Source organism: Tasmannia lanceolata, unplaced genomic scaffold, assembly GCF_043159265.1.
Source record: "Tasmannia lanceolata isolate RefF3 unplaced genomic scaffold, GAP_Taslan_0.1 ptg000013l, whole genome shotgun sequence".
Taxonomy (NCBI): Eukaryota; Viridiplantae; Streptophyta; class Magnoliopsida; order Canellales; family Winteraceae; genus Tasmannia; species Tasmannia lanceolata.
The window spans coordinates 42,466,851-42,525,162 of NW_027518690.1; the positions used below are offsets into that span (position 1 = coordinate 42,466,851).

Consider the following 58,312-nt stretch of genomic DNA (forward strand, 5'->3'; position numbering starts at 1 on the left):
CTCCTGATCTCATCAATACCATTGTGGCTGCTTGGAGAAACAAGGTCGTAGAGAAGAGATTTGCCTTAATATCTAAGGTCCGATGTGGGGAATTGCCAGGAAAGCTCGTGGGCAAGAGAGCTCGGATCGAAGAGCTTTGAAGATTCCTTTTTATGAAATTGTCATTTTAATTTCTTCAAATTTCATTGTAAATGGTTACTTTCATCCAATTGTTAACAAAGACTAATGTTTTGATTATAACTACATTTTGACTATTGATCAATGGAATAGCATTTATGTCTTTCTCTTATCTTATTTGGTACAGAATACTTTATCTCAATGCTTATCGTCTTAATTTAGTATGTTAATTTCCAATTCAGGATTCTAAAATCGAGCAAACATCGCTCCCTCAGGTGTCAGTCAACCTGCGTGGTCTAGACAGTCAATCAAGTCTAGACTCATTCGTCAATTTGAACCGCTAACCTTACCTGAACAATCCGCATCCTCTTTATCTGAATCATCTGAATCTCTAGAGTCTGTCCAAATGGCTGAACCCAATGATGCGTTAGCTAAAATTCAAGAGATGATGGTGAATCTTACCTGGGATATGGCCTTTATGAAAGAGGAGATGGCCCAAATGAAAGCCCAGTCTAATGAAAAGGTCTCTACTTCTAGAGCACCTGCGGTTCAACCCCCTCCCGCTATACCGGCAAATCCGAGCCCTGCAAATTTGAACCACCCTTTCATTTCACCAGTAGACGTCGACCTAGAGGAAGGGCAGTACGCTGAAGAATATTGCATTCCAGATGTGGCCCGATATAATAAAGAAAAACAGGTAGCTGATCAATTGGAGAAGCTGACAAAAGAAATGGAAAGCTTGAAGCATCAAGGCCCAAAACAGTTCGATATATCTGAGCTGATAATGTCTCCGGGAGTCACCTTGCCCCCTAAATTCAAAACCCCCGATTACGACAAATATGATGGGACTGGATGTCCCCGGAATCATATGAGGTGGTTTATTGAGATGTCGCAGCAGTGTGGGCTATCTCCTGAGCAAATGGCCAGAGTCTTTCCAATGTCCCTTACTGGGGTGGCGAAGAAGTGGTTTCTGCGTCGAAAGCCCGAAGAGGTGAAGACCTTACAAAGCATCTCCAACAAATTTGTAGAGCAGTTTTCTATGGAAGAAGGGATAGAGGTTACCAAGAGGGATCTCAAGCAGTTAAAGCAAGGTCCTCTGGAGACCTTTACCTTTTTCATCCGTCGTTGGCGTCGAAAGTCTGCCCAGCTAAGCGAGAGGCTATCAGAAGAAGATCAGATCAAGCTGGTGATCAAGGGTTTGTCGCCGCAGTATTTCCATTTTTTGTCCCCTCAGCATTACACCGATTTTGACCATCTAATTAAGACTGGGACGAGGACTGAGGATGCAATAGCTAAGGGTCTGAGGGCCAGACTTCCATCGGACATCAGGGAAAGAAAGAGGCCCGTGGTCGTACAGAAAGAAGTTGACCACGTAAACCATGTTCGCCCAGCGGCCAGGACTGTAACAGAGGTGGCGAGACCAGTGCCAGCCCTGGTTGAGCAGAAACCTCAGAGACACTTTGATCCCTTACCATACCCTTTACCTCTGATTCTGAAAAAGTTGATAAGGGATAAGAAAATCAGGCTACCTGATATTAGGCCAGTACCTAACCCGTTACCTCCATATTGGAGAGCAGACCAGTATTGTGAATACCACAGAAATTCGGGTCACCTCACTGAAAGATGTCTGGCCTTAAAGCATGCGCTCCAGACTATGTTAGAGAACGGGAAGCTTGAAGTGGAAAGGCCCAATGTAACTCGAAACCCCCTTCCCAATCATCGTACAATTCCTCCTCCTACAGCGAATGCCATTTTTGTCGAGGAGCCGGTTCTTGATCCATCCATTCTCATTTGCGCAATCACTCCTGATGAACCTTATATTCTAAGATTTGATCCTGAAGAGATCGAGGAGATGGAAAGGGAAAGGTCTTATGCCCTCTGGAGAGGGAGCACCAGTTTGGCAGAGACATCCTCTCCATGCGTCCTTCGATGTGAGGATGTTGAGGCAGAAAAGGAAACGCCTTATGTTCTAAGGATGAGTGATTTTGAAGAAGAGGAGGCAATTGAACCTCCGTATGTTCTGAGAATGGATGCAGATGATTTACTTCTATTGGAAGATCAGTGTGACGAACTTCGTCATGTTACCCGAGGTGGCCGAGTGTTTAAGCCCGCAGAATTGAGAGCAGAAAACCCTGCAGAAGCAGTGAGAGCAGCCGAGAATCAGGGGCAGAATAGGCCGAGTGCAGATGAGGAAGAAGATAATCTGTTGAAGCAGTTGAAGAAGACCCAAGAAAACGTTTCTATTTGGGGCCTACTTATGTCTTCGTCTAAGCACAGGAAGGTTGTACTCAAAGAGTTGAATGCTGCTCAGGTGCCAACTGAAATCACTCCTGATGAGTTAGTAAGTCTAGTCGCTGTGACTAAGACTTCCAAGGTAATATCCTTCACAGACGATGATTTACCTCCTGAAGGGAGTGACCATGCTCGTTCACTCAAAATTACCGTGATCTGCAACAAGAAAAGGGTACCCGAAGTACTGGTCGACAATGGGTCCGCTCTGAATATCTGTCCTCTGAGTACTGCTGCGACTTTGGGCTTTGGACCTGGAGATTTTATTCCCTCAGAGCAGGGTATATTAGCATATGATGGCACCCGGCGAGATGTCATCGGAACCCTGGCCACTGAAATTCAGATTGGGGGAGAAGACTTTGACATCGAATTTCAAGTATTGGACATTAAAGCTTCTTTCTTGCTGTTATTGGGTCGACCTTGGCTGCATAAGGTCAGAGTTATCCCTTCTACCCTTCATCAAAAGTTGAAGTTTGTTCATAACAACAGGGTAGTGACTGTGAAGGGTGACCCAGATTTAGAAATTGGACAGATTTCGCAGGAGCTCGTAGTTGGGAAAGAAGCCGATGTCAGCTTGACAGGTTTTTCACTGGAGGTGTCGGTCATATCCATGAAAGAAGCCATGGGCGAAGAAGTTTTCTTCTTGACTAGCACCAACTCGAATGTGGTCAGGATGATCCGTAAACAGGGTTATATTCCAGGCGCAGGGCTGGGCAAATATCATCAAGGCCCTACTGAGTGGCCTGTGTTCAGAACTTTCAATGGTCTCTTTGGCCTGGGATATGAGCCGACCGGGCAGGAGGTCAAGGAAATGAAAAGATACATGCTGAAATGGGCCGAGTGCCGCCGCCGGGGACTAGAATTGCCTATGGGGCCAATCAGTCTGATCAGGAACGGCGTTTTCAGAAAGGAGGGGGCAGATTTTCCATTTTGCGGGTTTGCTGAGCCATGGACCGATGATGTCACAGGACAGAGGTTTCCAGGTTTCGAAATTTTCTTTAACCTAGAGTTATCAGAAGCGCCAATGGGTGCGCAGATTACTGAGGCAGCACCGAAAACTGATTGGGCCGATGTTTTAGAACCGGGCTGTCTGAATGGCATGTTTCAGATTGAATATCCAGTGGCAGCAGTAGTTGGCAGTGAGACCGAAGCATCAGAGGTGGCAGTGATAGGCAGAGATGCATCCATTCTGAACCCTGCAGAGTTAATCACCCCAGCCGAGGGACCCTTGACCAACTGGACCTCCCAGGTTTTACCTCGAGTAGTCTTTCAGTATAGTCCCGTTTCCTCAAAAGAGTCAGTAGTCTTTAAGTATACGTCTACTTCCCAGTCTGATATTGAGTTTGTTTATTCTAATTATTCTTTTGATGCAGGTACCGTAGAAGTTGGATCTGGTTCCGGAGTCGGTGACAAGTCTCTTTCTAATAAGGTCGAGTCCAAGAGTACTTTAGATGATGAGTTTATTTCTTCAACTGCACATATGCCAGAGTTGGCTGAGTTCAATGTGGAGTTGTCTGTTGAGTCTGGGAATACATCGTTAGAGTCCAATACAATGCCTGCTGTGGGCTATTCCATTCTTGATGTAACCAATACTATGAATGAAATGAAAGACTCTTTTACATACATTCCTGTTTCTGTTTCTCCTGTTTCCATTTCAAGTACTGAGTCTGCTCTTAAAACTGATAATATTAATAATGATAATCAAGATTCCTCCTCTGACGAGGATGCCGACGAAACTCCCCTTGAAATCAAACATATGATTCAACAAGAGGAGAGTCGCCGAGCAAGACCGCTCGAAGAGGAAATTGAAACCGTAAATATTGGTGACGAAACCTTAATTCGGGAAATACGAATTGGCAAAACTTTATCTCCCGAAGAGCGTGAGGAATTAATCACTTTACTTAAGGAGTTCAAGGAGGTTTTTGCTTGGTCTTATGATGACATGCCGGGATTGAGCGAAGACATTGTCCAGCATCGATTGCCTCTAATCCCTGGCGCAAAGCCAAAGAAGCAAAAACTTCGAAAACTTAAAACAGAATGGGAGTTAAAAGTTCATGATGAAGTTAAAAAGCTATTGGAAGTAAAATTCATTCAAGTTGTTGAATATCCAGAATGGCTAGCGAATATAGTGCCGGTGCCCAAAAAGGACGGAAAGGTCAGGATGTGTGTGGACTTCAGGGACCTCAACAAAGCAAGCCCGAAGGACGATTTTCCGCTTCCGAACATTGATCTTCTGGTGGACAATACAGCTGGTCATGCTCTGTTATCTTTTATGGATGGGTTTTCAGGATATAATCAGATTAAGATGGCTCCAGAAGATATGATCAAGACAGCGTTTACTACTCAGTGGGGAACTTACTGTTACAGAGTAATGCCTTTTGGGTTGAAGAATGCAGGTGCTACTTATCAGAGAGCTGCAACTACTCTTCTTCATGATATGATCCACAAAGAAGTCGAGGTCTATGTAGATGATATGATCGTCAAGGGAAAGACTCGACCAGAGCATACTGTCGCTTTAAGAAAATTCTTTGAAAGAATCAGAAAGTATCAGCTTCGTCTAAACCCCAGCAAGTGTGTATTCGGGGTTACTTCAGGAAAGCTACTTGGATTCATGGTGAGTGAAAGGGGAATCGAAGTAGATCCTCAGAAAATCAAAGCGATTCAGGAGATGGAACCGCCGAGGACCGAAAAGCAGATCCGAGGTTTTCTCGGGAAAGTTCAGTATCTGAGACGGTTTATAGCTCACCTGACCATGACCTGTGAGCCTATTTTCAAGCTTCTGAAGAAGAATTCATCGAAGAAATGGACCGAAGAGTGCCAGGTGGCTTTTGAAAAGATTAAGCAGTGTTTATCCTTACCTCCTGTTTTATCCCCAGTCATCCTGGGTCAGCCATTATTGTTGTATTTGTCCATCACAGATACGGCGATGGGTTGTATGCTTGCTCAGCAAGATTCAGGGTCAAAGAAGGAAAGGCCAGTATACTACATCAGCAAGAAGATGCTAGAATACGAAGTGAAATATACAATCTTGGAGAAGACCTGTCTAGCATTAGTTTGGGCAACTCAGAGGCTCCGGCATTACTTGTTATCAAGTAAAGTACTTCTGCTTTCACGAATGGATCCGTTGAAGTATCTGTTTGAGAAGCCTGCTCTTACTGGAAGAACCGCAAGGTGGCTGTTATTGTTATCTGAGTTCGACATTACTTATGTCACTCAGAAGTCTGTTAAAGGGCGGGTCATTGCAGAACAGTTAGCTGATTCCCCTGTGGAAGAGAATGCATTCCTAAAGGTTGAATTTCCCGATGAAGAGATTATGGATGTTGAAGAAGATACTCCAAATACCAGATGGACAATGTATTTTGATGGTGCAGTCAATAACCAGGGTCAGGGAATAGGAGCAGTACTCGTATCCCCTCAGAAGGAGTATATTCCTATATCTATCAAGTTGCAGTTTGAGTGCACCAACAACATGGCCGAGTATGAAGCTTGTATTGCCGGACTGGAGGCAGCCTTAGCTTTGCAGATTCAAGACATTGATGTGTTTGGAGATTCCATTTTGATCATTTGCCAGACTAATGGAAAATGGAAGACTCGGGAAGATAAATTGATCCCGTATAATGCATATCTCGAATCTTTGGTCCAGAAGTTCAGGAGCATTACGTTCACTCACTTGTACAGAACAAAGAATCATTTTGCTGATGCTTTGGCTACACTGGCTTCTATGTTAGACATTTCAGCAACAATGGAGGTCCAGCCGCTTACAGTGCGATTGCAATGGGAGCCAGCGCATGTGAACGTTATCGAAATAGCGGCCAGGTGCCCAGATGGAAAGCCCTGGTATACAGACATCGGGAATCTCATATCTGGTAAAGGGCATCCACCTGAGGCTTCTGGAAAAGAGCGAAGAACCCTTCAGAAATTAGCTGCCAATTTTGTTATTTGTGGTGATCAGTTATATCGCAGATCCTTTGACGGAATCCAGCTTTTGTGTGTTGATGAAGACAAAGCAGTTGAGCTTATCGAGCAGACCCATGAGGGAGTTTGTGGACCTCATATGAATGAGAAAATGTTGTCAAGAAAGATTTTGAGACTTGGATTCTATTGGCCCACAATGGAAGCAGACTGCTTCGCATTTGTGAAGAAATGCCATAAGTGTCAAGTCTATGCAAATCTTATTCATGTACCTCATTCGGAGTTGCACTCTATGACTTCTCCATGGCCGTTTTCAGTATGGGGAATTGACATAATTGGGAAGGTTCATCCGAAGTCTTCGAGCGGGCATGAATACATTCTGGTCGCAATTGATTACTTTACGAAATGGATTGAAGCCGCTTCGTATGCTTCCATTACTTCGAATACAGTTGCAAAGTTCATCCGTGCCAACATTATTTGCAGATATGGAGTACCTCATGAGTTAATCTCAGATAATGGTTCTCACTTCAAGAAGGAAGTAGCGCACTTGTGTGAAGAGTTTAAAATAAAGCATCACAAGTCGTCTCCTTATAGGCCGCAGACGAATGGAGCCGTTGAAGCAGCAAATAAGAACATCAAGGTAATCATCAGCAAGATGACAGAAACTTATAAAGACTGGTCAAACAAGCTTCCTTATGCTTTGTGGGCTTACAGGACGTCGATCAGATCTTCTACAGGTGTCACTCCGTATTCTTTAGTGTATGGAATGGAAGCAGTTTTGCCTGTTGAACTCAGAATCTCATCTCTAAGAGTGATGATAGAGGCAAGCTTGCCAGAATCTGAATGGGCGAAGGCCAGACATCAAGAACTGCAGATGATAGATGAAAAGAGGTTACGAGCTCTGTACCATATCCAGGGGTATCAAAGGCGGATTGAAAGGGCGTTCAATAAGAAGGTTCGTGTCCGAGATTTGAAGCCAGGGGATCTTGTCTTGAAGTCCTATAGGGCACTGGTATTTGATCCGAGAGGGAAGTTTCGTCCAAATTGGTCTGGTCCTTATATTGTCGATGAAGTCCTGCCGGGAAAAGCCGTAAGACTTCTCGATGAAAATGGAGAAAAATTAACAGAACCTACAAACCTGGATCAGTTAAAGAAATATTACGCCTAAAACACTGGAAGGCCATCTTTGGACGACTTGAGCTTTTTAAGCCAGTAGCCCAGATTTCAAAAATGAAAACCCTTTTTGCTAAACTCCTTTGAGCCAAAAACAAAACCTCTTTGTCAAACTTAAACCAGGGGCATCTTTTATGTCTTTCGTCATAAAAGATATTAACCTCGAACTACGCGGGACCTGATTCTCAATTTCTTTGGGGATACGTAGGCAGTCTGGATGGTCTAGATTCGGTCTAATTGCTCAAGACTTACCAAATGTTAACTTGTTTGAACCCAAGCCTACCTAAAAGTCCTTCTGGTGTTATTGGCCCAGGTTTGTAGAGAAATAAAAAAAAAAGAGAGAAAAGAAAAATGATGAAGTCTTGGACCCGCTAGACTGAAAACCCGCAAGGGCGGTCTAGGCAAAAGTTAGGGCCATTCACCCGCTAAGTTGAAAACCCGAAAGGGCGGCTTAGGCAAAAATCAGGGTGGTGAGCCTGCTGGATGGAAAAGCTGCAAGGGCAAACAGTCCAGGCAAAAATTAAGGCGTGCGGTCCGCTGAATCGAAACCCTAAAAAGGGCAATTCAGTATGGCAGTGATTTCGCAAAGGACCAAGCTTTTGAAAGCCGATTGTGCTTCCGTTTTTGGCATTACTTCATAGTCTGAATAAGCGCCAGCATAATCTCTTTCGATACTTCTTCAAGTTAAAATGGTTAAAACTAAGTAATCCAAAGGAGGTAATAACCATGACTGAAATACCGAAAAGATGAATGAAACACTTTTAGATGCGGTATTCAAAAGATCCTCAGAGCGGTAGACTGTTACCACCTTAAACATTTATCAAATTAAGAAGCAGATTCAGTCTCTTTTAGAGTCTATGTTGTGCATTTGTTAAAGCTTTCGTCTGCCATTTGTCAAAGTCTCGTTTATCATGTGTCAAAAATCTTTCATTGTCAGGTCAAAGCCAGGTCTTTAAGGTCAAGTTTAGCCTTTACTTCTCTTGAGGCTGGGGTGATAAACTTTACAAGCAAGAAGTTGCATCTCCTGCGGACAGAGCCGAACAGAACAGAGTTCAGAAGGGACAACTTTTCCAGTTTATTTGGAGTGTTATCGCGAAAGTGCAGAAGGAAGAATGCTTTGAGCAGAACCCGTTTTCTTGTATTTGCAAAAGCTTTGTAACCTCAAGCATTTCTTTGAAATGAAAGCCTTTAGTTGAACCCTTGCGTTTGGCTCTCTTTCGAATCTTGTAATGGAAATAAAATCATACTAGGGGCATCTTTTATGACTTGGTTTCCCAAGTCATAAAAGACGTCGAACAAAACTTTAGGGTTGAGATGGCTATTCTTGTCAAATAAAGATAAGAGAAGCTCGAACATCCCCTTTCGAGCTGGGCTCCTTGATCAGTTTTTTTTTTTTTTTTCAGAAAAATCCAATCCATTGAGTTTTGCATTTTTCAAAATATAGGCAGAATTTTGGTTTATTTGTTTAAAGGGGCCAATGCCCGCGAGATTTTATCAAGTGCCTTTGGGTTATATCCTGTGGTAAAGGTTATGATTTCCAGATCTATTCCAGCTGTGCTATGTTTTAACTATCTTTCCTCCTCTCTGACCTCTAGGAGGTCATGTTAGGAGCGACCTGACCGTCATTTTCAGAATAAAAAGCTTGAGATATCATCCCTCCTATCCGGTATTGAAAGTTTGAGTCTTCTCAAACATTCTTTACTCGTCTTGTAATCCGGTATTGAAAATTTGAGTCTTCTCAAATATTCTCTACTCGTCTTGTAATCCGGTATTGAAAATTTGAGTCTTCTCAAATATTCTCTACCCGTCTTGTAATCCGGTATTGAAAGTTTGAGTCTTCTCAAACATTCTTTACCCGTTTTGAAATCCGGTATTGAAACTTTGAGTCTTCTCAAACAATTCTTTACCCTTTTTGAATGATCTGGCTCTCGATTCCAGGATAAAAACTCGATATATCTCCTTGGCTCCTAGCTTTGCTAAGTTATAGCCATTGTTTCTTCCTTCGACCTCTAACTTTGTTATGTCAGGTGTTTTCTGGCTATCGACTCCAGGATAAAAACTCGATGTATCTCTTTGCTCCTAGCTTTGCTATGTTATAGACTTTGTTTCTTCCTTCGACCTCTAACTTTGTTATGTCAGGTGTTTTCTGGCTGTCGATTCCAGGATAAAAACTCGGTGGTAAAATGAAAACTCTTTGAGTGATTGGAATGATTTGTTTGTTTGTTTGGTTGGTGCTCTTTGAGCAATTGTTATGTTTACTTTGGCTTAGCCTGATAAAAAAGAAATAGTGTGTGTGTTTGTGTTTTTATAATCGTTCCTTCATCTTTGTTAAATAGTTTAGATAGTTGAGTCATGAGTATTAGAGAGAGACTATCTCATTGAGATGTCATGTTTGCCGAGTTAAGAGTCAATGAGAGGCCATCTCCTTATTTGCTTCTAAATTTTGATTTTTGTTGTCATGTATTTTACTGTTTTGCTTTTGCAAATATCGTTCTTAAAACCGAAAAAAAAACAAAAAATTGCTTGCTTTGTTTTCGGGTCGATCAAAATGCGTTGTCTGTTCAGCTTTGCCATTCGCGTGACAAGCACGCTCTGCCAAAGAGGGGCATCTGTAGACACCCCATTTTGACCAGACCCAAGTTCACTATGCTTGGGCGAAATCCCATCCAATCATTTCCGCCATGTTTCGCATTTTTCCGTTAAGTGTTGAGAGTGGTTATTCACGAGAATCTAAACCAGAGAGAGTGTGGACCCATTTGGTGGGGCCGCATGATGCATTTTGATTAAATTTGGACCGAGTAAGTGGGCCCAGCTAAAAGAGTGTTCGAATCATCTATAAAGGTCGCTATGGATTTCAAAGATCAAAATTTTTTTTTAAAAAAAAAAAAAAAAAAAAAGTTCATCTAGCATGGAATGGGGCCCACATTATGGTGATCCAAGTCACTCACTTGATAGGTCGTGAGTTGGATGGTTCGGATCAACCCACCATTTGGATCGGTTGAGATCATCTTACGAAGAGGGTTTGAGGAATACAAATCGTTTTGATTGCACCCCAATAAATTGGATGATTTAGATCACCCCGTGGAATAGATTTAATGAGCGCGACCGATTTACATTTTAGCCCACAGGTTGAACGGGTTAGATCTTCCCATGAAAATGGTTGGTGGGCCCAACCCATTCTTGTTGCGGCCCATCAATTGAATGGCTAGGACCATCTCATAGAAGAGGTTAAGGTACAGTCAATCAATTCATCGCAACCCAATATTTGAGCGGTTAAGATTGTCGGGTGGTCCCATCAAATGCACAGTTTAGATCATGCTAATGGAAACGCATAGTGAAGAAAAATTCTTTACTTATAAAAAGGAAAATATGATTCTCGTATGGGAAACCCTCCCACATGGTGGTCAAAGGAATATTAAAAAAAAGGAAAAAAGGAGAGGGGTGGTCAAAGAATATTAAAAAAAAAAGGAAAAAGAGGAGGGAGCAACCGGGGTCTCTCTCCACCTCTCTCTCTTTTGGCCCAAGACCACTCAAGTGCTACCCTCACACCTTATTAAATGGGGAATATGATGAAGTTTGGGGGGACAAGGGGGGGGGACAGCAGCTCAAGGCTCTCCTCAAAAACAGGGACCACTCAAGTGCTCTCCTCAAAAACAGCAGCCTCCTCTGCTCAAGAGGAGCGGCTGATCTCTCTGGCAGAAAGGAGAATCAGGGGGAGAAAGAAGGAGCAGGAAAAACAAAAAAAAAAAAATTTCAGTGAGCGAGAGAGTTTTCTTCTCCGGCAACCCAACCGGATTCCGGCCCGGAATCCGACCATCCACCTCCAACCGGAATCCTGCATCACCACTACAAACTCCGGCCACCTTTTCCAGCTCCCACTGCCTCCACCATCAAGCTCCATTTCGGTCACCACCGCACCTCTACCATCTCCTCAAACCCAAACCCTCTCTGCAACTGTTAACCTTAACCACCACTACCTCCGATCACCACCGAACCTTCATCATCCCCGCCTTCTACCTAGAATCCAGCAACCCAAAACCTGCAAACCGCTACCACCCCCAAATCCATTTCCCGGCCAACCACCGGCCGGCCACCACCACCTCTCCATTTTCTTCAAACCGCCACCACCTCCACCATTTCCACCTTTTCTAGCTCCCACTGCCTCCACCATCTCCGGCCGGCCTTCACCCAACCACCATTAAACCCATCTCTCAAACCCACATCAACAGCCGCCGGCACCACCACCACCATCACCACTACCCAAACCCAAAACCCATTTCAAAAAAAAAAAACCAAAAATAACAGCCACCACCTCCACCGGCCGTATCTCCACCGGCCGTACCTCCACCAAGCCTCTTCCACCGAAACCCACAGACCCTATCTCTATCTCTCTTCCCATTTGCAACATTTTAAAAAAAAATAATAATAAAAAAAATAGAACGTGAAAAAAAAAAAAAAAAACAGAGCATTGCGTGCTCTGTTTGTTTGTTTTTTTTTATTTTTCACATTCTCTCTCTCTCTCTTTCTCTCTCACTCGAACTCTATCTCTATCTCTCTCTCTCTCACTCCCTCACTCTTTCCCCCTCTATCTATCTGTCTCATTCACCATCTCTCTCTCGATCACTCAACAATGGGGAAGAAATTAAAAAAAAAAAGAAAAAAGGAGAAAGAAAGAAGGCGAGCGGATTGCCCGTCGGCGTGATTTTCAGAGTTTCCGACATTTGGATGCGGCCAAGAACTCTATCACAGGTTGATACCCCATTCTCGGATTTTTTCCGAATCATTCGGCATTTTTTATGAATTTTGCATGGTTTTTTAGTATTTAATTAAATTTAATTCAATATCAAATGTGTGAACTAAAAATCATGATCTGCATGAGGGTTTCAAATCTGTTTCGTCCCAAAATTTAATACGATGTTCTACTTGAATAGAGTAAAATAACTGTCGGATCGGATCGGGCATTGAATCGACGGTTTTTTAGAATTTGAGTGAAGAGTAGAATTTTATTTAAAATGTGGGCCGAATAATTACGAAATTCGAAAAAATAGCCATCTCAGGATGATCTATTTTTTGGAATTTTAAATTTTTCTTGTGTTTATCACATTAGAATAAGGTTGGAGGACGTTTTCCGGAGTCGTAATTTTCTCGAAAATTGTGTTTTAAAAATAGAAAAACTCTTCAAAAATATCTTTTCGACGAAGAAAAATAAATTATATACTAAACGAATTCCAAAATTAATGAAATTTCGTGGTAAAATAATCTAATGCTGATACATTCTACCATGCATTTTTGAGAATTTTCAGAAGTTGTTTAGTATATTATTTTATACATTCTTTGAAAATTATCAGATTTTGGGAGAATTGTTACTGACGTCAAATCACAGATAAAATTCTCCAAATTTTTACAGTGGTCTTAAATTCTATATTTCTTGCTTCTGTAAAATTTTCAATTGATTTGGATCTTATGTCATATGAGCTGTAGTGTTAATTCATAATCTGGTCTGAAAATTAAAAAATCTGAAACTGATAGTAAATAGTTTTCTTATTTCATGGAAATCTCACATCATGCTATTTTCACTTATATCTTACTACTGTAGAAATTTCATGGAATTTAGATTTCTATTTCTAGTAGTTTGTGTGTTATTTTTGAAATCTGGTCAATTAATTGTTAAATCCAAATTAAATATGAGTTTAATGTAAAAATCTGTAAAAATCTTCCAGTAAGTTACATCTCATCACATCTTGTTGCTGGAGAAGTTTCAACTCATTTCGAGTTCGTTTGCAACAGCTTCACTTGTAAAATTCTAATGATAAGGTTACTTGGAGCCCATCTTTGTGTGTGTTTGGGAGACCCGCCCGGTCTCATTCTCTCGCTAGTTCTACTCTTTATGCTTCATTTGGTTTTGGAAGAACACCCTACTCGGCTTGGCTTCATACCCCTACCCTTATGGGTATTGGGTTGCACATTTGTTGCACCCTACGGCTAGGTAGCTGTCCGGCCCGGCTGGGTGTTTCACCTTTGCCAAATATGCACAAGGTCTCTTATTCCTTTTAGACCCGCCCGGTCTCATTCTCTTGCTAAACCTCCTCTTTGTGCGCCGTTTGGTTTTGGGAGAACATCCTACTCGGCTTGGCTTCATACCCCTACCCTTATGGGTATTGGGTCGCACATTTGTTGCACCCTAGGGCTAGGTAGCTGTCCGGCCCGGTTGGGTGTTTTACCTTTGCCAAATATGCACAGGGTCTCTTATTCCTTTTTACGTCATTTGTGTCTCGGAGACAAGCCTTGTCTCCTGTGAGAGTTTCCCCTTTAGGAGGCTTACCTAGCCTCATGTTAGAGTGGCCTCCTCTTTTAGAGCGAGTCTTTTTTCTTGGTAGTGTTATTAGAGAGTCTTTGACTCATTTGTTCCCCCTCTTTAGTGTTGTTAGTTCGGAGTCTCTCCTTTAGGGTTGTTGATTACTTCGCTTTGATTAGAGGCTAACTCAGTCTTATTAGAGCTTTGCTCGCTTGGGATCTTGGATCGTTTTCTCTCTTCTTGGGACGCTATCTTTCTTGTTGTGGTTCGTCTCTTTGAGGCGTTAGTTGCTTGTTCGGGGTTTTTCCTTTTGGATTTAGGGCTTTGCCCTAGTTTATGGTTGTTCTTGCGTGTTCCCTTTAAGATTGAAAACATTTAAAGATTCAGAGCATTGGAAAAGCTTTAAAATCCAAAAAACATTAGAAATTTGAAAACTCAAAAATATTAGAAATTTAAAAAACATCAAAAACATTTGAAGGTCCTAAGCATTGGAAAAGCTTTAAAATCCAAAAACATTAGAAATTTAAAACTCAAAAATATTTGAAAACTTTAAAAATATCAAAAACATTTGAAAATATAAAAAACCTTAAAAAAAATCTGAAGTGTGAGTGTTTCTTTTAGAAGCGTAGTTTGAGAGTTCGCTTCGAACTACGTTGGCTTGATCCTCTTCCACGAGGTACGTAGTGCAGCTTGAGATTCTTATCTCAAGTCCAGCCAAACTTTTTTGTAAATAAATGTTTTAAACCTTCTTCAAAAACCTTCAAAATCTTGTTTTCAAAAGATCTTCCTCTAGAGTTAGGAGTTTCTCCTAGATAGAGAGTTTTAGAGTTAGGGTTTTTCTTTTGATAGGTTGTTTGATTGTTTGTTTGCTGTGTGCTTGTTTTAGAGTTAGGGGTCTATCATAGAGTTATAGGAGCGCCTCCGTCCGGTCAGTCGGTGATCCACATCGCCGAGTGATGACTAGAATAGGATACGCTAATCCACCCTTTGTTTTCCTTAGGAAATACAGCCTAGTTACACATAGGTTGTAGGAACCATCTGCATTAGCTTAGGGCTAATCTGCATTTAGTTAGGGCATATAGGGTGTCCTAAAATCCACAATTCACTGGAATCTAAATAATCGTACAAGAAACTTTAATAACTAGTCCGGTCTTTTAGATCGAATCTAGGATAGAGGTCTAGGTATCTTAGGCATCCTAGCTTAGAATAGGCGCGAAGAACTACGTTGCCTTGATTCTCGTGGAGGCGAGGATACGTAGGCTTCTTTGGATGAATACCAGACCATCCGAGGACTCGGGCTAATAATTTAGAGTCTTAGGATTTTGTTTAATTATTGTATGTTTTGATGTGTTTTCTTACTTTCTTGTACTGATCTCATACCTTTAGCTATAGCTTGCATGTGTTTGCACATCAGAACTTAGACACCCATTAGGCTTGTCACTCATAACCTAGCTATGCTTAGGTGGCACATCTTTTATTTTATTTTATATGTGTTTATTATTTTTATCCTCAGGAAATGCATGCTTAGGTAGACGAGTCCTGAGGATTGTTCCCATTTCACATGATTTTTATTCAAACTTCTTTGGAGTTACTAAAAATGGCATAAGAGACCAGGTGCTTGCACTTGGGCGAATTGGGGGCGCCTAACCCCTTCCCCATTCGTAACCAGGCACGGACCTTTTGTATCTCTGGTTATCCATTGCAAACAGAGCATTTGTTTTGGTTCCATGGCTTGTCCATGGATGGCGACTCTGAGTTTATTTTAGGTATGTCTTGGTTTCGAGCCTTGGCTCCGGATCGAGACATATCTCTTTCTTTTTATATCGCCACTCGTGCTATGCTATGAGGGTGGCATCCGTTTCGAGAGTTCCCTGGTAGAGCTCTCCTTCACGTTGTGGAGATCTTAGAGGATCGCAGGAGGGATCTCGCGTCCCTCGGCACCCGTCCTCAGGATCGGGGTCCACAGTCTCTCGTACCCACGCGATTGGCGTGTGCATTTTAATTATTGATTTTAATCCATCTTTTATGTGAACTTGGGATTACTAAGGCAATCCGAATTCCACACAAAAGAGACTGACAGAGTCGCCACCTAGATGTGGGATCTAGGACCCACAACTAACCAGAAATCTAGACTCGCTACCTGGTTACGAGAATGGAAGGTATGGGGAGTTATCCACCACATGCACCATTCCTGCCCGATAATCGGTCTTCGATTCCAAAAGTTAACTCTTTTAAATTTATTTTAAATGGCTCATTTAACTCTCTGTTAATGTGCGAACTAGGTGACATGCATCATAATATCTAATTTCAATATGAATCCTAAATGTGTATCTTGATTTCTTAATTTGTCTGGATTCAATCTAAGTGAAAGTTCTCCTAAAATTCTAATTTCAAGGAAATCCTACATATTTTAATTAATAATTCATAATAAAATAAATATACAAAATCCCACATTTGTTGTGGAGCCGACTCGCAGTTGGTATGCCATCAGACATCCAAGCTGCCTACGTACCCAAGCCTCACTGGGATCAGAGTCGACGTAGTTCGGTGCACCTAAGCTAAGCTACTTATGCCTAACTCAACTAAGACACCGACCTAGACGGGATTGACTGTTTCAACAGTTTTAGGAGAAGTTATTTGAAATCCAAGTAGTGACTTGGTTTGGCAACCTAGAGGGGGGGTGAATAGGATGTTTATAAAACTTTTACCTTTTGAAAACTTTTACTAAAATTTCACCCAAGACTTATCCCTTGTTTAATTAAGTTTGAAATAGTTGAACTTAAACAATATTACAAATTAATATAAGTTCAAAAACCCTTGTTAATTAGCAAACTTAATTAGGTGATTTATAGCCTAGTTAGCAAGGTACCAATATTCAATCAAAACCAAAATGCTAACTACTCACTCAATTCCAAATATGTAAGAATGCAAGCACAAATAAATAAGAAAGTGAGAGGGAGAGAAAGATAGAGAAATACCAACACAAGTGACACAAAGATTTATAGTGGTTCGGCAAACGGCCTACTCCACTCTACTCAAGGTCGCACTTGAGGATTTCCACTATTGAGACCTCCACCACGCCCGGCTCCGAGGCTTTTACACTCCAAGGGAATTAGATAAGGATGCCCTTCCACCTTTACAATGACTCTCCTTCTCCGCCGAGTTCTAAGCGCTTTCTCCCAAGGGAATTAAACACGGATGCCCTTGCCACCGATCGAATAAAGAAGAAGATAAAAGCTTTGCCTCTATGTAGGCTACAATGCAAGTTGAAGCTCCAAGGATGCTCTCAAGAATAAACAAGTTTAAGCCTAAACCAATCTCAAAATATTTTCTCAAATCAAGGCACAAAGAGTTTGGTTGGTGAGAGAATTTAACCAAAAATAGTTCACAAATGATTTTCTATGGTTTGTTGAAGTTGGACAATGTTCCTCTCTTGTTTTAGACCCATTAGATGGGTATATATGGTGTCCCAACTCCATGTGACCGTTTGGGGGGCAAAACAGTCAAAACTGGGTCAAAAATTCAACTAGCCGTTGGACAACAACGGCTATATTTTTTTGAATTCATAGTGTTCTCGGAGTTCCGAGACATTTCTCGGAGTTCCGAGCAAATTCTCGGAGTTCCGAGAATCCAAACAGAGCCTTTATTTTTAGTACCTGGACCATTTCTCGGAGCTCCGAGAATGGTCTCGGAGTTCCGAGCTCGGAGCTCCGAGAATAATTCTCGGAGTTCCGAGCCTGGATTTCCAGCAAACAGTGTTTCATTTGAAAAATTCATATCTCCCTCATTTCTCGTCAGATTTCGATGTTCTTATACTCTACGGATATGAGAAAAACGATAGCTATCTGTTAAAAATATTTTCAAAAATATTTGAAAATGTTTTAAATAAGTTTTGATAGGATTTAGTTGCTGGTCCAGGTTGTTGCTTCGGAACTCTGTTTTGTTCTTTCTTGTGTTGAATGCCATATGGGTCCCAACATGTTGGTACACCACCATGGCCATTCACTTATCCATTTAAGTCCTTAAAGGGTGTGTCAGTCTCTTTGAAAAACATATTTTAGGGGTTTTAAGATGTGCCTTGATAAGAGAAAACACAAGAGAGATAGGTGATACAATCTACCATTTTTACCACTCTCTTGAATGAACTCTTGAGGTAGCCATTGCTTGATCTTCTCTTTGAGTGCATGGCTTGCTTTGGGATCTTCAAGGTTGAGCTTCTTTGCTTGACACCTTCAAAGGATGATGCCACCATTTGGTTCAAGCTCATTTGCAAGTTGTTGATCCACAAGCTTTGGCCTTCATTGATCTTCCTTTGCTTGTTCAATGCTTTGAGATGGTTGATGATGAGCTTCTCCTTGGTACTTCCAAGGTGTGATTGGTCCAAGTATGTTCCAAGCTCCTTTGCCATTGTGTTTGGTTCATCTTCAAGCATAGGCCAACAAGGTGCGTGCTAGTATGATTTGACTTGTGTAGGACCTGTCTAAAGCACAACACTCAAGGCAAATGATCAGTCCATAAACAACTAATCAATTTGTGTTTGTTAATCATCAAAACAAGATGATTGAATGTACCCATGGGGAACCCTTGGGCTTACATTATTTAATTCAAGTTGAAGATTTTATTATCCTAGGATTTCATATAAGATGCTATATGATTCTTATCTAAATGCAAGTTGTCCCTTAGACTAATGCAGGTTAGCCTACATCCTAGTTTACTAGGCTTGTCCTAGGGAAAGATTGGGTGACTAGTGTAACTAGACCTATGGCACGGTTGCTATCTATAGCAAGCGTACGTGATGAGACTGGACTCCTAACTCTAGGACTCCCTAAAACCTAGGACACGACCTGACACAAGTGTTCCTAAATTGGGCTCTAATGGTTCCTATGACGGAAATCGTGATCCAACGGTTCCGACAAATACGAGATGAATCGATTTCAGTTCTTGAAGTTAGTTAATTTCAGATTTCAAGGATTTTCAGTTTTTTGGACATTTAAGGATTACCAATGGCTCTGGGGTTCACCAATTTCGGCCTAGAATAGCATCCAAGGAAGGGAATCGTGCGCTATTTCCTTGCGCAATTTAATACTTAGGTTATAGCATCTTATTGCCCGGTATATCTCAGGATTTCCGTGGACAGTAACCTCGGAGCCAACAACATGCTATAGCTTAAATATTCAAATTGTCAAAGATAGAGTGCAATAGGGATACGATTATGGATGCACTGACCATTTTTCTAGGAAAATCTAAAGATCATAAAATTTCTGTTTTAATGGATTAAGGAGTTAATATGTGATAGAGATTTAAGGTTCTTTAGAGATTTTCAGATGATTTTCAATTAATTTCGGATTTTCAATGAATTTTATCAGTTTTATACCATATGAGTGATTTTACAAGTGAAATTGTTGCAAACAAATTCGAAATGATTTGAAATTTCTGCAGCAGCAAGATATGATAAGATGTAGCTTACTGGAAGATTTTTGTAGATTTTTACATTAAGCTCATATTTAATTTTGATTTAACAATTAATTGATCAGATTGCAAAAATAACACAGAAACTACTAGAAATAGGAATCTAAATTCAACGAAATTTATACAGTAACAAGATATAACTAAAAATAGAATGCTGTGAGATTTTCATGAATTTTAGAAACTATCTACTATCAGTTTCGGATTTTTTAATTTTCAGACCAGATCATGAATTAACACTACATCCCATATGAAACAAGATCTAAATCACTTGAAAATTTTACAGCAACTAGAAATATGGAATATAAGACTACTGTTAAAAGTTTGGGAATTTAATCTGTGATTGATGTCTGTAAAAAGTCTCCCAAAATTTGATAATTTTCAAAGAAAGCATAAAATACTATACCAAACCAAATCCAAAAATTCTCAAAACTTCATGGTAGAATGTATCAAGATTATATTATTTTTCCACGAAATTTCATTAATTTTGGAATTCGTTTAGTATATATTTTTGTTTTCTTCATCGAAAAGATATTTTTGAAGAGTTTTTTATTTTTAAAACACGATTTTCGAGAAAATTACGATTCCGGAAAAAGTCCTCTAACCTTGTTCTGATGTGATGAACACAAGAAAAATTTAAAATTCCAAAAAATAGATCATCCTGAGATGGCTATTTTTTCGAATTTCGTAATTTCTCAGCCAATATTTTAAATAAAATTCTACTCTTCACTAAAATTCTAAAAAACCATTGATCCAATGTCCGATCCGATCCGATAGTTATTTCACTCTATTTAAGTAGAACATCGTATTAAATTTTGGATCCAAACGGATTTGGAACACTCATGCAGATCATGATTTAGCTCACACATTTAATATTGAATTAAATTTAATTAAATGCTAAAAACCATGCAAAATTCATAAAAAATGCCAAATCATCTGGGAAAAATCTGAGAATAGTGTACTAACATGTAGGCGAGATCTCTGCCGAATCCGAGAGCCGAAAAATCCGAAAAAAAAACCTCGGCAACGCCCAATCCACTCCGCTTTCTTCTTTTTCTTTTCTCTTTTTCTTGTTTTTCTTGTTTTTCTTACGGCAGAGATAGAGAGTGTGAGAGATGGGGAGACAGACAGAGAGAGAGAAATAGAGAGTATAAGAGAGATAGAGAGATGTAGTGAGAGAGATTTTGAGAGAGGTATAGCGAGAGAGAGAGTTACAGAGAGTGAATGGAAGGGATATAGATATAGTTAGAGAGAGAGAGTTACAGAGAGTGAGTGTAGGAGATAGAGATATAGCGAGAGAGAGATTTCGAGAGAGGATTGACAACAACAGAAAGAGAGAAAGTTAAGAGGATTAACGATGAGAGAGAGAGAGAGAGAGAGAGAGAGAGGGAGATGAACGAAAAAAACAGAGTGTTGAGACACTCTGTTTTTTTGTTTTTTTACGTTAAGTGAGATGTGGAATTGGGTGAGAGAGAGAGAGAGAGAGAGAGAGAGAGAGAGAGAATCGGCCAATGTAATATCACAAACAAAACGATGCTCTGTTTTTTTTATTTTTTATTTTTTTTTTGTTTTTTTTTGTAACAGAAGGTGTAGAGGGGATGGGAGATGAGATGGTTGAGAGGGAGTGGGAATGAGAGAACAGAGGGTAGGAAGAGTAAGGGAAAACCGAAATTTGAAGGGGAGGATGGAAACACAGTGTTAGGTCTAAAATTGGTAACAGGTTATGGTAGGGCCGGAAAGGCTGATCTGGACCTGAAGGGCTGATCTGGACCTGAAGAACTGATCTGGACCTGAAGGGCTGATCTGGGCCTGAAGGGCTGATCTGGGCCTGAAGGACTGATCTGGACCTGAAGGACTCATCTGGGCCTGAAGGGCTGATCTGGACCTGAAGGGCTGATCTGTGCCTGAAGGGCTGATCTGGGCCGAAGGACTCATCTGGACCTGAAGGGCTGATCTAGACCTGAAGGACTGATCTGGACCTGAAGGACTGATCTGGGCCTGAAGGACTCATCTGGACCTGAAGGGCTGATCTGTGCCTGAATGGCTGATCTGTGCCTGAAGGGCTGATCTGGACCTGAAGGACTCATCTGGACCTGAAGGACTCATCTGGGCCTGAAGGGCTGATCTGGACCTGAAGGACTGATCTGGACCTGAAGGGCTGATCTAGGCCTGAAGGGCTGATCTGGGCCTGAAGGGCTGATCTGTGCCTGATTGGCTGATCTGGGCCTGAAGGGCTGATCTGGACCTGAAGGACTGATCTGGACCTGAAGGACTGATCTGGACCTGAAGGGCTGATCTGGACCTGAAGGACTGATCTGGACCTGAAGGGCTGATCTGGGCCTGAAGGACTGATCTGGACCTGAAGGACTCATCTGGGCCTGAAGGACTGATCTGGACCTGAAGGACTCATCTGGACCTGAAGGGCTGATCTGGGCCTGAAGGACTCATCTGGACCTGAAGGGCTGATCTAGGCCTGAAGGGCTGATGGAGTCCTGCGCTGTTAGGGCCTGACAAGAAGACAAAGGGTCAGAAGACCAGCCCGGAGTGGTGCTCCGGACGGGCGCTTCGACACTCAAGTCAGTATGAGCAGGAGTGCAGAGCAATTCCGAACTGAGGAGCTTAGGATTTGGGATTTCAGATCTTAGAACCCTCACCTTAGCACAAGTGAAGGCTATTTATAGTGATTCTGAGCCACCTGTCCAGGACAGGTGGTAACACCTGACTGGACCAGGTTTCATGCCTAGTAAGGGCAGGTGGAAGTCCCTGATTGGTCCAGGCAGCATACCTAGCAGGGGACAGGTGTGGGCTTTGCAGTGGTCCCTGTGAGGGCCATGTGTCAACAGCCGATTGGTTGCATATTTTGGACCCCATCAGTTGCCCCCTGGTTCTTCGAGCCATGAGAGTGGCTGGGAGAAGCAAAGAGAGGGTTAAAAACAGCATCTGGCCGGCCTTAAGGCCTCTGGGCAGCTCAGGCCGGCCTCAGACTGGGCCTGAAGAAACTGCGGCCGGACAGGGGCCTCCGGGCGCCCTGGTCTGGCCTTGAAGTTTGGCCTGAAGGAGCACGGCCGGATAGGAGCCTCTGAGCTATCCAGTACGGCCAAATTTTGGAACAGAAGTCTGGCCGGCCAAGCCCTTCTGGGCGGCCTGAAAGGGCAGAAATTGCGCTGGAGGTCTGTCCGTCTAAGCCTTCTGGGCGGATCGGCCGGGCAGAATTTACACTGGAGGTCTGTCCGTCGAAGCCTTCTGGGCGGCTCGGCCGGACATAATCTGCACTGGAGGTCTGGCCGGCCGAGTCCTTCTGGGCGGCTCGGCCGGGCAGGTCTTTGTCTTCTAGCGAACGCGTCATATCCTGTCCGGCCGAGCCCTTCTGGGCGGCTCGGCCGGGCAGGTCTTTGTCTTCTAGCGAACGCGTCATATCCTGTCCGGCTAAGCCTTCTGGGCGGCTCGGCCGGGCAGGTCTTTGTCTTCTAGCGAACGCGTCATATCCTGTCCGGCCGAGCCCTTCTGGGCAGCTCGGCCGGGCAGGTCTTTGTCTTCTAGCGAACGCGTCATATCCTGTCTGGCCGAGCCCTTCTGGGCGGCTCGGCCGGGCAGGTCTTTGTCTTCTAGCGAACGCGTCATATCCTGTCCGGCTAAGCCTTCTGGGCGGCTCAGCCGGGCAGGTCTTTTGTCTTCTAGCGAACGCGTCATATCCTGTCCGGCCGAGCCCTTCTGGGCGGCTCGGCCGGGCAGGTCTTTGTCTTCTAGCGAACGCGTCATATCCTGTCCGGCTAAGCCTTCTGGGCGGCTCGGCCGGGCAGGTCTTTGTCTTCTAGAGAACGCGTCATATCCTGTCCGGCCGAGCCCTTCTGGGCGGCTCGGCCGGGCAGGTCTTTGTCTTCTAGCGAACGCGTCATATCCTGTCGGGCCGAGCCCTTCTGGGCGGCTCGGCCGGGCAGGTCTTTGTCTTCTAGCGAACGCGTCATATCCTGTCGGGCCGAGCCCTTCTGGGCGGCTCGGCCGGGCAGGTCTTTGTCTTCTAGCGAACGCGTCATATCCTGTCCGGCTAAGCCTTCTGGGCGGCTCAGCCGGGCAGGTCTTTTGTCTTCTAGCGAACGCGTCATATCCTGTCCGGCTAAGCCTTCTGGGCGGCTCAGCCGGGCAGGTCTTTTGTCTTCTAGCGAACGCGTCATATCCTGTCCGGCTAAGCCTTCTGGGCGGCTCGGCCGGGCAGGTCTTTGTCTTCTAGCGAACGCGTCATATCCTGTCCGGCTGAGCCTTCTGGGCGGCTCGGCCGGGCAGGTCTTTGTCTTCTAGCGAGCGCGTCATACCCTGTCCGGCTAAGCCTTCTGGGCGGCTCAGCCGGGCAGGTCTTTTGTCTTCTAGCGCTTTTGTCGTCTAGCGATTGCGCCATATCCTGTCCGGCCAGCCGGACAGGTCTTTTGTCTTCTAGCGCTTTTGTCGTCTAGCGATTGCGCCATATCCTGTCCTGCTAACCGGACAGGTCTTTTGTCTTCTAGCGCTTTTGTCGTCTAGCGATTGCGCCATATCCTGTCCGGCCAGCCGGACAGGTCTTTTGTCTTCTAGCGCTTTTGTCGTCTAGCGATTGCGCCATATCCTGTCCGGCCAGCCGGACAGGTCTTTTGTCTTCTAGCGCTTTTGTCGTCTAGCGATTGCGCCATATCCTGTCCGGCTAAGCCTTCTGGGCGGCCGGGCAGGTCTTTTGTCTTTTAGCGCTTTTGTCGTCTAGCGATTGCGCCATATCCTGTCCGGCTAAGGCTGTGTGCGGCCAGCCGGGCAGGTCTTTTGTTGTCTTCAGATGACCAGATTTTCTGGTCGGCCTGCGATGACCTCATTTTCTGGTAAGCCTGAGATGACCTCATTTTCTGGTCGGCATGAGATGACCAGGATTTTCTGGTCGGCCTGAGATGACCTCGTTTTCTGGTCGGCCTGAGATGACCAGGATTTTCTGGTCGGCCTGAGATGACCTCATTTTCTGGTCAGATCCAAGTCTTCAGAACTTGAGCTTTATAAGGTGGTTTTTCACTGGGTGTCCTTGGCCGGAACTGGTCTTTTATCCTTTAGCTGACGTGCCGAGCTGACGTGCCGGAGTGAACCACTTCTGCTCTCTAAGTCTGCAATCTTTGAAGGTGGTCTCCACTGCTGGCGTCCTCGGCTGGAACTGATCTCCAAGCCACCAGGATGAGCCGAAGTGGGCCACTGCTGGGCTTCTAAGTCTGCAACCACCTAGCTGTGAGCTAAGTATGCAAACACTTAGGGTCTTCAAGGTGGTCTCCACTACTGGCCTCCTCGGCTGGAACTGATCTCCAAGCCAACAGGATGAGCCGGAGTGTACCACCGCGGGGCTTCTAAGTCTGCAAGCACCGAGCTGAGAGCTAAGTATGCAAACACTTAGAGCCTTTGAAGGTGGTTTCCACTGCTGGCATCCTCGGCTGGAACTGATCTCCAAGCCACTAGGATGAGCCGGAGTGGGCCACACTACTGGCGTCCTCGACTGGAACTGATCTCCAAGCCACTAGGATGAGCCGGAGTGGGCCACACTGCGCTTCTAAGTCTGTAAGCACCGAGCTGAGAGCTAAGTATGCAAACACTTAGAGTCTTCAAGGTGGTCTTCACTGCTGGCGTCCTCGGCTGGAACTGATCTCCATACCAAACAGGATGAGCCGGAGTGCACCACTGCGGGGCTTCTAAGTCTGCAAGCACCGAGCTGAGAGCTAAGTATGCAAACACTTAGAGTCTTTGAAGGTGGTTTCCACTGCTGGCGTCCTCGGCTGGAACTGATCTCCAAGCCACTAGGATGAGTCGGAGTGGGCCACACTACTGGCGTCCTCGACTGGAACTGATCTCCAAGCCACTAGGATGAGCCGGAGTGGGCCACACTACTGGCGTCCTCGACTGGAACTGATATTCACTGATGGCGTCCTCGGCTGGAACTGATCTCCAAGCCACTAGGATGAGCCGGAGTGCACCACCGCTGAGTCTGCGCTTCAAACAGGTTCTACGGAGTGAACCTCTGCACCGCTGCTGAGTCTGCGCTGCAAACAGGTTCTACGGAGTGAACCTCTGCACCGCTGCTGAGGTCTAAGTCTGCAAGTACTGCAAACACTTAGACTCAGGACGCACATGCCTGTCCCGGAGGCTGTTGTCTCGTCTTGTGAAATGACGAGTCTGATTCCGGTCCCGGGGCGTGTGTTCTCCGCGCCAATCCGTCCTACCATTTTTGTCTGAGTGAGATTTCGAACAGCTTTTTGTTGCGGGGTCCCACGGATGGCGCTGTGGACCCCGATCCTGAGAGGACGGGTGCGGCGAGGGACGCGAGGTCCCTCCTGCAATCCTCTAAGATCTCCACAACGTGAAGGAGAGCTCTGCCAGGGAACTCTCGAAACTGATGCCACCCTCACAGCATAGCATGAGTGGCGATATAAAAAGAAAGAGATACACCCTGATCCGGAGCCAGGGCTCGAAACCAAGATATATCTGAAAAATAACTCAGAGTCGCCATCCATGGACAAGCCATGGAACCAAAACAAATGCTCTGTTTGCAATGGATAACTAGAGATACAAAAGGTCTGTGCCTGGTTACGAATGGGGAAGGGGTTAGGCGCCCCCAATTCGCCCGAGTGCGAACACTTGGTCTCTTATGCCATTTATTATTAACCTCGAAGAGTTTTGGGCGAAAATCATATGAAATGGGAACAATCCTCAGGAGTCGTCTACCTAAGCATGCATTTCCTGAGGATAAAATAATAAACACATATAAAATAAAATGAAAGATGTGCCACCTAAGCATAGCTAGGTTATGAGTGACATACCTAACTGGTGTCTAAGTTCTGATGTGCAAACACATGCAAGCTATAACTAAAGGTATAAGATCAGTACAAGAAAGTAAGAAAACACATCAAAAGAAATACAATAATTACACAACAAATCCTAAGACTCTAAATTATTAGCCTGAGTCCTCGGATGGTCTGGTATTCATCCAAAGAAGCCTACGTATCCCCGCCTCCACGAGAATCAAGGCAACGTAGTTCTTCGCGCCTATTCTAAGCTAGGATGCCTAAGACACCTAGCCCTCTATCCTAAACTCGATCTAAAAGACCGGACCAATTATTAAAGTTTATTGTACGATTATTTAAATTCCAGTGAATTGTGGATTTTAGGACAACCTATATGCCCTAACTAAATGCATATTAGCCCTAGGCTAATGCAGGTGGTTCCTACAACCTACGTGTAACTAGGCTGTATGCCCTAAGGAAAACAATAGGATTGCTAGCGTATCCAAGACCTAGTCATCAGTCGGCGATGTGAATCGCCAACTGACCGGACGGAGGCGCTCCTATAACTCTAGGACAAACCCCTAACTCTAAAACAAACACACAACAAACAAATAATCAAACAACCTATCAAAAGAAAAACCCTAACTCTAAAACTCTCTATCTAGGAGAAACTCCTAACTCTAGAGGAAGATCTTTTGAAAACAAGATTTTAAAGGTTTTTGAAGAAGGTTTAAAACATTTATTTACAAAAAAGTTTGGCTGGACTTGGGATATGTATCCCAAGCTGCACTACGTACCTCGTGGAAGAGGATCAAGCCAACGTAGTTCGAAACGAACTCTCAAACTACGCTTCTAAAAGAAACACTCAACACTTTATATTTTTTTTGCGGTTTTTCAAATGTTTTTGATGTTTTTTAAATTTCTAATATTTATGAGTTTTCAAATTTCTAATGTTTTTTTGGATTTTAAAGCTTTTCCAATGCTTAGGACCTTTAAATGTTTTCAATCTTAAAGGGAACACGCAAGAACAACCATAAACTAGGGCAAAGCCCTAAATCCAAAAGGGGAAACCCCGAATAAGCAACTAACGCCTCAAAGAGACGAACCACAACAAGAAAGATAGCGTCCCAAGAAGAGAGAAAACGATCCAAGATCCCAAGCAAGCAAAGCTCTAATAAGACTGAGTTAGTCTCTAATAAGAGCGAAGTAATCAACAACTCTAAAGGAGAAACTCCGAACTAACAACACTAAAGGGGGGGAACAAATGAGTCAGAGACTCTCTAATAACACTACCGAGTTAAAGACTCAACTCTAAAAGGGGAGGCCACTCTAACATGAGGCTAGGTAAGCCTCCTAAAGGGGAAACTCTCTATATGAGACGAGGCTTGTCTCCGAGACACAAATGACGTAAAAAGAAATAAGAGACCCTGTGCATATTTGGCAAAGGTAAAACATCCAGCCGGGCCGGACAGCTACCTAGCCCTAGGGTGCAACAAATGTGCAAGCTAATACCCATAAGGGTAGGGGTATGAAGCCAAGCCGAGTAGGATGTTCTCCCAAAACCAAACGGCGCACAAAGAGGAGGTTTAGCAAGAGAATGAGATCGGGCGGGTCTAAAAGGAATAAGAGACCTTGTGCATATTTGGCAAAGGTGAAACACCCAGCCGGGCCGGACAACTACCTAGCCCTAGGGTGCAACAAATGTGCAACCCAATACCCATAAGGGTAGGGGTATGAAGCCAAGCCGAGTAGGGTGTTCTCCCAAAACCAAACGGCACACAAAGAGGACTAACGAGAGAATGAGACCGGGCGGGTCTCCCAAACACACACAAAAATGGGCTCCAAGTAACCTTATCATTGCCCTTGCAAAAGGGGAAGCAAGGCTAAGACTCACCCTTATTTTAAATAAAATACCACTCTTCACTCAAATTTTTGAAAACCTTTGATCCAATGTCCGATCCGATCTGACAGTTATTTTACTCTATTCAAGTAGAACATCGTATTAAATTTTGGGACGAAACGGATTTGAAACACTCATGCAGATCATGATTTTAAGCATACACATTTAATAATGAATTAAAATCATTTAAATGCTTAAAAATCATGCAAAAATCTAAAAAATTACCAAATAATTTCCGAAAAATTCGAAAAACAGTGTACTTACAGTGGTGGAATTTCTCACCGAATCCGAGAGCCGAAGGAATCCGAAAATCCGGCCGTTATTCGATCCGCGCCACTTTTATTCTTCTCTTTTGTTTTTTCTTTTTTTCTTTTTAAAAAAAAAAAAAAAAAAAAACTACTGTGAGTGGGGTGGATGGGAAAAACAGTGGAGAGGGTAAGGGAATGAGAGAGAGATCGGAGGGAGACTCATCATGAGTCATCATGAGGGGGAGAGAAAAATGAGAGTGGTTGTCCCCCTCATGTCCCCCCCCATTTTCTTAATTTTTCAAAAAAATAAAATAAAAATAAAAATCATTACATGCATCGGATACCAAAAGAAAACAAAAAAACATACTCATTACGCCCGTTTTAAAAATCAAAAGAAAATGATGATGTCCTTTTTCTTTCTTTGAATACAAGCGGGCCCCACATCAGCGGGCCCCACACAAGCGGGTCCCACATAAACGGGTCCCACACAAACGGGCCCCACACAAACGGGCCCCACATCAGCGGGTCCCACATCAGCGGGCCCCACATAAACGGGTCCCACACAAACGGGTCCCACATCAGCGGGTCCTACATAAACGGGTCCCACACAAACGGGTCCCACACAAACGGGCCCCACATCAGCGGGCCCCACACCAGCGGGCCCCACACAAGCGGGTCCTACATAAACGCGAGTCCCACACAAGCGGGCCCCACACAATATGCCGTGACAAATCAACTAGAACAAAAGAAATGAAAACTAGCAGACCTATTCAAAACCAAAATATGAGTAACAGACTCTTCCTATCATCAAGAATTACAGCAGCACTCCATGATGAATTTGCAAGAAGAAATGAGAAAAATATAAGTAAAACCCTTACCTGAAACGGTGATTGACCGGAATCCGATTGGATTGATCGGAGAAATAGCTAGAGAAGATCGGAAAAAATGGAAGAAGATAGGGGATGGAAGAGTGCGGTGGCTAACCGGTGGTGAAGTGAAGAGACCGGTTGGAAATGGATGGAGCTCTGACGAAATCGTCGGAGAAGATGATCGGAGGTGAATACTCTCAGATCCTCTCTCTCTCTCTCACAGATTTTTCCTTTTTTTTCTTTTTTTCTTTTTTTTTGCTGTGTTTTTTCTTCTGCTGTTCTCCTCCTCTCTTTTCTTTTTTTTTTCTCCCTGGTTTCTTTCTTCTCCCCGGTTTTTCTCCTTTTTTTCTTTCCTTTGCTGTTCTCCTCCTCTCGTTTTTCTTCACGAGAGAGAGATCAGAAGACCCATCATGAGTCATCATGAGGGGAGGAAATGATAGTTTTTTGTCCCCCTCTTGTCCCCCCTAATTCCCTTAAATTTTGCAAAAAAATAAATAAAAAAATAAAAAACAATTTTCAAATGGCATCGGATGCCATACGAAAACCAAAACTACCCATTACGCCCATTTTTAAAACCAAAGAAAATGATGACTGTCCTTATTCTCTCGTTGAATACAAGCGGATCCCACACAAGCGGGCCCCACACAAACGGGTCCCACATCAGCGGGCCCCACATCAGCGGGTCCCACACAAATGGGTCCCACAAAAGCGGGTCCCACACAGGCGGGCCCCACACGAGCGGGTCCCACATCAGCGGGCCCCACATTCATTCATTTTCCGCCTGACCTCGGGATTTCATTCGAATACGCGGGTTTAGGGTCCTGTCAAAATGGGGTGTCTACACTTAGCTCGTTCGCTAGGCAAACGTGGTCGGATCTTGACAAAATTTCACAGGGACCTTGGTGGGACCCTAGGCTAGCCCAGGGTGCAATTTGGGACCCTAACCCACTGATTTGGAAAAGTTAAGCACAAAACATGGAGGTGCAGGGCACGGTCAAAATGGGGTGTCTACAGATGCCCCTCTTTGGCAGAGCGTGTGTAACACGCGAATGGCAAAGCTGAACAGACAACGCATTTTGATCGACCCGAAAACAAAAGAAATTTTTTTTGGGATTTTTCGGTTCTAAGAACGATACTTACAAGGATAAAATGGATTTTGGTTTTGAAATTCAACACTCAACATGACTTATGAGTAATTTGGTAAAAGGCGGGACACATAACTCGGCAATCAAAACATAAGAGAAACTCTCACCAGACATAACATAGTAACATACCAAAGAAACAAACGCAGGCATACCTAAATCCACACGTGGGTGGCGGCGGTATACTGCAGAACAACGAATCATGTAAAACATGACCCAGGCTTTCATTACGAACAACAAAAATAACAAGATAGAGTTGCGGTCCAACTTTTTACCAAACTAGACAAGAAAGAACAACAGTTGAATGAAAATTTTGATTAAGGGTCCATGGTGATAAGCCACGAAGAGCCTTGAAAGCGGGAATCAAGGGTCCACGGTGATAAACCGTGAAGAGCCAAGAAAGAAGGAATCAAGGGTCCACGGTAATAAGCCGTGAAGAGCCAAGAAAGAAGGAATCAAGGGTCCATGGTAATAAGCCATGAAGAGCCAAGGAAGCAAGGATCAAGGGTCCACGGTGATGAGCCGTGAAGAGCCAAGAAAGAAAGAATCAAGGGTCCATGGTAATAAGCCATGAAGAGCCAAGGAAGCAAGGATCAAGGGTCCACGGTGATAAGCCGTGAAGAGCCAAGAAAGAAGGAATCAAGGGTCCATGGTAGTAAGCCATGAAGAGCCAAGGAAGCAAGGATCAAGGGTCCACGGTGATAAGCCGTGAAGAGCCAAGAAAGAAGGAATCGAGGGTCCATGGTAATAAGCCATGAAGAGCCAAGGAAGCAAGGATCAAGGGTCCACGGTGATAAGCCGTGAAGAGCCAAGAAAGAAGGAATCAAGGGTCCATGGTAATAAGCCATGCAGAGCCAAGGAAGCAAGGATCAAGGGTCCACGGTGATAAGCCGTGAAGAGCCAAGAAAGAAGGAATCAAGGGTCCATGGTAATAAGCCATGAAGAGCCAAGGAAGCAAGGATCAAGGGTCCACGGTGATAAGCCGTGAAGAGCCAAGAAAGAAGGAATCAAGGGTCCATGGTATTAAGCCATGAAGAGCCAAGGAAGCAAGGATCAAGGGTCCACGGTGATAAGCCGTGAAGAGCCAAGAAAGAAGGAATCAAGGGTCCATGGTAATAAGCCATGAAGAGCCAAGGAAGCAATGATTAAGGAAAGGATCAATGACATGTAAAGGATATGAATGGAATGACTATGAATAGTGGGTCCATGATATATCTGAGAGGACACATCACGAAGAGCCACTCAGGGAGCAAGGGTTCATGGTGTACCTGATTAGTAGACCATGAAGAGCCAAGGATGAACAAGGATAATGACAAGCAATGGAGATGAATAGAATGAGTATGGATAGTGGGTCCGTGATATAACTCGAAAGTCAGATCACGAAGAGCCACTCAGGAAGCAAGGGTCCATGGTATTCCTAAATGGTAGACCACGAAGAGCCTTGAATGAATATAGAGGACTAATTTATTGAATGGAGAATTGATTTTTGGATTTTTTAGATTTTTCTGGAATTAGCTTTCTCTTGCCAAGAAAATTGGGAGTATGAGTTCCTTGCTGAGGATCAGACTTAAGTACTTGACGGGGCTTTCAGGTGTTTACCCTTCTTTAACAAGTGAAAAGCATTCTGCTGAGGTTTGAAGGTTGCGGGAGCAAATTCTAAACTCCGGTGGGGAAATTGATTTTCTTTGGGAATTGACTCTTTTAAGAAAGAGGGCTCATTTGAAGAGCTCGGAGATTTGGCTCAAGACGTGCTCGCATCTCTCTTACTTCAACTTGTTGTAAACATTGGCACTGATTGCCTTTGATGCTTGATATCTTTTATGACGCAAGTCATAAAAGATGCCCCTAGTGTATTGTACTTCCATGACAAGAGTCTCAAGCAGAGTAGAACAAGGATAGATAAAGAAATTTTGGATTTGCATAGGTTCTTTCTTGGGAGTAAAGATGGGAAAATGGCTAAGCTCAAAGACTTCTCCTTTCATTGACCACTATTTGAGGTTCGCTCTTTCCGACACCAACTGCTTGAAACTTGACATATTCAGCCTGTCCGAACAGGATACCTAAACCAGGGTTTTTCATTTTGAAAGGTATACATCCCTTCCTTTCAGTGCCGGACAACTTAGACCTGGAAAGAAAACAAATATAAATGAAGGACAGACTCCCAAGGACTCTATCAAAGAAGGTGTAGATTATTCAAGAGACTCGACTACATTCTGATTCACCCTTAGATCAAATGTATCATTTTTTAAATGGTAAGGTCAGCCACTCTTAGAGTAGTCTCAAAAACCAAGTCAAGATGCTCTAATTTCCTCCATCGGGATTTCCGTCATGGTTATTACCCCCTTTGGGTTGCTCGGTTTTAATGCCCCTAGTTTAAAAAGGTGTCAAAGTAAGTCTCGCTGACACTATTCGGATTCCAAGATCCTACCCTATGCAGTGATTGTTTCTCCGTCTTCTTGAGTCTCCTCTTCAAAAGAAGTCACAACTTTTAATTTTCAAGCTTTCAGTCTAAAAGACCACTTGTCTCAACTTTTGCTTTCCAAGTTTTCAGTCTAAAAGACTACTTGTCCTGACTTTTGCTTGCACTCGAACTTAGGAATTCTACATAACTGAGGAACTCCTTCTGCTTCTATTCAACTCAACTTTTCATGGGAAGTATTTGCCTCTGACTAGATTGTCTCTTCAAGTTTTCAATCCAGCATACCACTACCCTTACTTTCTGATAAGTCAATCATTTTGCTTGTTGACTTAGCAAGAAAAACGACTTTCACCTTTCTCTAGGCCGCCCTTTCGGGTTTTCAACCTAGCGGGTCTTCAGACTCTCATTCTTTTCTTTCTGTTTTTCTTTTCATTCGCCTCGAACCTTTACTTGTTTCACCAGAAGGACTTTCTAGGTGGGCTCAGGTTCAAAAGGGGTGAATACCTAAGGTTCTAAGGATTTGGACCGAATCTGGTCTAGCCAGACTACCTACGTACCCCAAAAATGGAGGATCAGGTCCGCGTAGTTCGCTTAAGGATTTTTCAAAGAATGGTTTAGCATTTAGCTTCAAAATTTTGAAAAGGGATTTTATCTCAAGGTTTGACCGAACCTGAATAAATCAAGTTGCCTACGTACCCCTGAAGATATGGGGATCAGGTCCGACGTAGTTCGAGTGCATAAATGCCCCGGGTTTATAATGTGTTTGAAAAGAAGTATTGGCTTTAAATTGTTGGCCCAAAGGGTTCTCAAAAGGCTTTTAAAACGTTAGGATTTTGGCTATTAAGGCTAAAACGTCCAATGATGGCCTCCTGATGTATTTGATGTACAAGCTCTTCTGCTTAAGGTTCAAAGACTTTGATTTTTTTTTTGAAGAGTCTGACGGTTTTTCAGGCAAAACTTCAACCGCTGTGCTCCATTCCCATCTCGAAGATCTTGAATTTATGCTTAAGGTTTCACAACCCCTTGTCTTTCTTTCTTTTTTTTTTTTTTTTTTTGACATTGATACTACAAGGCTCAACAACTTTTAACCTAGGAGTTGGCATAGATTCAACAAAAAGACACTCTAAAAACTGTACGAATCTTCATGAACAAAAAGGTGGCACTGAAAGGTTATGTTACCAATTTTAGACCTAACAGATTTGACGCCTGGGGACCTCGCGTCCCTCGCCGCACTCGTCCTCGGGATCGGGGTCCACAGGCGCCAAATCTGTTAGGTCTAAAATTGGTAACAGGTTATGGTAGGGCCGGAAAGGCTGATCTGGACCTGAAGGGCTGATCTGGACCTGAAGGACTGATCTGGACCTGAAGGGCTGATCTGGGCCTGAAGGGCTGATCTGGGCCTGAAGGGCTGATCTGGGCCTGAAGGACTGATCTGGACCTGAAGGACTCATCTGGGCCTGAAGGGCTGATCTGGACCTGAAGGGCTGATCTGTGCCTGAAGGGCTGATCTGGGCCGAATGACTCATCTGGACCTGAAGGGCTGATCTGGACCTGAAGGACTGATCTGGACCTGAAGGACTGATCTGGGCCTGAAGGACTCATCTGGACCTGAAGGGCTGATCTGTGCCTGAATGGCTGATCTGTGCCTGAAGGGCTGATCTGGACCTGAAGGACTCATCTGGACCTGAAGGGCTGATCTGGACCTGAAGGACTGATCTGGACCTGAAGGGCTGATCTAGGCCTGAAGGGCTGATCTGGGCCTGAAGGGCTGATCTGGGCCTGATTGGCTGATCTGGGCCTGAAGGGCTGATCTGGACCTGAAGGACTGATCTGGACCTGAAGGATTGATCTGGACCTGAAGGGCTGATCTGGACCTGAAGGACTGATCTGGACCTGAAGGGCTGATCTGGGCCTGAAGGACTGATCTGGACCTGAAGGACTCATCTGGGCCTGAAGGACTGATCTGGACCTGAAGGACTCATCTGGACCTGAAGGGCTGATCTGGGCCTGAAGGACTCATCTGGACCTGAAGGGCTGATCTAGGCCTGAAGGGCTGATGGAGTCCTGCGCTGTTAGGGCCTGACAAGAAGACAAAGGGTCAGAAGACCAGCCCGGAGTGGTGCTCCGGACGGACGCTTCGACACTCAAGTGAGTATGAGCAGGAGTGCAGAGCAATTCCGAACTGAGGAGCTTAGGATTTGGGATTTCAGATCTTAGAACCCTCACCTTAGCACAAGTGAAGGCTATTTATAGTGATTCTGAGCCACCTGTCCAGGACAGGTGGTAACACCTGACTGGACCAGGTTTCATGCCTAGTAAGGGCAGGTGGAAGTCCCTGATTGGTCCAGGCAGCATACCTAGCAGGGGACAGGTGTGGGCTTTGCAGTGGTCCCTGTGAGGGCCACGTGTCAACAGCCGATTGGTTGCATATTTTGGACCCCATCACACAGAGAGTACTCTGTTTTGTTTTTCTTGTTTCTTTCTCTTTTGCTTGGTGGGCTGAAGAGGATAGAGTGAGTGGGAGAGGTAAGGGAGATGCAGAAACACCAAGGGAGAGAGGGGGAGAGTAAATTACGGTACTCTGTTTTTGGTGAGGGATGGGGAATGGAGAGAGACAAGAGAGAAAACGGTTTTTTGGGTGGGAGATGATTGTCTTTCCTTTTTTCAACCGCGCTCTCTCCCAAAGATAGCTAGGCTTTCTTTAAGAGCAAGAATCTCCCTTGAGCAACTTTCCAACTGTCCCGATTAATGGAAATGGTGGATCGGTCTTTTCCAAGATTAGAGAAAATTAGACGATATCTTTTTCTTTTATCAGTTAAGAAGAGGAAGTTGCTGATATTAGACATATGAGGGAATTCTAAACAAATCTAATCATGGTATTCTTTCTTTAGAGAGAGAGGATTTCCCAAAGAACTAAAATCTCACTTTCCTCTTTCGGTAATGGCATTCTCCACTTTCTTAATCAACACATGGGCTGCCTCCTAACAGAGATAGAAAGAGATGGTCGGTTCTTGCTCCCTTACATGCCCTTTTAGTGTAACTCCAAAATTGGTGGTTTCTTTCTATAAAAGTGCTCTCTATTGTGGAACCCACCTTTACATCCCCTAATAGCAACCAAACCACATATTGGAATGATCCAAAGCGTCCATTAAATGGGCCAAAATGCAAAGTACTCATGGGCCCAAAATCAGCCCCATAGGACTATCCTAACTGTCCATTTGATTGATCTAATCCGCTCATTGTTTTAGGACATAATGATAATTAACCACACCCTCTAAATCATTCCCATAAATTGATTGTGCTTTAAATTATTTCCATGGATTGATTCAAACCGTACCATTGATGGGTGAAATTGGATAAGCTAAAAATGCGGCCGAATCCTTCTTAGATTTTCATTTAGAACTCTATACGATCCGAACCGCTCAAACAATGGGCCACAATGTAAATTAGATTGCGTCCCCTTGAACTATTCCCAAAGACCGATCTGAACCGTTCCCTATGAAAGGCCATGGCATGGGCAACCTGTATCCTCCAAATATCACCCCCATGGGATAATCCAAACCAATAATTCATAAAGTTATGCCTCAAAATTATTTCCGAGAATTATCCGAATAATTCAACTTAATGGTCGCAACAAAATTGGTTGTTAAAATAACCTCCCTGAAATCCTGATTATTCCCTTGATGGGCATTTTTATGCACTGGATCGAAGTAGGTTCGAAACTCATTTTTCATTAAAACAATATGCGGGCCCCCCGGTTGATCCGAATTTAAACAAATGTTCAATGATGGCCCACCGAATGGGTCCAAATTCCCCCTTGCTTTAATTCTTACGAACAACCCCTCTCAACAATTAGCGGAAAAATGCGAAACACAGCAGAAATGATTGGAAGATCGAGAAAGCATAAGGGACGGACACGGGAATGGAAAACACTCGAACCCGACAACGACATACTAACTTCTTTGTTGATTAAAGCGGAGAAAAATGGGGTATCTACAGATTGCGACCCGCCAGTAGTTCATCGAGATATCTCAACCAAAAATGTTTTATTGGATTCAGAATTTGAGGCTCACATATCTGATTTTGGTACTGCTAGAATTCTAATGACGGATTCATCCAACTGGACAGAACTTGCAGGCACTCGTGGATATGTTGCTCCAGGTTAGTTCCTCCTATATTGTGCCTACTTTATTGTTGCGGTATAATTGTTTAGAAAATTGTCTTATTTATTGTTTTGTCATTTGGCTCACCTACGGAAGGACAAAATGTTTGCCAAGAAATTTTATGTCATTTAACTTCTTTTTCTTTTCGTTTTTTTTTTTTTTTTTTTGGCTTAGCTTGCTTACACAATGAGAGTGACGGAGAAATGCGATGTATATAGCTTTGGGGTTTTAGCACTTGAAGTGATAATGGGAAGGCACCCTGGAGATATCATCTCCTCCTTGTTAACATCATCATCTGAAGTTGGCCAAAATCTACGGCTAAAGGATGTGTTAGACCCACGGCTCCCAAATCCCGAAGACCAAGTTGGAAATGAAGTTTTTCTGGCAGTGTCAATGGCACTCGCGTGCGTAAATGCAAATCCACAAACTCGGCCACCCATGCAACACATCTCTGGAAAGTTCTCTGCTCGAACTCCATCTTTTCCAAAGCCATTCCACACAATCAAAATGTCTCAACTGATGGAATTTCAAGTGTAAATGGGTTGGGTCTCTTCACCTACTCAGTTATATTGTATAAGTCAGTATTTCATATAGTTGATCAAAATAAGGGACGGACTAGGCTGATTGTCACCGTCGAGATCAAGTCTTGGGTCCCACTTGGAGATTGGAGAGAGGCTAATCTTCTTCACGTGGGAAGGATTCAACGGGCCTGATTGCAACGTTAAGATAAGTAGAATTAACAGATTTATTAGAAAAAATTTAAACTGTTAAACTTTTGGCTAAATCATAATCTTTGATGACTAATTGGAATATAACTTATAGATTATAGTTTTTACTCTTAAAATCACTTTAGAGTCGCAGGGCATTTTGTGGATGCAACAGCCAATCCACAAGATGCCTTATGCTATGGACGCGAGCAAATCCCTTAAAATAAAGAATAATAAATTACTTTAAAAAGAACCACATTGCTCGCTTACGTTCCCACACAGTCACAACACATTTACACTTGCATTATCAAGCAAAAGTCCTGTGGACAGCCTCCATCGGACATCCGCCAGGCTATATGCTGAAAGAGCGGGCCATGTAACACAGGAGGGACTGAGGTGGACCCTCCCTCCTCTAGCGAGGGCTTAATTTTAGAGTTTTAATGGGATCCAGTGCATTTGTGTAGGTGTGATTGCACCTACTTCTTCCTTGGGTTTAAACCACAGGAGATGGAACACTCGCATCCGAACGAATCACCCAAGCAAGAGAACAAACCCCCTCCTCCCTCCATGTTCCTCCGCCACGCCCCGTTGTCTTTGTCGCCGACCGGAATCTCCCGAACCCCTCAACATTTATCGGCCCATCATTTATCGACAGAAGGTCAATCTGCCACCACTCAAGATTCATTTTCAGATCCTCCGTCACAATTCTCCACTCCTTCAAAACCGAACCATCCACGTCCGTCACTAAATCTACTCATCCACACCCTTCTTCCCAGGTCCCACCACTGATGGAGGACCCACACTGACCGAGTCGGACCACACCAACCCGACTTTCACCAAGACTTCCGACCTGTCCAGGGTCGACCCAGGCAGATCATCCTCGGCTCCAATTTTGAGGCAAACATCGCTCTTCGTTCGACGGAGTTGAAGGTGGGTGTTGTGGTGGTGAAGGTCATGATTTTACTCGCCCATCAAATCACGGTACCCCAGTGCGGGGTACCACAATAAGCTTACAGGCTCAATTCCATCTTCTCTAGAAGATATGAACAGTTTGACATTTGTTAATTTATTATACAATAATTTGGTGGGTGACTTCCTAACGGCAAAGCCTTCCAACAAGAGACTTTTGTTGGCAACAAAGGTTTATGCGGCAATGCGCAGGGTTTGGAATCGTGCAAGCCCTGTCACTAAATATTGAAAGTTCTTTCTCTCTCTTTTTTTTTTATAGGTAAGCTGGGGTTAGGCAGGACCCATACCAGATATATTGATAATGAATAAGAGTACAAACCAATAAAAGGCCACATGGGCTACAAAAACATAAGCAGAAAGAACAACCCACAACTTCATAGAGAAGGGAAACAAAGAAGCCAACAAAAAACAAAAGAGAGCAACAAAGCAGAGAAACATAGCACCAAAACAAGCAAAGAGAGCCTAACCCAGAGGAGCCAACAACATCAAGAGAGCCAAAAAAACCCCTCAAACACCAAGCTCCCGAACCAATCAAGATTTTCCAGGGATGAGCCCTTTAAAAGGGGTTCTAGATACAGGCAAGGTGTTCATAATATGAAGGAATTTCCCTTTCTTCCTGTTAACTAATTGACAAGAATCTTCGCTTGCGGCTTGGCAATTAGTTGCCAAAAAAATAAGTTCTTTCTATTTTGAGCACACTATTCCTTTTTCTTTTTTTCTTTTTTTTGAAATGGTGAATCATATTAGAATGGAAAGGGAAGCCTGAGAAGGGACAGCCCAATAGAACAGATTACAAGATAAGAAAGCATAAACAGAAAATACACAACATCAACAGAACAAGACATGGCTGATCAAGGGGGAAGATAATCAAACCATTGTAAAGAGTCACTATTCACACCCCTCTTGGCTAACAGATCAACCTTCTCATTGGCCGCCCTCCTCACATGCTTCAAGACAACCGATGACCCTGATACTACTTCTAGTTTTTGGAATTTCATTAAATTTTTGCCACAGAACGAAAAATGCAGAGGAAGAGAGAAATGAAATGAAGAGAGCTCGGATCGGTGTATTTCATATGAAGATATCATCGATGCAATAGAGGACTTTGATGAAAAACACTGCATTGGGGAGGGAGGATATGGGAGAGTTTACAAAGCAGCTTTGCCAACAGGGAAAGTAGTGGCTGTAAAGAAACCTCACAAATTAGAAGATAGCAAGCATATTGACCAGAGAAGTTTCATAAATGAGGTAAGGGCATTAACAGAAATCCGTCACCGCAACATTGTCAAGCTTTACGGGTTTTGTTTTCATCCTCGATGTATGTTTCTTGTTTATGAGAATATGGAAAGAGGAAATTTGGCTAATATCCTAAGCAGCGAGGAAGGGGCAATGGAGTTGCATTGGGTTAAGAGGGTGAATATTATTAAAGTTGTGGCCCATTCTTTATCATACATGCACCATGATTGCGTCCAGCCCATACTTCATCGAGATATCTCTAGCAAAAATATTTTATTGGATTCAGAATTTGAGGCTCATGTCTCTGATTTTGGTACTAAATCTAAAGGACGGTTTGGATCATCCTATGGTGAGGGCCATACCATACTTTTGATAAAGTGAGGAGTGCAATCATCAAAATACAGTGGTGCTGATAAATTTTCCCTAAAAACAAAATTTCTACATTTTTTTGGAAAAAATCATTCTTGCTAGACCAGGGAAGTCTTTTTTTCCGATGTAAAGAGTCACTATTCACACCCCTTAAATGGTTTTTATTGTAGATGCATATATATTGTTTGGAAGTATTCAAAGTGGCCCTAAGTTTTTAAACAATTAAGAGAATTGTTTAACATAGAAATTTGGGATTTATTGAGCAATTTCATGGAAAGCTATTTCGTTGCTGGCTTTTGCATGATAGAACAGCCACTTGAGATGAATTAAATAAATAAGACAAAATCTGCCAAAAAGTCAACATGTGTGGCAGTTCTTAAGTGCAAAAGCCAATCACTTCAACCAATTATCCCTTACCCAAGACTCACAAAGTCTTAAAATTCATAGTAGGTATAGAGGAATTTGATAGGCAATTTCACTGAAAGCCATTCCACGGCTCACTTTTGCAGGAAAGAAAAGCCACCTCAGATGAATTAAATTAATAAGACAAAACCTGCTAAAAAGTGAGCCTGTGTGAGTGTGATGTTCTCTCATGCAAAATTGAGTCGCAAAATGGCTTTCTGTTAAGTTGCCTATTAAATCCCTATGTCTAGATGGTAAATACTTTATATATGCCACTTACATTTTGAGGTCATATTCATCCATTTACATGCTTTGTTATTTGAGCGTCCCTTTTCTCTCTCACCCAGGCTTGTGTCACGGGGTCAAATTGCTCCTCCACAAAGCAACCCGCTTGATGGCACTAAGTCTTCACAACTTAGTCTGCCAAACCCTCTCTCTAGTACACAATGAGGCTCGACAGCACACACAAAGGAAAAATCAGCACACAAAATGCATAGAAAACCATACACAAGGGACACCAATTTTTAATGTGTTTCGGGAGCAACTCCATTGCCATCATCTTTCTCAAACTCTTACTCTTGGCCAAAGCCATTACAAGGAAGCTTTTCTCTCACAATACACACAAAAACCCATTTCCTATGTGCTTGGGCGTTTTTGCCACATATAGAGTAGTTTTGGCAACCAACTCAAGGCCATTGGCCCATTTACATAGTGCCTAAAGGCTATTGGCCAATGTACAACACATTCAACAATCCATGTGCATTTGCACTTACAAATCATGAGTCAACACTTGGCAAAACCAACCAAAACCGTCCAGCCATGTTGTCTATTCAAAATGCATTGGTTTGCCTCCAAAATCCGCACGTGCAACACCACTTTGCCTATTGCCTTGCTGCCATGTATGCATTCCAGTGCCAAAACCGCCCAACTGTTGCCTTCCTTGTTTTCAAACATTTGTAACTGCCCAACTGTTGCATTCCAGTCCAAGCATGCGGGTAGCCCATTCTGAACCATTTGTAACCGCTGCCTCCATGTGCAAAGCTTGGGCACTACGCCTAGGTGCTGGCCACTTGCCACATGCTTATTGGCTTATCGTTGCCCGCCAATCCATTGCCCACCAGCCACCTACCCAGTCAGTGCCCACTGATCCAGTGCCCACCAATCCTTGCCCGTGCAAGCTATGCATAGCCCATGCCTATGTTCTATCCCATGCCAAAGCCTCGGTCCCATGGCCTTCTTCCCACCTTGTTTCATATTGGCCTAACTCCCTAGGCCCATCTTGGCTATTGGCAAGGGTGCAAGGTGCCACTACAAGCCAATGCCTATGCCATTGGTTTAGGGTCTAACAGCTAGTTACTTTACATTTGCTCTATCACGTTCAAATACTGATTCTGAAGCGGGAATTTATAGGTAATGGATTAAAATACTCTCGGATGTGAATGGGTATTATAGGGAAGGAAATGTAAAATTAAACGGCGACAAAAAATTAAAGGAAATCAAATCCATGCCAATAAACTTCATTAAAATTATAAAATTGCCTTATATCTTTTCAATGATTTTAGGGAATGCTAGATACACAGGCGCCCTTGCAAAAAAGGGAGTATAGGGCACCCCAAGTCAATTTGCACTTAAGATGGCACAGAAAATTACAACTATGACTACCATAAATGAAAATTTAAGAATGAGCTGGATAGAATCACATCTCTGCAAGGGTTGGACAGCATCATATACTTTGCAGGAGTGGATAAAAATCACATAACTTGATGAGAGGTTGGACATAATCCTAACCCCTATGATGATAGGACAGACTTCTGAAAGATTGACTCTCTAGCTAAAGACAGACTCCTTTGCTAAAGGACTGACTCTCAACCTGGTGACTCTAAGAGAGGCGCTAACGAGACATGGCATGTCTCCTATGGATGGATTCACTAATGAGACAAAGCTTGTCTCTAAAGGATATAACTTTCTCTGCATGAGGCATAGCCTGTCTCCCTGAGGGTAAGCTTTTCTACGAGACAAAGCATGTCTCTCTAAAAGGGTGTGACTTTCTATGAGACAAAGCATGTCTCCTAACAGGGTAAGACATTTCATGCTGAGACATAACTTGTCTCCCTAAAAAGGCTCTAGATAACTCTTTCATTGCCCTTGCAATGAAGAACTAAAGGTTTCAGGGTATCTAAAAGACTGATGATTCTTTACCTAAATAAGAGGAAAGAAGAGGGGAAATGGTACTATCATGATCCAATAAATCCCTCTAAGGATGGGCTTGGGCTATCGCCTTCATCGCCCTTGCAATGAATGAGTAAAGAATACTAATGAGACTTAGTTAGTCTCAGAATGACAAGAGATGAGGCGAAAGAAAGGATAAATTCTAATAGAAAAATTATGGTAATTGATGTTGCCTGATCAAGGAAAAGAAATATCTCGTTGACAAAATTTATTCTAATTTAGAGTCGAAATTAGAATCTATACTCATCTATCATCATATTAATGGCTCTTTGGGTTTATGCTCTCCCATAAGCTAATGATAACTTTAGATTAATGACCTTTAAAGAAAACATTCAATAGGCATTTCTCATAACTGATTCGTACAACCAAGAACAGTTCATGACCATTTGAAATTACATCTCATTAGCTTCTACAAAAACCATATATCCTGGCAATGAATTTCAATCTCAAAAACCCCATTTTCATATCACACATTAATTGAGAAGATAATTCTGCATCGTGTAAATAATATTACAGAAGGAGTAAATCCTAGCATATTTTCGATGAAAAGTTCTAGTATTATTATAAGACATTAACACAAGATATTATCCCCATTATCAGTACATACAAGAAAATGTTGATGTCCAAATGATTTGCAGGAAGTAAACTTATTTAGCTTATCCATGCTGAAATAAATTGAAGAGTCTTGTAATCTGTTATCTTTATGATGATTGAGAGATTTTGTTTAAAGATATGATAGCTTACTTTCATTGTTATGAACTGAAATTCATTATATTGATTTAATTGATTCGGGTGTCATAACATATTATATTGGTTAAAATATTTCAAATGATTTATGCAAATGAGGTCCTTCTATCAGTTTGTGACTCAAAGGGATCATGAAAAGTTTTTCTTAAATTCATTGGAAAATTCTGATTGTGAAATGATTGTGTTATCCACAGATTTATGTTCCACATAGTTTTGAGTTATGATTCAATCTGTAACGTTCAATTCAATAAGTCAGTACTATGTTTTAAATATTTGAATACTGAAAATCCAATTTAAACAGATGGACTAAGATGTAAAAAAAGATAATGGAAACGAATTGAACCAGTGTTGTTTCTAGAGTATGGTTTAGTGATTGACATCAATTCCTTTTCATATGAGGTAATGGCTATGGTTAGAAATTTTATGCATTAACAGGGCACTAGTCCAATGGATCAAATGGAAGAAGTCTCCTTGTTTGGGAGAAAAAATCGAAAACGAATTGAATGATAGGTCAAGGCCAATAAGACAAGGGCAGGTAGGGGCCTTTGGATAGTGTAGGAGAAGCTTCTGAATGGGGGCTCACACTTATGCTACCAAGAGTGTGAGGCACGCGAATAACTCCGAAATATGTTACATGCTCCCCGTAGACATCTATGAATAGGCGAATCTTCAATGGGTTTGGGGCCCTTTGAAATGTGTTACAAGGTCCTCGTCTATACATTTGGGGCCCTTTGAAATGTGTTACAAGGCTCTTGTATCAAAACATGGTTGTGCTGAAATCCCTCTGAAATGTGTTACATGGTCCTCGTCTTTATACTTATTGTCGCATTCATCAGAGAAAGCAGAAAGCAGAGAGGATACATGAAGAAGATACATGATCCAAAAATAAACCCTACACTTTAAATCCAAGACTAACAAGACTTAACTAATCTTAGCTTCCTTAAGCTACCACTAAGCCATTAACAAATGTAAAATGACCAACACAATTCCAAAACAAAACACCAAGTCCCTAGGCCATTAACTCCCACAAAAGAGAATTCCAATGTGGTCAAGCCCATATTCCAAGCTCCCAATTTAGAAGTAAATGAGTTCCAGAAAAATTCGGGGAGTGATAAATCGACCCCCATATATTTTAAACGGCCCGTTATGTGTCTTTCTCTCTCCGCTCTCTCTCTAACTCAGAGGAGAGAGAAAGAGACACAGGGGTCGATTTAAGATATTAGGAGGTTGATTTAAGATATTTGGGGGTCGATTTATCACTGCCCAAAAAATCATGTGGAAAGGTGGTCAAGCGGTCAACCTTAGATTTCCAGCAATATTGCTAAGTTATATATATTTTAGTGACTAAATTTAAAATCTTCAATAATGAATTAATTGAGAAAAGTTAGTAAATAGGGATATGGAAGAACACAAACAACGAAATTAAAAAAAAACTGGGGGTAGCAGATGGAAGAAGTCTCCTAGTTTGGGAGAAATAATCGAAAACGAATTGAATGATAGATCAAGGCCAATATACAGTGTGAAGAGACAAGGGCAGGTAGGGGCCTTTGGATAGTGTAGGAGAAGCTTCTGAATGGGGGCTCACACGTATGCTACCAAGAGTGTGAGACACGCGAATAACTCCGAAATATGTTACATGCTCCCCGTAGACATCTATAAATAGGCGAATCTTCAATGGGTTTGGGGCCCTTTGAAATGTGTTACAAGGTCCTCGTCTATACATTTGGGGCCCTTTGAAATGTGTTACAAGGTCCTCGTCTATACATTTGGGGCCCTTTGAAATGTGTTACATGGTCCTCGTCTTTATACTTATTGTCGCATTCATCACAGAAAGCAGAAAGCAGAAAGCAGAAAGCAGATCTTTTATATGTCACACCCACGCCAAAGGCAATAATTTTTTTTTAAAGGGCAACAGAATATATATATATATATATATATATATATATATATATATATATATATATATATATATATATGTAAAAACAGAACCGAGGTGGTCCTGAAGGAACAAAGATAATACAAAGATAGCAGTACAATAATTCAAGGAGGTAGATAGTCAAAGCACTCAAACGCGGCCCGAAAGACTCCTTTCTTGGCAAGGGTGTCTGCTTCCGCATTGGCTGATCTCCTGACATGGCGAAAAACTATTGAGGAGCCCTTAGCTCTGTCCTCTATTTCCTCTAAGAGAGGCAAAAATCGCCAAGGGGGAGAAGCGTTACCCGAAAGCCAGCGAATAACATTTAAGGAATCCCCTTCGACGATAATTTTGTCGCACTCTAGACGAGGCATCGAGAGAAGCCCGCTATGAACGGCTCGGACCTCTGCCTCGTTTGAGTCTGCCACTCCGATAGGCCCCGAGTAGGCCCAGAGGACTTCCCCTTTGTGGTTTCTACATAACCCCCCTACTCCTGCCATTCCTGGATTGCCGATAGACGATCCGTCAAAGTTAAGTTTCAGGGACCCCGGAGGAGGAGGAATCCAGGAGGGGAGGATTTTTACTTTGGTAGCCGATTCCAAGCATATGATTGACCATCCTTCCCAGAGGTCGAAAGCTGAAACAAAACGAAACAGGGGAAGGCTTCGAGCCCAGGATATGACCGCAGCTATCAACTGAATATAAATCCAATAGGGAGATCTAGCCTTCCCTTCAAAGATACGAGCATTCCTCTCTTTCCACAAGAACCACCATGAGGCCAGGAGACACATCTTCCACAGCGTTCTGCCTTTCCTTTTCCAAGGAGTCCAGGCCCAACTCTGAATGAATTCAGCCATAGAGTTGGAGGGGACCCAACTGATTCCAAAACGAGAAAAAATAAGACCCCAAATATGGCGAGCGACCTTACAGTGTATGAAAAGGTGGTCAATGGATTCCCCAGCGGATAAACATAGAGGACAGTGATCTACTAACCACATTCCTCGTTTCCTAAAAAAATCCATAGTTTGAATGCGGCCCCAGCTAACCGACCACCCAAAGAAAGCAACTCTCGGAGGGCAAGATTGTCTCCAAACCGAGGAGGACACATGCTCCACTAAAGAAGGGATCAGATGGTTATAAAAAGATTTGACTGAAAATATCCCCGAAGGATTCCAAATCCAAATCCGACGATCTACGCCCGAAGACTTGATGAAGCAAGAATCCAATAAGGAGAGGAGGGCGCTGTAAGAGTTTAACTCCCTAACAAAGAAGTCTCTGCAAAACTTAGGAGACCAAGCCACCTTCCCATGTTCCCTTGCAAAACATTCCGATACCCAGGCCTCTTTCTGAGATGAAACGATGAATAAGTCAGGAAACATCACTTGAAGAGGAACGTCCGAACACCAAGGATCCTGCCAGAACCGAATCTAATCCCCCCTATATACTCTGAATCGGACGCCAGGAGCAAATAACGACTTCAACTTCAAGATGTCCCTCCAAACCGTGAGACCTTTGAGTTTAAAATTATCAACAGAGTCCCAATGCCCATGATCTGAACCATACTTACTTCCAATGACCCGGACCCACAAAGAGGATTGTTCTTCGCCAAATCTCCACAGCCACTTGCCCATAAGGGCCTGGTTAAAACTCTGAACCCTCCTGATACCCAAACCTCCATTTTTAGTAGGCAAGCAGACCATACTCCATTTAATCAGGGAGACCCCCTTGGAAGACCCTGATCCGCCCCACAGGAAGCGTCTCTGAATTTGTTCGATGCGTTTAGCAACCGAGGCGGGACATTGAAAAAGAGATAGAAAATATATCGGCATATTGGATAGAACGGCCTTTATAAGCACTAATCTACCTCCTTTGGAAACCAACCGGCGCTTCCAGGTGGCCAAATGTCGCTCAATCCTTTGAATAATAGGAGCCCATAGGTTGTGTTTCGGTCGACCCACACCAAGAGGAAGACCCAGATAGGTTGCTGGAAAGACATCTAAACCACACCCCATAATTCCGGCGAAAAATGATGCATCGCTCTCAGAAACGTTGATCGCGAATATTACGCCAAAGGCAATAATATTCCCATACTTGAATGCTATTGATCACTAAACAACATTTTGACCTCAAATCTCTAACTAATCACACTTCTTTCCTCTTTCAATTGCTTCTCACTTTTGTGCAAAGAAAAAACACTTGTCAGACAGCTAATTTTTTGTCCATTTTCTCCATTGGGCCTTAGAAAAGTCATGTGGTTTGGAAATAAATGAGCCCCAATCCCTCTTCCTTGTAGACCACAGCAGAAGAAAAGTAATAATGCAGAGGAAAAGTATGAGTGAGGTGGCCCTACAAATTAGACTAATAGTATGATTCCAATCCTCACCCTGCCCTTGTAAATCTCAGGTCGGCCACTATATAAATTCTCACCTTTTCAAATCTTGCTAAGTTGCTTTTATGCAAAGGAAAGAAAAATACTTTGCAAGTTACTCACTTTTGCTTATTTGGTCAGTGTATTTGATAGAAATAAGAGATAAACTAGGCTGATAGCCACCTCGAGGTCAAGTCTTGTGTCCCACACGGGGACATGTATGTTTACTGTTTTTTTTTTGGATGGCATGTATTTTTAATGTATACCGTTGATCTTTGTAGACCATCGTGAGGCAACCCACATGGTTTTGGAGCTTTTGTTCCCATTGCTCATTTGACAGATGTGTAAAGTAACATGCTACAATATTATATAAACATCATCTGCATTGGTTATTTACTTTACAAATTGGCACGCCCATCCGTTCAACACACATCACACACCAACTCACACATGTCATTCACTTAATTACAGACCTGGTAATCAACACAAAACAGAACTAGTCAGATTAGTTGCATGGGACTGATGAGGCATTATCATCCAAGTGGGTCCCATATATGTTCATTCAAGTAGTCAACTTTGGGACCATACCCTTAATCTCCATGGATTTAGTTGATATTTTGAACTAGATCAGATCCTTAGAATTTCCAAATCAGTTATGTAACTGCAAAAAATTCTGATTTTCAAATCTTTTCTGCGAGACATTATTTGGAAATCAACGTTTGTGGCAGCTTCCGTCACCATCGTTGCTCCTTGACATTGCTCCTGCAGCAGCGAGGCATCCCTCCCTCCCTCACCCTCTCTTTCTCTCTCTCTTAAAACATGATCATGAAGATGATTGATGTGTTTTGTATCCAAAACTCAAATCCAAATCAAAATACAAATGCATGAGGTATCCAAACGGGCCCTTAGCAAATTTAGCAGGAACAATATTTTGGCTCCACACCGGTCGGGAGGAAGTTCTTCTAGCCCCTCTAATAGCAGGGGTGGTGGAAATATCAAATCCAAGCCTACTTTTTAGGAATTGATATTTCCACACCCCCACTATTAAGGGGTCGGGAGGGAAGTTCCTCCCGACCGGTCTGGAGCCAAATTTTATTAGCGTGTGACTGATAAGGAATTATCAAGTAAGTAGGTCCCATCTATGATCATTTAAGTCGTCCACTTTGGGGCCATGCCATGATCTCCGAGGAAACAAAGTAGGCATAGAGGGAAGAAAAAACAACAACAACAACAACAAGGTGAGGAGACACACTCCACAGCATAATACATTTAGGACCCACACCCACATTAGTTAACGGGCTCATTGTACATAGTTGCCCCGGTTTGGGCCTATATATTCATCGTTTACATGAGGAGCTCCCTAGTGGAGAGACTCTCCATCCTTCACTCCTCTTCTTCTTCCTCTCTTCTAAACCCTAATCTCATTTCTAACAGGTCCAATGCTGAAGATGTGTGGCCCGGCATGCTAAAATATTTGGCTCTTCCAATTCCTTTGTGATTTTACTGATCAATATTATCCAAAAGGCAAAACCCATGAAATCTCTTTGCCATATATTTGTTGGAATAAAACCAAATAGGTTGGAGGGAGAAGATGTGATTCAAGAGAAGAAAATTGTTCTCTTGATACCAAACACACAAAGAAAGTAGCCCAAGTTGTTATGGACTTCAAATTTCACTAAAATGGCTTGCAAATGAAGAAGATACACGATCCAAAAATAAACCCTACACTTTAAATCCAAGACTAACAAGACTTAACTAATCTTAGCTTCCTTAAGCTACCACTAAGCCATTAACAAATGTAAAATGACCAACACAATTCCAAAACAAAACACCAAGTCCCTAGGCCATTAACTCCCACAAAAGAGAATTCCAATGTGGTCAAGCCCATATTCCAAGCTCCCAATTTAGAAGTAAATGAGTTCCAAAAAAATTCGGGGAGTGATAAATCGACCCCCATATATTTTAAACGACCCGTTATGTGTCTTTCTCTCTCCGCTCTCTCTCTAACCCAGAGGAGAGAGAAAGAGACACAGGGGACGATTTAAGATATTAGGAGGTTGATTTAAGATATTTGGGGGTCGATTTATCACTGCCCAAAAAATCATGTGGAAAGGTGGTCAAGCGGTCAACCTTAGATTTCCAGCAATATTGCTAAGTTATATATATTTTAGTGACTAAATTAAAAATCTTCAATAATTAATTAATTGAGAAAAGTTAGTAAATAAGGATATGGAAGAACACAAACAACGAAATTAAAAAAAAAATGGGGGTAGCAGATGGAAGAAGTCTCCTAGTTTGGGAGAAATAATCGAAAACGAATTGAATGATAGATCAAGGCCAATACAGTGTGAAGAGACAAGGGCAGGTAGGGGCCTTTGGATAGTATAGGAGAAGCTTCTGAATGGGGGCTCACACGTATGCTACCAAGAGTGTGAGACACGCGAATAACTCCGAAATATGTTACATGCTCCCCGTAGACATCTATAAATAGGCGAATCTTCAATGGGTTTGGGGCCCTTTGAAATGTGTTACAAGGTCCTCGTCTATACATTTGGGGCCCTTTGAAATGTGTTACAAGGTCCTCGTCTATACATTTGGGGCCCTTTGAAATGTGTTACAAGGTCCTTGTCTATACATTTGGGGCCCTTTGAAATGTGTTACATGGTCCTCGTCTTTATACTTATTGTCGCATTCATCACAGAAAGCAGAAAGCAGAAAGCAGATCTTTTATATGTCACATGCAATCTACAATTATTGAAGGGAAATGATTTCAACACTGCAAAGTTGCACGAAAGCATCTTGTTGCGTGAAATGTGTTACATGTTTGTTGAAATCATTTCCCGGAAAATACATCTACAATATCATGCTCATCACAACTCCCATTTCTGCTTTGTGACGCTTTCTTGACATCCTAACAATGGCAAATTTGGTTAGGATCAACCTATGGAAATAAAACACTGCGAACGGTTTGGATTAGTCCTATGAAGTGGGTTTCACTGTACTTTTTGACAAATATGGGACGTTGAGGGGCACTCTGAGTATAAATAATAGAAAATTTCTATTATTTTTCTTCACAAAATAATAGAAAGGGATTTGCTAGGGTCCATTGCATGAAGGCATTTTGTGGCTGGTTGTTGCAGGTGAGAGCAGCCACGTAGGCTCACTGGCTCACTTTTCACTAGATTTTATCTTATTAAATTCATATGAGGTGGAAAATTTTCTATTATAACTAGTCTTTTTAGCATTTGTCTTTATTAAAAAAAGGAGAAATAGAAAATTTCTATAGTTGGCTATTTTGGTCATTTAAATTATTTTTCACATGGGAAAAATAATAGAAAAGAGGAGAAAAAGATTGAAAGGAGAGCAAAAAAAAAAGGAGGTTAGTAATAAAACTCCACCTCGTTGGCTATTTACGGTTCTTACACGCTTAGAAAAATACGAGTGGGGCCACATTAATTGTCTGCTACAAGAATAGATGTGCTACACGATTATTCCCCTCAACGCACCGCATAGAAGGACACACGACTTTTTCACTATAAATCTACATCCAACATGACCGAAAAAACTCAAACACCACCAACAACCATGGCCTTGAAGAAATCTCTCTCCCTCTTCTCTTTACTTTTCTGCTTTCTGATGCTTTCTTGCCGTTCAACAACGGCAAATTCAGTAGAAGCAGAGGCTCTCCTCGGCTGGAAAGCTAGCCTCCTTAACCAAGCTCCTCTCAATTCTTGGTCGCTTCACAATGCCATCAATAAAAGCCCATGCAATTGGAGGGGAATAGCATGTAACCACGTAGGAAGTGTCACTCAAATAAACCTAACAGCTGTAGGTTTGCAAGGTAAGCTCTATAATTTCAAATTCTCTTCCTTTCCAAAACTCGCCCATCTTGATCTTAGCAACAACGCACTCTCTGGAACAATTCCTTCCACATTAGGAAACTTGTCTAACCTTGTCACGTTGTACCTTCACAGCAATAAGCTCTCTGGCACCATCCCAAAAGAAATAGCAAATTTGAAAAATATGGCTGATCTGAGAATCTCCTATAACATTCTAACAGGTTCCATTCCTTCAACAATAGTAAACTTGACTAACCTTGTCACGTTGTACCTCAACAACAATAATCTCACTGGCCCCATCCCTGAAGAAATAGGATATTTGAAAAATATGGCTGATCTAGGAATGTCCGATAACATTCTAACAGGTTCCATTCCTTCCACAATAGGAAACTTGACCAACCTTGTGAGGTTTTACCTCCACCATAATAAGCTCTCTGGCACCATCCCTAAAGAAATAGGATATTTGAAAAATATGGCTGATCTAGAAATGTCCTATAACATTCTAACGGGTTCCATTCCTTCAACAATAGGAAACTTGACCAACGTTACTCATTTGTACCTCGGTAAAAATAGCCTCTCAGGCTCCATCCCTAAAGAAATAGGATATTTGAAAAATATGGTTGATATGGAAATGTCCTATAACATTCTAACAGGTTCCATTCCTTCCGCAATAGGAAACTTGACCAACCTTGTCACGTTGTACCTCAACAACAATAATCTCTCTGGCCCCATCCCTGAAGAAATAGGATATTTGAAAAATATGGCTGATCTAGAAATGTCCTATAACATTCTAACGGGTTCCATTCCTTCAACAATAGGAAACTTGACCAACGTTACTCATTTGTACCTCGGTAAAAATAGCCTCTCAGGCTCCATCCCTAAAGAAATAGGATATTTGAAAAATATGGTTGATATGGAAATGTCCTATAACATTCTAACAGGTTCCATTCCTTCCGCAATAGGAAACTTGACCAACCTTGTCACGTTGTACCTCAACAACAATAATCTCTCTGGCCCCATCCCTGAAGAAATAGGACATTTGAAAAATATGGCTGATCTGGGAATGTCCAATAACATTCTAACGGGCTCCATTCCTTCCACGATAGGAAACTTTACCAACCTTGTGAGGTTTTACCTCCACCATAATAAGCTCTCTGGCACCATCCCTAAAGAAATAGGATATTTGAAAAATATGGCTGATCTAGAAATGTCCTATAACATTCTAACGGGTTCCATTCCTTCAACAATAGGAAACTTGACCAACGTTACTCATTTGTACCTCGGTAAAAATAGCCTCTCAGGCCCCATCCCTAAAGAAATAGGATATTTGAAAAATATGGTTGATATGAAAATGTCTGATAACATTCTAACAGGTTCCATTCCTTTTGCAATAGGAAACTTGACCAACCTTGTCACATTGTACCTTTACAACAATAAGCTCTCTGGCCCCATCCCAAAAGAAATAGGAAATTTGAAAAATATGGCTGATCTAAAAATGACCGATAACATTCTAGCAGGTTCCATTCCTTCCACATTAGGAAACTTGACCAACCTTGTCACGTTGCAACTCTACAACAATAATCTCTCCGGCCCCATCCCTGAAGAAATAGGAAATTTGAAAAATATGGCTGATCTGGAAATGTCCTATAACCATCTTAATGGTGCAATTCCGGCCTCTTTGGGTGATCTTAAAAAGCTAGCCTTTCTAACTCTATCTCACAATCAACTTTCGGGTCCCATCCCAAAAAGCTGGTCAAACTGCACGTACTTAACCAGTGTTTATATCCAAGGAAACCAGCTCTCCGGAAATATGTCCGAAGACTTTGGAGTTTGTCCAAATCTAACATATATTAACTTGAGCCACAACTGTTTGTCTGGTGAACTCTCTCCAACTTGGGCCAAGTGTAAAAGTTTGACAAGTTTAAAGTTCTCAGGGAACTTGATAGCTGGTAAAATACCACCGGAGTTTGGACAGTTGATTCAACTAGCACTATTCGACCTTTCTTCAAACCTTTTGGTCGGAGAGATTCCAAAGGAATTGGGGAGCTTGACAGCTTTATATAACATGAGTTTAAATGGTAACCAACTTTCTGGTCGGATACCATCAGAAATGGGAAAACTGTCCAATTTGGAGATCTTGGACCTATCAGCAAACAAACTGAGTGGATCGATACCAGAACAACTAGAAGATTGCTCGAAATTGCATTCTTTGAACTTAAGCAGAAATCATTTGAATGGAAGCATTCCATTTCAAATTGGCAATCTAGCAGAGCTGCAAATTATGCTAGATCTTAGTTTTAACATGCTTACAGGAGAAATATCGCCCCAACTGCAAAAATTACACATGCTGGAAATCTTAAATCTCTCCCACAACAGGCTTTCTGGGTCAATTCCATCTTCTCTAGAAAATATGCTCAGCTTGACATCGATTGATTTATCATACAATAATTTGGTGGGTAGCCTTCCTAACAGCAAAGCCTTCCAACAAGGGACATTTCTCGGCAACAAAGGTTTATGCGGCAAAGCGCAAGGTTTGCAACCATGCAATTCGAAGCCAATAAACATTGGTGAACCAAAAAAAAGACACAACGTTATCATATTGATCATTCTTCCTCTTTTGAGCGCACTATTCCTTCTACTTCTAGCTTTTGGCATTTCTTTCTTTTTTTGCCTCAGATCAAGAAATGCAGAGGGACAAAGAAATGAAAGGAATAAAGACCTATTTTCGATATGGAATTGGGATGGGTGTATTTCTTATGAAGATATCATCGATGCAACAGAGGAGTTTGATGACAGATACTCCATTGGGGAAGGCGGATATGGGAGAGTTTACAAAGCATATCTGCCAACAGGGCAAACAGTAGCTGTAAAAAAACTTCACAAATTGGAAGATGGCGAGCAAATTGATCAGAGAAGTTTCAGAAATGAGGTACGTGCATTAACAGAAATCCGTCACCGCAATGTTGTCAAGCTTTACGGGTTTTGCTCCCATCGTCGATGTATGTTTCTCATTTATGAGTATATAGAAAGAGGAAATTTGGCTAATATACTAAGCAGTGACAAAGGGGCGATGGAGTTGGATTGGGTGAAGAGGGTTAATATTATTAAAGCTGTGGCACATTCTTTATCATACATGCACCATGATTGCGACCCGCCAATAGTTCATCGAGATATCTCAAGCAAAAATGTTTTATTGGATTCAGAATTTGAGGCTCATGTATCTGATTTTGGTACTGCTAGAATTCTAATGCCGGATTCATCCAACTGGACAGAACTTGCAGGCACTCGTGGATATGTTGCTCCAGGTTAGTTCCTCCTATGTTGTGCCTACTTTATTGTTGCGGTATAATTGTTTAGAAAATTGTGTCTTATTTTATTGTTGTGTCATTTGGCTCACCTACGGAAGGACAAAATGTTTTAGACCATTGATGTGATTGGCCCCACCCTAGAGATACAATATCCTAAGTCTCTGTTTGTTTTGGATTTTGAAAACTGTGTGGTAGTCAAAAATTGATTATTGGACTCAAAATTAAACGTACATTAAGTTTTTGGTCTCACAATCGGTCTCAAAGTCCAAAATAAACAAGGTCTGATTCTTGCTCAACCAAAACAAAAAACTACCTTAAAATTTGAGGAAATTTTTCTTCAAGTCACTCTGAGCAAGTGACTGGTTTAAGTTGTGCCTAATGGGTCACATTTCATCTGCCATCTCTGAGCATATTTTGGCCGATCATAAGTTGCTAGCCAACACGGACCTGATCCAACGGTTAGGCGAGAATCAAAGTAAAACCCATGTACAAACATCTCTCGTCAGGGTCTGCCAATGTACGGTTTCAATGTGCCTTAGCAAATGTTAAGGGGCATGAAACAAATTTTACCTCCTTTTCCCCACTTACAAATGGGCATAAATTCGTTTTACGCTCATTTTACATGGAAGTCTCTTTTTGATGAAATACTTGTTTCATGTTATACAATTAAGAGAATTCTCTCTCTTTTTTGAATGGTAAGAGCATTGTTTAACCTAGAAATTTTATGTCATTTGACTTCTTTTTCTTTTTGTTTTGTTTGGCAGAGCTTGCTTACACAATGAGAGTGACGGAGAAATGCGATGTATATAGCTTTGGGGTTTTAGCACTTGAAGTGATAATGGGAAGGCACCCTGGAGATATCATCTCCTCCTTGTTAACATCATCATCTGAAGTTGGCCAAAATCTACGGCTAAAGGATGTGTTAGACCCACGGCTCCCAAATCCTGAAGACCAAGTTGAAAATGAAGTTTTTCTGGCAGTGTCACTGGCACTCGCGTGCGTAAATGCAAATCCACAAACTCGGCCACCCATGCAACACATCTCTGGAAAGTTCTCTGCTCGAACTCCATCTTTTCCAAAGCCATTCCACACAATCGAAATGTCTCAACTGATGGAATTTCAAGTGTAAATGGGTTGGGTCTCTTCACCTACTCAGTTATATTGTATAGGTCAGTATTTCATATAGTTGATCAAAATAAGCGAAGGACTAGGCTGATTGTCACCGTCGAGATCAAGTCTTGGGTCCCACTTGGAGACATGTATGTTTCATTTAGACCATTGATCTTTGTAGACCATCATGAGGCAACCCACATGGTTTTGTACCTTCTGGACCTATTGCTCATTTGAAAGATGTGTAAAATAACATGCTACATAGGATGATTCTAAAATAAAAACCTCTACAGATTGGAGAGTTAAGATCATTTTATAGAATTGATTTTTGAGGTAGAACCTATATATGTGAAGGCCCAACAAATGAACGGCTTGGATCATCAAACCATACGAGCTCCGATGTAATTTTTTATTTTTTAAAATATTACACTTACATGCGATCACATATAAAATCTATAAATCTAGAGAAATTTACATTTATGGTATATTTTGAAATTTACATTTATAGGATATTTAATTAAAGAATTTACATTTATAAGGTTTTATATGTGCCCTCATGTAGGTGGAAATATATGTGCCCTCATATAAAATATTTCCGCCTACATATATGGGGACACATGTTCTTCTCCCTATAAAATATTTCCTCCTACTTGGGACAGCCAACTTCAGTGTATCTATGATTGAAGAGAGGCTAATCTTCTTCACGTGGGAAGGATTCAACGGGCCTGATTGCAACGTTAAGATAAGTAGAATTAACAGATTTATTAGAAAAAATTTTAACTGTTAAACTTTTGGCTAAATCATAATCTTTGATGACTAATTGGAATATAACTTATAGATTATAGTTTTTACTCTTAAAATCACTTTAGAGTCGCAGGGCATTTTGTGGATGCAACAGCCAATCCACAAGATGCCTTATGCGATGGACGCGAGCAAATCCTTTAAAATAAAGAATAATAAATTACTTTAAAAAGAACCACATTGCTAGCTTACATTCCCACACGGTCACAACACATTTACACATGCATTATCAAGCAAAAGTCCGGTGGACAGCCTCCATCGGACATCCGCCAGGCTATATGCTGAAAGAGCGGGCCATGTAACACAGGAGGAACTGAGGTGGACCCTCCCTCCTCTAGCGAGGGCTTAATTTTGGAGTTTTAATGGGATCCAGTGCATTTGTGCAGGTGTGATTGCACCTACTTCTTCCTTGGGTTTAAACCACAGGAGATGGAACACTCGCATCCGAACGAATCACCCAAGGAAGAGAACAAACCCCCTCCTCCCTCCATGTTCTTCCGCCACGCCCCGTTGTCTTTGTCGCCGACTGGAATCTCCCGAACCCCTCAACATTTATCGGCCCATCATTTATCGGCAGAAGGTCAATCTGCCACCACTCAAGATTCATTTTCAGATCCTCCGTCGCAATTCTCCACTCCTTCAAAACCGAACCATCCTCGTCCGTCACTAAATCCACTCATCCACACCCTTCTTCCCAGGTCCCACCATTGATGGAGGACCCACACTGACCGAGTCGGACCACACCGACCCGACTTTCGCCAAGACTTCCGACCTGTCCAGGGTCGACCCGGGCAGATCATCCTCGGCTCCAATTTTGAGGCAAACATCGCTCTTCGTTCGACGGAGTTGAAGGTGGGTGTTGTGGTGGTGAAGGTCATGATTTTACTCGCCCATCAAATCACGGTACCCCAGTGCGGGGTACCACAATAAGCTTACAGGCTCAATTCCATCTTCTCTAGAAGATATGAGCAGTTTGACATTTGTTAATTTATCATACAATAATTTGGTGGGTGACTTCCTAACGGCAAAGCCTTCCAACAAGAGACTTTTGTTGGCAACAAAGGTTTATGCGGCAATGCGCAGGGTTTGGAATCGTGCAAGTCCTGTCACTAAATATTGAAAGTTCTTTCTCTTTCTTTTTTTTTATAGGTAAGCTGGGGTTAGGCAGGACCCCTACCAGATATATTGATAATGAAGAAGAGTACAAACCAATAAAAGGCCACATGGGCTACAAAAACATAAGCAGAAAGAACAACCCACAACTTCATAGAGAAGGGAAACAAAGAAGCCAACAAAAAACAAAAGAGAGATACTATGGTGTCTGGTAATTCGGTGAGTTATTCTGATGAATCATCAAAGAGAAAATTCAGGGAGTTAGCTAGATTAAAATCCGAGGTGAATTATGGTGGGATTTCAGTTGAGGAAGAGTCAAGCATTTGTCTTTCTGGAAGGAAAAAGAGTGCGAGAAAGGGGAGAAATCAGTTAAATTAGTTTCCTTATGAAGATACTATCTTGGAATGTTAATGGATTGGGATCTCTGGCA

The 58,312-nt window shown here is 42.4% G+C and overlaps 2 protein-coding genes across 2 annotated transcripts; both read left to right on the plus strand.

Moving 5' to 3' along the window:
* The first annotated feature begins 523 nt into the window (after positions 1 to 523).
* LOC143891272 (uncharacterized) lies at positions 524 to 37,306 on the plus strand. Its single transcript, XM_077395889.1, has 6 exons — positions 524 to 4,064; positions 4,695 to 4,774; positions 5,624 to 5,856; positions 6,085 to 6,445; positions 36,735 to 36,767; positions 36,944 to 37,306. The coding sequence occupies exons 1-6, from the start codon at positions 524 to 526 to the stop codon at positions 37,304 to 37,306; spliced, it is 4,611 nt and encodes a 1,536-aa protein (XP_077252004.1).
* Positions 37,307 to 51,296: 13,990 nt separating this feature from the next.
* Positions 51,297 to 55,987, plus strand: LOC143890160 (uncharacterized). The gene is made up of 3 exons (XM_077394731.1): positions 51,297 to 51,915; positions 52,924 to 54,855; positions 55,623 to 55,987. The coding sequence occupies exons 1-3, from the start codon at positions 51,297 to 51,299 to the stop codon at positions 55,985 to 55,987; spliced, it is 2,916 nt and encodes a 971-aa protein (XP_077250846.1).
* Positions 55,988 to 58,312: the final 2,325 nt, after the last annotated feature.

Excerpts from the sequence above, each read along its gene's own strand:
- LOC143891272 (XM_077395889.1), top strand. The coding sequence starts at position 524 with ATGGCTGAACCCAATGATGCGTTAGCTAAAATTCAAGAGATGATGGTG. Across the intron at positions 5,857-6,084 it reads CCTATATCTATCAAGTTGCA|AACAAAGAATCATTTTGCTG; the intron begins GTTTGAGTGCAC and ends TCACTTGTACAG. Across the intron at positions 36,768-36,943 it reads TCGTGGATATGTTGCTCCAG|CTTGCTTACACAATGAGAGT; the intron begins GTTAGTTCCTCC and ends TTTTTGGCTTAG.
- LOC143890160 (XM_077394731.1), top strand. The coding sequence starts at position 51,297 with ATGGCCTTGAAGAAATCTCTCTCCCTCTTCTCTTTACTTTTCTGCTTT. Across the intron at positions 51,916-52,923 it reads GTCCGATAACATTCTAACAG|GTTCCATTCCTTTTGCAATA; the intron begins GTTCCATTCCTT and ends ACATTCTAACAG. Across the intron at positions 54,856-55,622 it reads TCGTGGATATGTTGCTCCAG|AGCTTGCTTACACAATGAGA; the intron begins GTTAGTTCCTCC and ends TTTGTTTGGCAG.